The 72089-nt window shown below is 40.7% G+C and overlaps 1 protein-coding gene across 1 annotated transcript; it reads left to right on the top strand.

Annotated features, from left to right (window-relative positions):
- The first annotated feature begins 43354 nt into the window (after window positions 1–43354).
- PI15 (peptidase inhibitor 15) lies at window positions 43355–68203 on the top strand. The gene is made up of 6 exons (XM_077352123.1): window positions 43355–43521; window positions 43985–44306; window positions 58389–58507; window positions 59792–59924; window positions 60029–60144; window positions 60623–68203. The coding sequence occupies exons 2-6, from the start codon at window positions 44034–44036 to the stop codon at window positions 60756–60758; spliced, it is 777 nt and encodes a 258-aa protein (XP_077208238.1). The 5' UTR covers window positions 43355–43521; window positions 43985–44033; the 3' UTR covers window positions 60759–68203.
- Window positions 68204–72089: the final 3886 nt, after the last annotated feature.

The following is a 72089-nucleotide window of genomic DNA, read 5'->3' as shown; positions in this document are numbered from 1 at the left end:
GACTGATATTTTATCTTTATGAGTCCATAATAGGTTTATAAGAAACCTAATTAACCTAGGAGAATAGCCAGGGTGTTGAATGGAAAATGTCTTCACAGTATAAGGTCATTTCACAAAAAAATATTGCTGTGGTTTCTGCCTCTCCAACTAAAATGTTAATTTAGAATGAAATGTTGTCTACTCACATTTCTCATTCTTTCTCATTCTTTCAAAGAAGTACAGGGTGGTTGATTACATGGCCTGTTCTTTGAACTATTGACCCTCTTGAATGAACTTCACAACACGATTGTGGATGTTAATTATAACAATGGTTCTGGTATTTTGTTTTTAGTTTTCAGTGGAGGACCACACAGAAAAGGATAATATTCTATCTCAGAACACCTATGTTTACAAGATACTGCACTACTTTAGGTGGCCTTATCATCCTTGCGGGGTACAGCCAGTTTCGTGTAGTGGTTAGGAGTGTGGACTTCTAATCTGGCATGCCGGGTTCGATTCTGCACTCCCCCCCCATGCAACCAGCTGGGTGACCTTGGGCTCGCCATGGCACTAATAAAGCTGTTCTGACCAAGCAGTGATATCAGGGCTCTCGCAGCCTCACCCACATCACAGGGTGTCTGTTGTGGGGAGAGGAAAGGGAAGGCGACTGTAAGCCGCTTTGAGCCTCCTTCGGGTAGAGAAAAGCGGCATATAAGAACTAACTCTTCTTCTTCTTCTTTCCAATATGTGCATAATCTTAACATCTATTAAAACTCATGGCAATAGGCTCCTGTACCAAGAACCTAAATACAGCTGAATCAGCATCATCTATGGACTAGGTTCTGACAGCATCATATAAGAATGAGGTTGCTCTGAAGGAAGTCTTTAAAAGCTGTATGAGTGTCAGGGGATACAGCTGTCACTCAGCTCTCTCAGGCACTCAGGAAATCTCCATTCTGGTTAATGAGATACCTATTTCATGACAATTCACATGCATTATGAAAAAACTCAAGAGCTCTTCTTGAACAAGATGGTAAACTAATTTGCTACTTAACAGTGGTATGTATGCCTCAGTAGGTCAGAAATACTTTACATTGAATAGCTTGACAGTCCATAGGGAAACTAGATGTGGATAGCCACAAGAAATGGGACTGTGTTATGCAAGCATTAAAAGAATATGGCCTCCTTACGAAGTGTGTTGAATTGTCTAGTCACAACAGAAAAACTAATTTTGTAGGAATTAATCAAAAATGTCTTCCATGCATGAACTTCCATGCATTGAAGCATGAACTAAAGAGAGAATTAGTTGTTGTTCCTGCACAGGAAACCTTACCTGTTATGTCTGAATCATCATATATCATTTGAATTAATTTTGAATGGCAAACCATAGGCCTGTACATGATATTTTACAGTGTGAAATGAAAATGCTCCTTTCTCCTCGGCTTTCTGTTTTTCCATTTTGTTTGATAAAGAATTCCCCGAGATTTGGGATATTAAGACTTTTTTCTTGCACTTGTCACTGGTGACATTTGCTTGCAAATCGAGACTTTGTTTGCCACAGATACAAAACTCTTGCATGTAGTGCATTCTGCTTCTTTTTCATTTCTGCCAACACTGAAGCAAAGAAATTTATTTCAAGTTCATGGTTAAATGTACACTTTCTCTTTGGCATATTCCTGATCACAAATTAAAAATACAAGCTGCTTCATCTTCTGTCTTGCTGATCTGTTCCAGTTCTTCTCTCCAGCACAAGAGATTGCGTGCTCATCAGCATCAGAAGACAGCAAGTACAATGAAACTCTCCCATGCAAACTCACACTTCAAAGGAGAGGGTTGTTTGCCAGAGCCCAGTGCTCACCAGAGTGACCAAGTCCGTACTTGGGATAATAAACAAGATCTTGGATTTGAGACCCAATAGTATGTAGCACATGAACATAAAACATTCAGAATGGAAAACAAGGCCTTCAGTTCTCTCTAGCACACAAGCAGAAGCTTGTGTAGGGAACCCAAGGATTGAATCAGACTTGGTTACCAGGCAACCATGCCTGAACTCATTTTCTGCTAAGCCTCTAAAAATACCTTAACTATTCCCAGTCATGATCCAGTGCTATTGCATAGCTAACAAGAATGTCAATAACAGGAATGTCAATGACTCCTGCACTTCCTGACAGTGCGTGGGGACTCTATCAACGACACAGAGCAAAGCAGTTCATAGACTTAAGAAAATCCTGATACAGAAAAATGAAATAGAAAGCCCTATTCCAAATCTATACTAGGAAGTTGAGCTAGTGGCAAAATTGGAGCTTTTCTCTACTGGGGGACTATAGGGCAAAACAAGCTCAGTCTCCTCCTCCCCCAAAGTGGACATTTCCACCATTTTTTTAAAAAAAGAGAAGCCCCAAAGAAGATCAACATCAAAAAAGAGGACATGTTTCTAAAAAGAGCACATCTGGTGATCTTGCCCATGCTATTATTAACCGAAGATGAAAACAAAGACAAGTACCATCTTGCTTTGTATTCTTCCAGAATTAATGCCCCCCTTCTTGTTGAATCTGAGTGTGAAGGGTATAATGACACAAATGGAAGAAACTTTCAGGGGATGTTATTTACCTCTCTGCCATGAAAAGCTTCAGCTGCTCCTTTCCACATTAATGGGATGAGGCACTTAGGCAGCCCTAGTTGGAATTCAATACAACAATTGGGCTTGTGGGATAGTACTGGTTTAATTGCCATGCTCTCTCACATGTTGAGTCTCAGACCTGTGAAGTGTTCAAAATACAGCCAGGGAATTATTAACCCAAGCACATAATAATGGTTCCCAGAGTTCCTTGGGAAAAATATGGAAATTAAACTCCTTTTTAATTGGTTACTATGTGATTCTAACAGTGTTTCTTGAATCTTTCTTATTCATTTCCTATAACTGTAGCATTTAATAGAACCATAGAATCATAGAGTTGGAAAATACCTCCAGGGTCATCTAGTCCAACCCCCTCCAGGGTCATCTAGTCCAACTCACAACTATCTGCTCACCCACGGTGACCCAAATTTTATGCCCAAGTGATCCCACCACCAAAAATCTCCAGAACGCAGCCTGGCCTGGAGGAAATTCACCTACCATCCCACAGCGGCAATTAGCAATTCCCTGGGTATGCAAGGAAGGGCCACAAGAGACAAACACTGGCATATCCCTTCCTGCCCACCCACTCACAATCTGCCCAAATGCTTAAAATCAGCATTTCTGTCAGATGAAACAAACCTCTTTTTGATTTTCCTTTGTGATCTAGCATAGCTCACTGTTCCTCAAAACAAAACTTAAAGGGAGGGGGGGATTGTGTCATAATTGAAAGCATTGTTCTGGCTAGCAAATGACCAAACTACATACCGTCCAGGAGATCTTGTGAAGGAGCACTCTTCTTTTAAAGAAATCAAATGCAGCTGCAGAAAGAATTGGTGAGGAAATTAGGGACATTTGACCTTTCCGTTAACCTGATTTTCATGATTTACAAGTGCCTTTATTTTTTCTCCCACAGGGTAAACAGCCACTTGAAAAGGGAAATTATTTAGAGTAAGAAAAATCGTGTGTGGAGAAATGATCAAATGATTCAGTCCTTATGACTCTTTCTTAATGAAATTTTTATAGTGCCTCTAGATCGCTGTTTTCATGGCACAATAGGTTTTCCTGAACGTCAGGCTCACCTTTTTATTGTGCAGGGCTCCTGTACTTCACAACACCTGAGGCTTTGTCTTATTTCATCACGGAGAAACATCTACCCTATAGAACTGCTTTTTATCATGTGGCTGAGGCGTGGAGTTGCCTGGAGAAGAATGTCCTGGAAAAGAATGTCCCATATCCTTATCCATGGTTCCTCAATATATTTTTGAAACAGACTTGGGGGTGGTACGTGTCCGGCTGTCCAAGTTGGAATAGGTTAAATCAGGGTACAGCCAGCAATGCTGGCTGCACCCTGATTGGCCCTGCCCCTATGGCTCCTACCCTCCCTTCCTAGACCCTAGCCACATTCCTCTCAGCCACACCAGAGACAGAGAGAGACACACAGAGCCCTCATTCCCTCCTATTGCTCCTGCTGTGAGGGAGGCAGAGAGAGACACAGAGAAAGCTGCCCCAAGCTGCTGACAGAGACGCAGAGAGCCGCTTCTGCTGGGATGGAGGGAGAGAGAGACAGAGAGAGCTGCCCCAAACTGCACACCAGCCTTCCTTCCCTCCTAATTACCTGCTATGCCTTCTGCTGTGAGGCACACAGTGAGAAGGAGAGACACACAGAAAGAGATCTGCACCTCCTGGTGTCCCTTGGGTCCTAGCGCTCATTGCATTCCTGCTTGCAATGGGCTTCCTTGCTAGACTTGAATAAAAACTTACAGGATACTATTTAGCAGGGAGTATCATATACCTCCTCTGTTCTGTATAAAGCTTCAGCTGCCCATTTCTACACATTAAGCCTCTGGAAGTTTTTTTTTTTTTGAGGCTGGTTGGAAACCTTACTGGGGCAGCCTCATCTCTCTCCCACCCACCCACCCACCCATCCAAAACTCTATCTAGTTGAATGATCACAATGAACATTGACAGAGGCACAGCAGAAACTTAAAGCCACCTAAGTGTCTAGCATTTCAGAAGCAGCTGAAAGGCCAGCAGTAGAGAATTCTTGCAAAGAGACCATAAAATGTGTAGTTTGGCAGCTTGTTTTGTAATGTTGAGGGGGATATCTGGTGCTTAGTGTATTATTAAAAGACTAGATTTAAGGCCCGCTGTAGGCGCAATACAGCGGGCGCTAGCGGGCAGGCAGCTGAGGGCCTGGCTTCCTCCCAGGAAGCCTTTTCCGCGTCTTTGATGCGGTGGCCCTGCTCGTTTCCCGGCAGGAAAGCTCTTTCCACAGCCCCCTCACCTCCCGGAGTGACATTAGGAGGGGCCAATCACCTCCCGGAGTGACAGTGAGCTACAGTGATCCATGCAACAGTCAACCCCAGAGTAGACTTCTGCAACTCATTCTATGCAGGGCTACACTTGAGGTTGCTCCAGATTAGTTCAGAATGCAACAGCACGAGTCCTTATGGGGACCTAGTGGAAGGCACATATTCAACCAGTGCTCTCCTATAGAGAGATATGGAGGCTATGGAGGCTTTCAGGAAAGAAACATAGTGAGATGTACTTGCAGATTCCCACTTGTAATAATATTTTTAGAACATTTGAACCAACTGAAAATAACGGCTCAAAGGTACAAAGGTACAAAGGTTTTTTTTGAGGAAAATATAGTTTTATTTAGCAGGAACAAATAACTTACTACTTTTTGAATTGAATAAAACTAATCCTGGTAGCTTGCACATGAATGAGCCATTGTTGAAATAGCCATTTTCTTACTACTAGCTTTCCTCAGGAAACTGAGTTTTCTTCTGAGTACTTTTGAACTTCAGCTAGTACCATTTGTCAATAGCTATCATTTCACAATAGTCTGTGGGAAAGCCCTAAACAAAATAAATACATTGGACTTGCAATATCTGTTGGCTGGAATTGGGAAAGATACAACTGGGAATGCAAAGTGCCTGAGAGGGTTACAGATTAAGTGGTAATAACAGAGCGATACAAGCCTTTAGGGATGAAGAACAAATACATCTGATCAAGACCTTTTATTCAGACAGAGCTACTTTCTCTTGAACTAGTCCCTGCCAGTTCTGACATTACATTTTTTAAAAATAAAACTTGAGTAGAAATGTCAAAGGGGGAAGATCTAGTTGTATTTAATGCTGAAAAGAGCTGTCACATTCATAGCACAAGGAAATGAATTCATTAATATCCCTTTGTGTCCTCCTTCTTGCTCTGGGTGGGTGTTAAATGGCTAGGGGACCACTTGGCCGCTCTGGTTCATGTGTGTGTGAGCGGGTGAGTGACCGAGAGAGGTTATTTTGGTACTCTTGGCAAAACGGTTTGTTCTAGGTCTTTGGATGCCGCATTGGAAAGCACTGCATCTTGTCTTGTTCCTTGCTGCAGACTGGATTTATTGTGTATGAAGCGGCAAGACACGATGGAAAAGGTTTAGGGCTTAGAAGTTAATGGATAGCTGTGACTGGACAAGTGAACATAGTACATTGCCCTTATAAATCTGAGGCAGTATAAATTTCCTATCTTGGTTCTGATTATAGTAAAAAGGAACACTCTGGCATGCCAAATACATCCAGAAAGGACATCTGACAGGGTGTAGCAACTCTTCTGACTAAGAATCCATGTGGCAGGAAGAGGAACAGTACAGTACATGTTATTATCAGTCTGTTTCCTGACTCTGACCTCAGCAAGTTGTTTCTTTTTAACAGGATCTTAATCCAGAGTGACTTTGGATGGGACACAAATGGGAAGCAAGAAGGATCTGTGCCTTGTCTCTTCTGCATCTCACTCTAATCTGATATAGAATGTTTGCACAATTTGTGTACTAAACTATAGGGAGGCCAAGTCTTCTACTGTGGTGGGAGACATACTGCCCTCTGCTAGCTCCGACCACTGCCATGTATCTGGGTGGGTGGATGAATTCTGGGGGAAATGGGGTAGCCATCAGTGTTGCCAGCGATTCAACGACATAATTTCTAGCATACCATGGAAATAATATCACTGACTCCCGTAAGTGATGATGGCACTTTTGAGTTTTGCAGGAAGTAACGTTGATGGCAAGCCCCCCCCCTCCCCGGTGGATATCTGCTAGTTATCAGCTTCTGGCTAGCAACCCTAAAATATGGACTTCAGCTACAGCCTCTCCTGAGGGTAGCTTAAAAGGCAGCAGTGCAAAAATCATATGTTTTTAAAATTAAATTGCTTCACGAAAACTTTGTTGTAGTGTAAAGCAATCTGCAATATCCATAATGCTGTATCTTCCTCCTCAAAGAGAGATCCCTCTTCAACTTGTCTCCCTTTTATCTCTGAGGGGGAGAGAAAATGACTTAGAACTTAGAAGAGATAAAGATCACACATCTTATTCTATCCAGAAATGCAAATGTCAGGCTTGTGTGGCCTCAGTTTGCCTTGGGCCACGCAGACAGCATTTGGCCGTTCAATTTCCACTCAGGTTTGCTATTCAAAACCAGTTTCCTGCTTTGTAGTGCACATTTTAAAGGGGAAAATGTAGAATTTTATAGGCTATGTCTTTTCTTCATTAAACCTCTTACAACAAAGCTGGGAACACAGTTTCAAGTTGGAGAATTGAGTGGAAGTTAATCTCCCTCTTTCTTTCCTGCATAGCCTTAAGGCAAATTGAGACTGCAAAATCCTGCATTTTATAGACAGAATAATATCCATGATCATGACCTCATCTGTTTGAGCGCTTTGCCATTACAGTGTATTATTTCCTAAGCTTTTATTTTCTTTCTTAAAGAAGACTAGTTTGGACATTGTGGCAAAAAAGCAAGAAAGAAAGGAGGAGGAGTGAAGGTTGTAAAAGATTTCAGAGTTAACTTAAGATGTTCAGGAATCCTGTGATCCAGCTAGATAGAATGCAGTGGAGGAAAATTATCCTTAGACAAGAAGAGGGGAGATGGCATGCCCTAGACTTCTACTTTCCACAAAGTCAACAACTGATAACTAGCAGGCTGTATATATGGTGGGCCTTGCCGGTCTCAGCCTGACAATGCAAAATAGCTGGGGAGCAGGAAAGCAAGCAATCACAGACTTACTGGAATTTATTAATATACTGTCTTCTTTTGTGTATATCTGGTAGATTTACAAGACTTTTAACTATGGTTTGTCTACTATGACATCTGAATTCACTCTGTCTTCAGACTAGGTACTCCTTACAGTTGAAAACATGAAATTAGGGGAAGATGAAAGCAGTCAACATGTTAGTGATATATTTAATTAAAACTGAAAGGACTTCCAAGCAAATATAGGACTAGGAAAAGAACCCAGTGTTTTCGAACTGTTCTACAGTAAAACTGAACAGGAAGTATGCTCTAAAACATCTATATCTTGCCCTTTTAAAGAACCAATATAGCCACACGCCTTACATTTAAACATAGCATTCTAGGTGGTAATGTTTTCTCACAGTTAGACCTGCATATGTTTTAGCTGGTGGTATAACAGCGAAAGTTGTTTTTGACTGCTTGTGCCTCAGGATTGTGATGTTTGAAGAAGAAAAAGAGTTGGTTCTTATATGCCGCTTTTCTCTACCCGAAGGAGGCTCAAAGTGGGTGAGCTGAGAGAGCCCTGATATCACTGCTCAGTCAGAACAATTTTATCAGTGCTGTGGTGAGCCCAAAGTCACCCAGATAGCTGCATGTTGGGGAGTGCAGAATCAAGCCCAGCATGCCAGATTAGAAGTCCATACTCCTAACCACTGCACCAAACTGGTTACTGAAGGTAGTTGAACATCCTTTTTCAACCTTTTGACCATGGAGAGACTTCTGAAATATTTTTTTAGGCTTCAAGTCACCCTGGAAGTGGTGGCATGCCGCTTCAGAGAAGTGGGTGTGGATGTAAGACACAGGAATCAGCCAAACAATCTGTCAATCATTTACCATTTCCATTGTGATGAAAGAAACTAGGTCTGTAGAGCAACAGGGGAAGTGGGCTCCAGTAATGGCAGCAGTCATCCCAACTTCTGGGAAAGTCTGCATAACCCCTGGGGACTCACTTGCAGCTTGGGAGGCTTTTGGCTGACTTACTATACTGAGCAGCTTGCAACTTCTGTTCAGCCATAAGTTCAGATTGCCTATTGTGACTGTCTAGTTGTAGCAAATGGGCTCACATAAAGTGTACTGAACCTTCAGGCTCAATTGGCTTCATGCAAGAACCGCTCATGTAGCCTCTGAACTCTTGTCCCACACACAGTTCTATCTCTGATAAGGGAGTCTGTGATGTCACTACATTTACAGTATGCTGCTCGTGTAGTTGTTAAGAGCAACGGCCTCTAATCTGAAGAGCCGAGTTTGATTCTTCCCTCTTCCTCCACATGTTCTACAATGTTTTATGTAACCGCCCAAAGCCATAGGGAAGGGCGGTATAAAAATCTAAACAAACAAACAAGCATACAACCAGCTGGGTGATCTTAGGCCAGTCACTGTTCTCAGAGCTCTCTTGGACTCATCCAGCTCACAGGGTGTCTGTTGTGGGGATAGGAAGGTTAGGCAATTGTAAGCCAGTTTCCTTCAGGTAGTAAAAAGCAGTTTACAAAAAAAAAAAAAAAACAGGTCTCCTCTTCCTTAATATGTCTTTATAAGTCTCTCTCCCCTTTTTGGCACTGGGTTGCCTCATAGAGAAGCTATGATGTTCAACATATTCATTTTGCTGAGGTACACAATATTCATTCAGTGCATCGAACAATTGTTCCAAGATAACATCCTGGCCAAGTCCAAGAGATTTGTGGATTTCACTTACTTTCTTCCCATTGAGGTAGTGTAACAGATTTATCTTTCGCTGTGCGTCCTCTTTGTCCAAGGCAAGAGCCAAATACAATTGATACTCTTCAGCACTTTTATCCTTGTGTGAGTTTGGCTGCAGTGAAGACCAGTGGTGCTGGGGGCTTCCAGGCCTTGTTCCATGTTGCAAAAACAGTCACTGTGTGGTTGCAAAACTATACACTGCCTGTCTGTTATTAGTTTCCATCATGTTACATACAAGGTAATATGTAGATGAGAGTCAGACAATAATAACAGTGAAAGTCTTGATTAACAAATTCTTCTGCCTTCTCAGCTCTCCCTGCTAGTTTCACTTCTCTCTCCTGCTGTTCCTTCTGCTGAGTCACTTCCTGTGACTGTCCCCCCTTCCCTTGTGACCCTGGGCCATTCCGCACGACTTAAATGTAGCAGAAGACTTACCTTTGGTAAACGCTATTAATTCAACGTTCCGCATGATGTCGTACACAATCTGCAACACTCCTGCAAAAATCGCTTCGTTGTAGCGCTTTTCGGGAAATCCAGAAAAGTGGATTCACCCTAAAAATACCGCTAGACTCTTGAGAACAACCTGCAACACATCCGAAAAAGACATGTGCATTCTCAATGTAGCGGTAGAAAGAATGTCCCTCCCTCGCTCTCGCCCCTGAGCTTCTGGAGATGCGATCGCCATTTTTTCCCCCTTAGACCAGCGAAAGCAACAAATAAGCGAGGCTTCTCTGGCTAATGTCCCTCCACAGAAGTGATTAACAGTAAATCAATGCTACTTACTAGTGTCTTTAAAGTTCCCAAGCACAATACAGCCCCCTGTTCAACACTGGCCATAATTTCAGCCACAAATTGCGCCCATTTGGGGAGGGGTTACTTGAAGAGCATGTAAACGATTAAGCGCCAGTTCCTACACCAGCATAAAAGGTATTTCTAAGACAATGAATGAACACATATTCGTTGCTACGAATGAACATACATTCGTTTCTACTGGTGTTTTCAGCTTTTTAAAAAACAGTTTTTAAAGGGAAAGGGGCTTTTCACGAGCACGAACACAACAGTTCATTGGCTGTTCTGTTGGATTGACAGTCAGGGGCAGGAAGAAGCATGGAAGAATATCGCTTCCTTTGTTGCGATTCCAGCGAGACTGGAAACCTGTGGGGAATGAATACAATGCTACTGGGACTTCAATATTCCACTAAAATTAAAGGGATGCAGAATGAAGAAATTCCACTATTTAATATAGCGTTTCTGCATACTGAAAACATTCAGCAAAATTGGTCCTTGTGAGGAAAGCCCCCCTGAGTTGTCCTCCTATCTACTTTCCTAATTCACTCAGTTCCACACATATTGCTACAAATGTGAGTCTAAGTGTGCTGGAATCAATCCAAAAGAAAAGAAATTATGCCAGAGTATCTGAAAAGACTGCACACAGCAGACAGTGACTAGGAATAAATATAGGATTATGTTTTTTTGAAGGGTTGTTTGTTCTCCTAGAAAGTCTTTGTCTCAAATAAACGCAGGGGCGAATATTCAGAAAAAAATCAGTACTGTTTGCCTTGCACACTTGGTTTGGCTTGTGTTTTTGTCACACCTCCCCCTTCCCCCTTCCCTTATTTGGCTAAACTAAGGCAAAGCCCAATGCCTAGTTTTAACATTACATCAACCTCATTCAGGTCCAAGAGAACCAGTGTGGCCAGCTGAACATCAGAACCAAAGGATGAGGATGATAATGTGTCAGCAAAGGAAGAAAAAAAATGAGCACTTTAGTTCTCTTTCCATGTATTTCTTTTTCTTTGATTGTTGGAGAACTACTGCTGAAGATTAGGGTTTCTAAGAAATGCTGCTTCTATCTTGCTGTGTACTTTCCAGACGCATGCCTGGCTTGCCTCTCCGTGTGATCTTTTAGATCGGCCTCAATTTAATGGACGAGCACTGTGGAAACATAAATGGCTTTCCAGATCAGAGAGTATTGTCCATGGGCTCAGAGCCACAGAACGATGAAATGGATTGTTGAAAACAAACAGTGAAATACAGCTAAACAACAATTGCTGATACTTGAATAGAGGGAATTTCTTTAAAGTTATCTAAAACCTGCACAAAGGACTTGTGCTTTAACATGACATCAGACTTTTCTTGTAGCTTTCCTGTGCATATCGACCGAGTTATCCGGTACATAATATTAATGTTATCTTTAGATAAAAGGCCCCAAACAGATTACCATGCAAATCTTTAGTCCTACATTTATGGTATATTAGTGTACAGAGCAAACAGGCTTACTGTGGCAGTGGCACAAGCTATTTGGCTCCACCTTATGATCTCTCCATATATGTGTAGTGCCTACTCTTGTTCAAGCTGTATATACCTAGGCTTCATCCTTGTGATTGGAAATACTTGTTTCTAATTGTTGCTGATCATGTAGATCAGGGGTGGCCAAACTGACTCTCCAGCATCCTAGCAGGGGTTCATGATAATGGTAGCCCTTGGGGGGCAGGGGGGGGGACACAGCAGGAAATTCTGCTGGTTGTCCAGGCAGGTCTGTCTAGACAGAGAAAAGATGCACTCGGTCTCTTTCAAAAAAGTTAGACAGGCGAACAACCCTGGCCTCGTCTAGTCTACTGCTATTAGAAAGCTTCCTTGCCAGTCCGGTTTATCTCCAAATCCTGCCTGCTCTGGTGATGTACAGTATGTTGGTGAAGAGGGAGAGTTGGTCTTTATATCCTGCTTTTCACTATCCTTCCTCTCCCCACAACAGGTGCCCTGTGAGGTAGCTGGGGCTGAGAGAGCTCTAAGGGAACTGTGACTGGCCAAGGTCACTCAGCTGGCTGCATGTGGAGGAATGGGAAATCCCATGTGGAGATCCCTCCGATCCCTGGTTTAGAATTTATTGAGGGCTCCATCCCTGTGGGCAGTGACAGCAGTTAAGATGGGACAGATGGGACAGGATCCTTGCATGTAAGTAGGAGGCTAGAGGGGAAACCTCCCCTCCCCCCATGCCTTTGGTGGCAGACTGGCTGGATGCAGCTGAGACAGGGTTAGCCCATGCTGAATCCTGGTTGTAAACTGACAGTGTCCATTTACAAGCTAACAGTGGGAAAGAAAGCTGATCAAGGACTTGAGAAACCTGGAGTAGAATTCCAGTTGGGTGAAGAGGTTTACTGGGTAATGAGTCAGTCAGTTTCTCACCCTAAGAGTTTTTTCCAGGATGAATTGAAATAAGCCTGCCATGAGTTCTTTGAAGGAAAGATTGCATTAAAAATGTGAGGAATTAAAGGGAGAGAAAGACTTGGGTAGCAAAGAGAGGTGCATGGAAAAGATTAGGGTAACATGGAATCATAGAATCATAGAGTTGGAAGGGATCTCTAAGGTCATCTAGTCCAACCCCCTGCACAATGCAGGAAATGGATGTAAGTCTGGAAAATGTGCATACTAGGTCATACTCCTAGTGGGATCCACAGGGCAGCTGCCATTGACATCGCAGCGGTATACCTTGAACTTCTTCCTGAACTTGACTGCTGTCTAGACAGAGAAAAGAAGATGTATTTGATTTCTTTCCAGGTAGTATTCCATTTCTCTAATCATTCATGCTTAAAGTTCATATGAAAGCCGGGAAGCCAAGATATTATTTGGATATGTGCAAGTTCACTCTCTTATGGGAATCACATCACATACCTCTCTTATTATCACCTCTTGTCCTTTTAAACTCATGTAATAACCATAGTCTGATTGGCTTTTATGATGCACATGTGCACGTTACTTATTGCCATTTGGTTCACACTTTCAGTGTCACTGAAGCATCTTTTTTGGCCTTAGTCCTGTAGGATGAAAGTGAAGTGTATCCCTTCAAGCTGTGAAATGAGTTACAAGATTCCTTTGGCAATATATTGTGGCATTTCTTTCTACTTGAAGATTTTTCTAGTGTTTTGTATACATTTTTTTTCAAGTACTCTGGATCATTTTAGTTCACAGTTCTTGAGCTATGATAGCTACCCTACCTTGAACTTGCACTTTGGAAACCATGATGGGTTATAGCATTTCATTTGTTTTGGAATTAAATATTGCTGGAAACTTTTAAGATTGATCTAAGATTATGAATCCCTTACACCAGGGGTAGTCAAACTGCGGCCCTCCAGATGTCCATGGACTACAATTCCCATGAGCCTCTGCCAGTGAATGCAAGGAATTGTAGTCCATGGATGTCTGGAGGGTCGCAGTTTGACTACCCTGCCTTACACAAACCTTTAAATGGAATTTAGAACTTTACATATTCGGAAACAATTGATGACAGGCTTGACTTTCTAGATGGTTATACCCTTTGGGGAATCAAGAAGGAATGCAGAAGAGGGAACAACTGAAATCTTGCAGGTAAGCTCAACAAGAATGTTACCTTTGTCTGTCCATTATTTTAGTTTTAAGAAAAGGACTTGAGTAAGCCACTATTTCTCAGTTTCAAATCCATCCCCCAGAACAAATATTAATCATGTTCATATCAACATGAACCTTGCCATAGTTAATACATGCTGATGCTATGGATATGTTCCCTTTTCATTGATATATGCAAGAATTCCCCTCAAATTTAGTGTTGCCTCAGTAGTTTTGGACAAACTGCTTTTAGATAAGTATTGAAATGGTTCATTGTCATATGGTTTATACACCAGGCTCTAAATAAAATAATATTCAGACTTTATTAGACATATGTTAAATAAGGTGGTTTTTATCATCTAGCATGTTGTTTAATACTCATTGAGGTTAGAAAGGATTTCTGAAGTCAGGATTAGTAACCCAATATGGTAATTTGATCATACACCTTAATCATTATGAAATCTTTTCAATGTAAAACTTGTAAGTCAAATACAAATTATTATAGTATACTGGGTATGTTATAAAGTTTGGGTATGGTCAGATGAGCATTAGCAGAAAGGGAGGACAAACATATTTGCCAGCTGAGCAACGTCTATGTTGAGGCCTGTTTCCACCTTTCCTATATCAGATTAAAAAAAAAAATAAACTTTGGGCATTGCCAGAGGCACAAGCTGTTGGGTGTGAGGACCAAGGGTTCACAAAAAGGCTTGCAACCTATTTCAATCAAGCCAGCCAATGATTTCAGGACCAGCCTTAGATGCTCTTGCTTTGATTTTTTTCCTTTCTGTTATTTATTTATTATTTTGTTAATCTTGTTTATTTCTGGAATTTCCTTGTAAGCTGTTTTTGTTCCTTTTTGGGGCGGAAAACCCCCCAAGAGAAAGGTTTAAATAAATAAATAAATAAATGTTTAGCTTCTACCAAGGAACTCAACACAGCATACATGGGGATTCACCATGTCCCTTCTATTCCCCCTACAACCTTATGAAGAACTAGCAAGAAAGCCCATTGCAACCATTAATGCAATGGGCGCTAGGACCCAGGGGACATCGGGAGGTGCAGATCTCTCTCTGTGTGTCTCTCTCTCCTTCTGTGCCTCACAGCAGGAGGCATAACAGGTAATTAGGGCTCATGCTTAGGAGGGAAGCAGGGCTGGTTGGCAGCTTGGGGCAGGTCTCTGGGTCTCTCTCTGCCTCCCTCACATCAGGAGCAATATGAGGGAATGAGGGCTCGTGTTTGGTCTTGCAGGGCTCTCTCTGTCTCTGGCGTGTCTGAGAGGAACGTGGCTAGCATCCAAGGAGGGAAGGCGGGAGCTATAGGGGCAGGGCCAAGTTGGACCAATTCCAACTCGGACAGCCGGATACGTTCCACCCCACGGGCTGTTTCACAAATATATAGAGGAACCATGGATAAGGATGTTAGGCTGAGACCAAAAAATAAACTAACCTATATCAGCTACTGAGCTTTATGGCTGAATGAAGATGGCAATCTAGGACTTACTGGATATGGGGAACTAGAGATTGTAACTACTATACTCCACTGGCTAATTAATTCATATTCCTTAGATTTTTCTTGAAAGTTATTAGAAAATAGGAAAAAATAGTAATACTTAAATACAGCTGTCTAAACCGATTTTTGTCCCCTTCGTACTGTATTACAAAGCCCTTACTGGGCTGAGTGTCTTATGAAAACAGTGATATTTGACACAGAAATGCTGACTGCAAGGTAAGAAAGTAAAATCTGTTTTCTAAATTTATGTGGCCTTTTGGGCTGGGTTTTGTGTTATTAGTGCCTATCCAAACACTGTAATCAAAACCTTGTTTCAGATGCCATGGAAACACACTGTGCTAGCTTTAATAGCAGCAAACAAGCTGCTCCAAAGAGCTCTATTGAATTAAACTGAACTGGGAAGTTTACAGACCTTTAAATCTATGATTTTGAATACGTATATAAATCACATGTATGTGGCTTTCTGTGCAAAGCATACATAAAACTGACAGTGTTGAGGCAAGCCATGGGGAGAGCACCTGTGATCCTGCTCCCTCCCGGCACACACTCAGAGTTAGGTAGCCAACTCCAAGTTGAAAAATTCCTGGAGAGTGGAGATTGAGGAGGGAGGACTTCAGCAGGGTGTAATTCCAAAGTGTCAGCCCTCCAGAGCAGCCATTGTCTCCAGGGGAAATGTTCTCTAGAATTCTAAGAGATCTCCAGTCCCAAACTGAAGGCCACTATAATTTGAGTCATCTTACAAAATGAGAGAACAATAATCAAACTAGATGGGAGTTCTGTGACAGAACCTTCCACTAGCAGCACCAAACCACAAAGAGATCAGAGATCCCTTAGCCGTAGTTGTCTTTGGCACGAAGTGGTGACCCATCTCTTTGACCTTCAAATCACCAGTCTTCGTGTGTTTAGCACATGGGGGAAGACTGTTCCCCCAGTCTTAAGGTCAAGTGGGCTGCCTATCACTAGGGGAGGGAGTGAAGAAATATAACCGTTACAGCCTGAAGCTGAAGTGCTTCTTCTCCTCCTTATTCTAACTTGGTAGGAGGCAGACATAGGGAACAAAACCACGGAGACAAACAATACCCGTGCTTATACAGAACAGGAAAACCCTTCCTCAGCCCTTGAGCCTGTGCAATGGCAAAAACTTTGGAAATGCTATACCCAGAACTCTCAGTTGAGACAATCATGTATGACAAGAGCAACTATTCTGAGAGGACAACATTCCGGTCAGGCATGGATCTACAGAGTCACTCTCTCCGTTGCCTCTCTTGCTGCCTGGGAAAATGAAAGCAGGGAATGAGATGCCAGAATAAACAATTCAGTTTGGAAAGTACATGACTGCTCTCAAATGTCAGAAATAATTTTCTTCAGATCTGCAGCATTACTATGTTCTTGGATCGAGAAGATAACAGTTCATCCCCCAATAAGCAGACCCATTCTAAAGGACTATTTCTAAGCTTTCTTACAGCCTGGAGAAAAAACATTCCCTGCCCCTTAAACAGAGATTTAATGGGATGTTTTCTATCAGGTGATGTTCTTTACTTCCATGTCAAGGGATGCTTCAGCTGCCCATTTTGCATGTTAAATATCAATTAACACATAAGCACAATTTCTGACAATTTTGTGCAATACATTCTACAGTATACTAGATAGCTCCACACTTTTGTTGCTTTTCTATGTTCCCCATGTATTTTAAAATTTAAAAGCCAAGCTGCTCATATCTGTGGGACCATTTATTCCCCTATCCTCTGCTTTTACAGCTTTACTCATCTGAGCTGGGTCTTCTGCAGGTGCTAACCTGCACATGGACAGAATCAGCAAAATCCTGTATATGAGCATTCTCTGCTGTGGCCCCTGCCTAATGGAATGACCTGCCTCAGGGAGTCAGGAAGGCTCCCACTCTTGGCTTTCTGCAAACTATACAAAACTGAACGATGTCAGAGGGCTTTTAAAACAGATAATAGGCTGTAATTGTAACCAGATGGTTCAGAAAGATACTTGGGTTATGTGTTATGGACTGTGGTCTATGCTGTGATTAGTTCATGCTGCCTAACAAGTAATTGTTGCATCATTTAATACTCAAAGCTCCCTTCATCAGATACTGACAAAGGGAGCTTGGGCTCTTGAAAGATCATAGCCCCCCCCCCCCAAATCTTGAGTCTAAGATGTGACTTGACTCAAATCTAGCTGTTCAAAGTTGGAGCAATATATTTTACTAGATTTAATGTCAATATTTGGTTTCTTACATGAGAACAACATATTCATTTCCTAGTAGTCTTTTGAGCCTGTAGTTTGAAGAGTCGATGCATATGCAAATTAGTCTGATTGTTCACTGGGTTCCATCCATTTTGATATGTACTATTGGGCAATCAGATCTAGCCTGGCAGAAAAAACACAGAATAAATTGTAAATGCAACTGCAGACTCAAAAGCAAAAGGCATAAAAAGCATTGCTGAACTCCTAACTAGCAATGAAATTTTAGACTCCCGTGTTTACAAAATGGGGAACATGTTCACTGTAAAGTGGGACAAGTTCCAGATGACAATACTGTGTGTCATAGTGTCATGATTATGCCATGGGAAAAAGATTGGAAGTTCTTGAGAAAGAACTGAGGCAGGAAAACTGTTTATTGCGTTACATAAGTACGCTGGTTCCAGGCTTTTGTGGGTCCTGGGTGATGGAGTATAATTGGGGCCCTTTCCATTTTGGCACAGCCCCTTTCTCCTGCATCCAGACTTCTTCCATTTGTCCCTTCCTCTTTGGCACTACCCTTTCTTTTTCAACCACACTTATCCATTTGAATTTGCTGAATCTGTTTAAGCAAAAATATATTATGGTTTAAGCCCCCCTGCTATAGATTATTTAACTTCAGTTGCCCACAGTCAGGTGAAAAGGGGAAAGGAAGCTTTAATTGAATAATTGGTAGCATTTAAGCTATGTGTTGCCTAAAGGTCTTTCATTTGGGAGCTGGTTAGATCAAGGCTGTAATTATTTATGAGGTAAATATGGACTACTTTTCATACAGATCTATTAGACAGGCAGGACATGGATAATAACGTTTTGAACAGACTCAATGTAATGTGTGGATAGCCTCTTAACTTTACTTCCATAGGTTATAAACTTTTTCCCAAAGAAAGTTACTACTTTGTAGTGAGCCTCAGTTAATGTAAATAAACTCAGAGGTGAGATTTGATTTCTCTTTCTTCAAACAGCTTATGACACCCTACAAAGGCCTTCTATGCACTAGTGTTTTACTTCAATTTTACCATGCTTTGCCATTAGATTTTTTTTTGTTCTACATTCCACCCTGTTTCGTCTGCACACATAGAATCATAGAATTGGAAGGTACCTCCAGGGTCATCTAGTCCAACCCCCTGCACAATGCAGGAACTCACAACTACCTGCCCACTTACAGTGACCCCAATTTCACGCCCAAGTGATTCCTCCACCAAAAATCTCCAGAATCTATCCTGGCCTGGAGGAAATTCACCTACCATCCCACAGTGGTGATTAGTAATTCTCTGGGTATACAAGGAAGAGTCACAAGAGACAAACACTGGCATATCCCGTCCTGCCCACCCACTCACAATGTGCCTAAGTTAATAAAATCAGCATTTCTCTCAGAGGACTATCTAGCAACTGCTCAAAAACTTGCAAAGAAGGAGAACTCACCACCTCAGAAGCCTGTTCCACTGAGGAACTTCTCTAACTGTCAGGAACTTCTTCTGGAAGATCAGCTGAAAGGTCTTTTGAATTCTTTAAAAAAATGTGAATTCTTTTGAAAATTCTTTTGAACCCATTGGTTCAAAACCAATTGGTTCAGAAAACAACTCTGCTCCAACTTTTATATGATAGCCCTTCAAGTATTTGAAGATGGTTATCATATCACCTCTTAGTTGTCTTCTCTCCAGGCTAAACATGCTAAGCTCCCTCAACCTTTTCTCATACAACTTGGTCTCTAAATCCCTCTAACCCAAAACTGAACATGGTACTCTGAGCGAGGCCAAACCAGAGCAGAGTAAAACAGTAACATCACTTCACTTCTTTTACTACAGCCCAAAATCCCATTTGCCTTTTTAGCAACTGAGTCACACTGCTGACTCATGTTCAGTATATGGTCTACTAAGGCCCCCAGATCCTTTTCAAGTGTCACCCATCCTATAGTGATGCATGTGTTAGGCTTTATTTTTTGTTCTGTGTGGATTTTCCTTTTTTCAGCATTCAGTTCACTTTCCATTTGTTGTTCTCCCTGCATTTTCTCAAAGTGGTTTTATGGTGGGTTTTCCCCTTGCTTCAATCTCAAGAGAAGCAAGCCTAAGACAGCTTGGCTGGTCAGAGAAGGCTCTCCCTGAGGAAGCCCACTGCTGGGATGATGGGGAGAGCTTTATCTGCCATCCCTGTTTGTGGCTCCCTCTTGCAACCCAGTTTAAAGTTACTACAGGAGAAAACCCAAGACCAGGGGCTGCTATTGGCTCCCTGGCATAGCCAGATAAAACCTTGTTCCCTTGCCTTAGGGCAAATTATGGCCTTTGTTGTGATAGGCCTGGGATTACTCTGGACTGGCCCTGACCTCATCCAAAAATGGAAATTAGCTCCATGACTGGATGAGTGTTGTGCTGGTCCAGATTCCTGGTGTGAAAAAGAACTTTGTGCCAGCTCAGCTGCCTCTGGATCCCTTTAAATTGGCTGCATAAGGAAGCTTTCTCTCCCCTTCATTCCTCCAAATATTTCCTGTACATGGCCTCTTCACAGAGAAGGTCCTTGCTCTCTCCTTCCTCCAGCCTTCTCCTCCCTCCTTCGTTCCTGTAGACTACTTGAACCTTTTAACAGGAGATGCAAGAGTACCCTGGGGTCCTTTGCACTATTTTTAGGGAGGAGCAATAACAATGAATCACTAGAATTAACCCGCACTTAAACAGTACCGAAGGGGAGAGTTCTATTTCCCTCTGCCTACTTTCCCTATCTTCTTCCTCTGAAGGTCTCCAAGATCTCATTGGCTGCTTATCCAGCAAACCACCAGGTACAAAGGGGGTTGGTAGAAATGATAAGGAGTCCAAAGCCACGTCTGTGAGAAGAATCATACTGATGCACCTAATCCTGCTTTTTCGCCTGCTGTGCAGCAATGTAAGCATACCAGAAGATGAGGGCAAAACAGGTATCCTTTGAATTCTGTATATTTTTTTGTGCATTGGCTGCTGTACTTGTACATAGATTTTGTCTGAAAAATCTCACGATGTTGGATTCATAAGATGATGACCTCTAAATCACACTAACCACTGATGAATGAATAAATATAAAGGAGTGTGTTAGCCTTGAATTTTTAAAAAGCTTTCTAAATGATAGAAAATTATGTGACATACTTTTGATTAAAGTTATTGTTGAACAGACTATAACAGACTGCAGTCCTGGGGCAGGGCGACATGTTCTTCCAGATAAATCAGGAACTAGTCCAAGTAAAATCTGTAGGCCCTTTATCTTGTAATAGAAGCCTCCAGCAAAGAAAGATGATATATTAACAGTTTCCTGGTGAACTATAGTACATTTCTAACCAAAGTAAACTCTATTTTAAGAATGTTATAGGGACTCCTTAACCAAAGTTCTCTTTTTGATCATCTTAAGATTCATGGGCAAAGATATTTTGTCATTTTAAAAAAAAAGTATGCATTAATATAATACAGTTTGGAGTTGAATTCAAATAACTCTGTGAGAGAAGGAAAATAGCAATTCATGCTAGTCTGAAAATGTACATATCAGAGGTTTTGCAAGAGTTCAGAAGTGCTACAAGGTCTAACTTCTATAGGAGTTCTTATGTTTTGGCTCACACAAAAGCAGAGAAATATGTCTAAATCTAATTTCACGTTCATTTGTAACATTCTGGATAGTCAAACTGCAGCCCTCCAGATGTCCATGGACTACAATTCCCAGGAGCATTCGCTGGCAGGGGCTCCTGGGAATTGTAGTCCATGGACATCTGGAGGGCCGCAGTTTGACTATTCCTGTGAAATGGCCCAAACATGTCATTGGAGACTCCCAACTTTGGAATGCTCCTTACAGGCATCCTCAGGATGTTGTTTAAGGCAGTGGTTCTCAACCTTATATATTTTATATCCCAATAATTGCTCTATCAAAGTTCCTGGCTCCTTCCACAATAGAAACAAAACCCTCACTTTTCCCAAGTATGCCTCTATACTTATAGGCATTCTTTTTATTATATTTATCAATTATGGAAAGTTTTAAGGGCATAAAAATAGCAGTGGCATTATTGGGAACTAATTTTATTTCTATGACTAGCTAAAATCAATTGCCAGAGAGTGAATTCATTAATAATTGTTATGAAAATCCTGTGCATCATCTAAACAACCTCTGCATCCCACTGGTAGTACATTTTCCGTCAGTCTCAGGAGTACTTTTTCTGCTATGAGAGAAAAAGTAATAAATTAAATCTTGTTCTTGTCGTTTTTGGAAGGGGGCATGCACAGCTTAATTCTTGTTGTATGTGAAAGCCAACGCCATGTTCCTGGGACTGGGTTTGCCTCCATAGAGAACTGACCCTTATGTATCAGGGAAGTGGATTTTTCCTTCCAGGAAATTACCTTATGACAAAAGCAAAAGGGGGAAATTGCCCCGAGAGTAACAATCTGAAGACAGACAAGGGATGACATTTAAAGGGAGAGAAGGTACTGACCTCACTATCTTATCTAATTGTCCTCTTGCTGCCTCCTGCAGGGACTTCTCTTCTTTGTACACCAGACATTGCCTTTCCAACAACTGGAAAATACTCCTGAAGGTCTGTGAAGATTTCTCCATACCTAATACTGGAAGGTTCCTTGCTGGTCCACCTCTGATGCTGTGTCTCTGTGTTGTGCAGATCCTATAGCAAGTGTCCCCTGGAATTTATGATATACCGCAGAAGACAAGAGGCCTTCCTGTCTAGCTGCTGACTGGCTCCTCGTTCAAACTGCCTGCTCAAAATCAACTATCAATCATTCCTGTTCCATCATGATGTATAAATATACCAGCTCTCCAATTTTAGGATGTAATTGCTATTCAAATTGTAAGTGAACTGTCTTTTGGTGAGCACAATAGAGAGCACTTGTTTTGGGTTTTGGTAATCAGTGTGCACTTGCTTGCTCTGGTACTTAATTTTGAATGTCACACCTCATTGGTCACATTTACAGTTGGACTCCTGGCCAGCTATGATCTGATGCCTTTTCCATGTCTTGGCAGATATGACCAAAATAGATGCCAGGAGTCTCCTACAAGGATCAAACTGTTAACCACAATTGTGCTGATTCAGTTGGGGAAAATTATATGTTGCTGACTTTATTACATTTGTAATTAATTTTGGTTTTGGGATAGTAACACTTTGAACATATTCCACAGATAGGTTCAGAGAAGATCAGGGACAGTGTATCACATTTGTATATGTTTTAAATATATTTTCCTAAATTACTTGGCATCTGTCTGTCTGTCTGCCCGTCCAACATCTGTCTGTCTCTAGCTGATGTAATCACACAATGCCTTCAATATTGTTGAAATAGATAGATGCACTGCACACTTCTCTGTGCAGTTTTTAATACTTTTCTTGCTTTATCTTTTCTTAGCCCCCCCCCTCAATGCATGACTACAACAATTTAGATTCCCAACTGTCTGGATTTTTTTTTTGCAGGATAGAGGTCTCTTGAACTACTCAAGAGAAAAGTTAATGTGAAATCCTATGTTCATAGGGGAGAGAATACAGCAAATAAAGTTAATATAGTCTCCTGTTCATAGAACCTATCTGAAAATTATACATGGGTGTTTTTCTATGGGAATGCCTATAAAAACCTGAATATTTGCTATATTAGATCTGAGGTTGATCAAATCTATAATATCTGGAGCAATGAAGCCATCTACATATCTTCTGCTTTTGGTAAAAGTGTTCCAATGTCTCTAAACAAAAGGATCCATTCTTTGGGGTTGGAATTCATTGAAGCGTGTGGGATAGACTTTATTGTACATTTTATTTTGTGAGTCGCCTTGAGCAGGCCTCTAGAGAGGTTTTCTAAATAAAAAGCCCACAAGACTTATCTAAGGGGGCCATTGCTGCTGCGGGGGAGGAACACCGACAGGGACCTGGCTGGTTGGAGAGATTGCCCAGCCCTGGTATTCTTTGAGCAGTATGTGTGGTGGCATGGCAACAGGGGGTGTGGCTGAACTGGGCGTCAGTTAAACGGATGGCCTGATATTCTTTGGCCTCTTTCCCCCCTTCAGGGCGCCCAAAGACGCAAAACCCACCCTCCCTCCCTGTTTATGAATTGTTTGACTTTTTGTTAGAAGTTGGGTTATATTATTGATTAATTGTCACAGCCTGCGGAAGTGGAGCATGGGAAGGATCAATTTTGGGGAGGCCAAGCTTGCGCGCTGTCCTCCCCTAGATTTGGGGGGGCCTTTAAAGGGCTGTGTGGATGCATAGCCTGATTGAAGGCTAGCATTTCCGGGGGGCAGGAGAACCCAACAGAGGCTGGTGCCCAGAGGGGTCACTCCATGGTGCCTCCCCCCCCTGTTTCAGCCTGCCATTATGTCCGGGTTTTGGGGCTGGATAGCCAAGGCAACCCGTTGAGGGGCAGGCTGTGGTGGGCTTCCTTGTGGTAGGGTAACCACAAGATGGCATGATTCTCTTCCCATGCTTGCCATGCTCAATGTTGAATAAAGGCTGTGGCCAAATATTTTATGTCAAAATTATGGTTGTCAGTGTCCTCATTAGGTGGTCAATATCCCCCTGCAAGGCAAACAGAATTCTGTAAGTTAATGACAGATGATGTGTTCCCTTTTGTTTCCCCCATTCCTATTGTCAATCATTTTTCTTGGATCACCATAAGTAAAGAGATTTAGATCAACATGGGTAGCTGTGTTAGTTTGTCTGTAGCAGTAGAAAAGAACAAGAGTCCAGTAACACCTTGAAGACTGATATCGTGCCACAAATTCCATTGGTCTTTCAGGTGCTGCAGGACTCTTTTCTATGGTTATGGTTTGTCTTTACTGACTTTCTGCTGATAGGAATTGTGTAGGGCTTTTCTCTTAAAGTGAAACCAGGCACAAAATGTGCAGTTCCAGAGGACTGTTTTGTAGTCTAGGATTTCAGGTCATGTATAGGATTGTCGTCCTTTTGGTAGTGGCCTCAGATTACAACTGATCTCAAGGCAATAGAGATCAGTTCACCTTCAGAAAATGTCCACTTTGGAAGGTAGACTTTGTGGCATTATACCTCAGTGAAATATGTCCTCCTCAGGCTCCAGGTTATTCCCAGTCTGGAGCTGGCAGCCCTACTGATGTAGAATGTGACTGGTAACAGTGTGAAAAGTAAAGCCAGTCCATTTTCGTCTTGACCGTGATCAACCATACCTTTGCTATTCTTACAGACTTCCCAGGTATGTTCCAGTAGTGTGCTAAGCACATGGAATCGTATTACACACAACTGCACAGTTCCAGATTTTCTTTTTTTTTAAGCCTTGGCTCAGTAATACTGGACAACAAAAAGTGAGGAAAAGTTTATTAAATAGAACTGGAAAGGAAGGCAAGAAGGCAGGCAGGCACTGTCAGGCAACTGATCACACTTGTCTACATACTGACTGATTAGGAATGCTTACTGAAAATCCTGGCATATATTGGACTAAAATATATCCCCTGTAAACACTGATTAGAGAATGGTAATAGTCCTATAGGCTTCAGTTGAGCAAAAATGGCAGCGTAGGCTGAAACCGTGCATAAATTCAGCTAAAGATTAATAGTATGGATTACCTTCTTCTTCAGTTACCTTATCTATACTGGGGTTTTTTGAAGTATTGAACTAGATGTAAGGATAAGGAGTCATGTTGAGACCCTTCCCTGATTTCCAGAGTTATGAGTAGCCATATGTTAAGTAATGCTGCCCTCATCTGGTGGAGCTCTTTTAATAAATCATTGCTTCCTCAGCACCAGATTCCCATTCTGAAGTTTTAATTGATGAAATGGCTGTGACATTTTATATCTGAAATGATGCTCTAAATATATATAGAGTTAGATAACTTCATCAGGGGTGCAAATTCAGTTGCAAATTAATCTTATTGATAATGGGGGGAAAACTCTTTTGGTCATTTGAAGGTTGGTCGTTCTTCCAAGTACACATCCTGAGGCACTAAACATGGTGAAGAAAAGTTGACTCACAAAGCCAGTAATGTCTTTTTATTTATTTATTTATATTTATTTATTTGATTTCTATACCGCTCTTCCATATGGCTCAGGGCAGTTTACATACAGCATGGGGGGGGGGGTGGTACATGGAAGAAATTAATATATAACATAAACAAATACAACAATAATAATCTAAATAACACAATTCCAATGCTCTTAAACAACAATATAACAGGAACAGGAACTTAGCTAAGGCCCTTAGAGAGGACAGACTGGTTCAGGCCATGGAGGAGATGTCTGAGGGGGGACCTGTTGTTGGTCTCAGGCCAATGCCTGATGGAGGAGCTCCCTTTTGCAGGCCCTGCAGAATTTTGGGAGTTTGGACAGGACCCTGATTTCTTCAGAGAGCTCATTCCACCAGGTGGGGGCCAGGACAGAAAAAGCTTTGCTAACTTTGATGACAGCTGAATGTGAGAGGAAATCTTGAGACTTTGGCACAGAATACGACATCTGAAGGAAGTCCCTTTAGTCTTTTCTGGGTTTTAAATTTCAAATGAGCAAAGTTTTGTCATTTCCATTGGCAAATAAGCATTGTAACTAGGACAACTTAATTTATGTAATGTAGGTTTTCTACTAGTATGTCCACATAATTAAACCATAATGAAACCTGTTAATAAAAGAGAGATTCTTGCCTTCCCCACACCCTGATCATTACAAGACAATAATGAGTCTGTAGTGGAGGTATCAGGCAGAGAAAAACTAATGAGTTCTTTTGATATAGCTTTGAGCCCTCTTTACATAATATTGCTCACATTGAAATCAATTCACCTAGAGGATAAGTGGGCATTGGCCTGGCCTGACACTTGTGTATACATGAGTACAGTATCTACAGGCATATACTTTGTGTGTAGAGATACTGTACTCATGAATTCTCAGTTGTACAGAGGCAGGAGTTGTAGGCAGCATGATTGTATGTGCCTCTCCTCTGTTTGTGTTGATTTTAAGTTAAGTTTGCAAACATCTGTGTGTCGCATACATGGTTCCTATGTGCTAGTTGTACCACTATTTGGTTTCCCTTTCTCCACATCATATGAATGATAATTGCACATGCATATTTTTAATAACTGGGCAAAATGGCTTGTATGGTCAGTCAGAAAAAAATATTGAGACTATCTTAGAATAGAAAGGTATGTGAAGAATTTCAGAGCGATCTAATAATAACTGTTGAATGTTGGAAGGAAAACATGAAACACACTGTATGAAAACTTGAAGAAGCACATAAGAATACTTCTATTTAGGACAGAAAGCACTAAAATAATCAACACACTTGTGATAGGCTGCACTTTTTAAAAACTTAGTACTGTATAAACAATTAAAGGACCATGAAGAGTTAATTATTCACAGAAACAGAGAACCTTGACAGGCTGCTCCAAGCAATCTGATTGGTTGGAATCAACTGAGCAGAGAAATACTTGAGAGCTGCATGCTGAGGAGGCAGTCAAAGCAGGTCTCTGCCTTGACTGAGTTCTGATTTCAGTCTTAGATGAGAGCAGTTTTACACAGACAGAGCTGGGGGAAAGTTAGCAAGGAAGTCTTGGAAATAGACAGAGACTCCCATTCAGGCCACAGAAAGGAGATAGATCTTCTAGTGAGAGAAGGAATCTTCGTACCTGGTCTGGTGATGGTTTTGAAGAGATCTCTGGTCTGGTGTGGTTAGAAATAGAGACCTAAAGAGTCAGCTAAAAAGTCAAGACAAGTACTGGTGTTTCAAGAGAAGGGGTTTGCATACTACAAGGACTGTACCAGTCTGCTGGAAACAAAAGACTTAGAGATTACTCACAGGAAGTATACTGTAGTGTTTGGAAATCACTGGAACAAAAACTTCTTAACATAAAGATTTAACATAAATCTTAACATAAAGATTTAAGTTACTATATTTGTTTATCTGTACTTTCTCTCTGCTTCACCTCCCTTCCCAGGCTTCCAGCATGTTGCTGTAGTTTGGAACTCTGGGACATGTCAATGGAGATCCATAGGCTGTTATTGTATGCTGAGACTTGCAGGCAGAAAGGAAGTAAGAACTGAATTTGTTTAATTACTTGTGCACATACAAGGGACACAAGATCCAATATATTGGAGAAATTGCTCTGCATTCAACATAAGCAGCAATGGAAATATTTTGTGATTTTATGGAAGACATCTTCCATTTTTGCAGAAAGAAATAAGAATGAGAAAACTGTGGTTCCCGGGAAAGTGATCCTACAGATATCAGTGGTGGTGACCATACCGTAGGCCAGTGATTTTTAATAGGGGGCAAGCACTTCTCCAGGGCATTCAGATCTTTGTGGGAAAATGGGAGACACTCAGTTTTTAAGTAACATCCTCTCTCTGAAAGAACTGTGACTGGCCCAAGATGACCCAGCAGGCTTAATGTGGAGGAAGTGGGAATCAAGCCCATGTCTGCAGATTAGAACTGGTTGCTCTTAACCACTACTCCATGCTGGCTTTCCTATTGGTTAAGCCATCTCTTAAAGTAGTCACTCTGGCCTGCTCTTCTTAGGTGGCAACTTTAGCCTTCTCAAGCATGGCACTTCTGTGGTCTACTTTCTATAAGAAATATAAGACTGTTGAACTACCCATGGTAACAGCCTGGCTTGATAAGCTTGGAGAACTATGTAAGATGGCCAAGCTGACAAATCTAATAAACAGGAGACTTCCAGATGAATTTCAAAGTCACTGGCATTTTTATTTGCATTACATTAAAAAGTAGGCTTGTAAATTGCATTAGACTAGAGGAATAACTGAAGGGGAGTACTCACTTTTAATATCTTCTAATGTATCCACTATTTTTGTTATATGTTCATATACTATTAAATATTTATATATAAAAAAGAAACATAAGACTGTTCTACAGTAGGTATTTTGCAATTCATTCCATAGCAGTTCAGAGGAATAGTTGAAAACTGGTTTTTTTCCCCTTTTCTGCTTTGTTACTTCCAACTCAAGTTCTTTTTGTAAACCATCTCCAGCCATTGTGGTCAGTAGCTAAGGCTACATATACGTATTTTAATAACTTAATAAATGGGGAGAGATTAATAATAAAGTCAGAAGGGGATTGAAGGTTAAGAATCACAGAGAGATAGAAACAGGCCACATAAATAAACCAGACTGAAAAAACTCTACAAGGACTATTTGAACATAAGTAAAAAATGTTATGCAATAGTAGTATGTCATTAGTTAAAAAAACAAAATGCTGGAAAAGTAAACTGTCCATTTAAGGACAAAAGGTTCCATCCAGTCTTAATCAGCAGAGCTAGTTTCAGGCTATGCTGGTTGACATAAAAGTGTCATCTTGTATGGGGAATAAAATCAGGTTTGTTCTGTCTCCTCTTCAGGGGAAGCAGAATGCAATGCTTCCTAGCTGAACACCAGTTCTGTGATTCAGCATGATGACATATGTTCCTTGCTGGGCCCATCCTCTCTATAGTTCATAGAATTGTCTGCTGGACAGCTTCCCTCTTGTAGGAACACTGCTGAGTCACCACTGGCTTCAGGCTGGACAGGCTGTGTGATTTATAATGTAATGACCTAAGAAAATAAGTGCAGAGTTAAAAGGCTTTCCCAGGATTTTGTGTATGTCAGTGGGATTCTTCTGAACAGAAAGCCATAACTTCCCATGCCCTGTTCTCTGCTTTTGAAATGAGACTGAGTTTCAAAATGGTTTGGCAATGGGATGGGGCCGCTGAGCGTGAAGCATGAACGCAGATACTCCTTGTGTGTGGATTTTGTGTGTCTCTTGAATCTGGCCTCAGTGCTGGCAGACTACCATGCCCCAATTCACAATAGAGAAGGCTCTGCTCAATCTTCTCCTCTATACAGTTTTAAATACGCTCACGCACATGTGCACGCACACACACACACATACACATATGAAGGGGGAGAGAGACTTGTCAATCTGAAATATAGAAAAAAGTTTGAATCCAATGCCACTTTAAGACCAATAAAGTTTAATTCTGGGTATAAGCTTTCATGTGGAAGCACACTTCATCAGATAAACATTTTTCCTCAAGACTTGCATACAGGTGGTAGAGGACAGGAAGGCCTGGAGGATCATTGTCCATGGGGTCGCGATGGGTCGGACACGACTTCGCACATAACAACAACAAGAGGAGATGGGGCAGTTAGTTGCCAGGAAGGGCAAGAACTGAGAGACTTTACCAGCTATGTTATTCCTATCTTAGCTGTACTTAAAGGTAAAGGCATCTCCTGTGCAAGCACCGAGTCATGTCTGACCCTTGGGGTGATGCCCTCTAGCGTTTTCATGGCAGACTCAATACGGGGTGGTTTGCCAGTGCCTTCCCCAGTCATTACCGTTTACCCCCCAGCAAGCTGGGTACTCATTTTACCGACCTCGGAAGGATGGAAGGCTGAGTCAACCTTGAGCCGGCTGCTGGGATCGAACTCCAGCCTCATGGGCAGAGCTTTCAGACTGCATGTCTGCTGCCTTAACACCCTGCACCACAAGAGGCTCAATGGCTGTACATATGCACCTTTAATTAGTCCTTCCAGGCAATTACCCCCCCCCCCCTTACCTATATGTAACAGTTGAGGAAATCCGTTTCAGTTTCTCTGAGGAAGGACCCCTGGCAATTAGTCCTCCCTCTCTCTCCCCCCCACCCATATGTAAGGCTTAAGGGAAACTGTTTCAATATATCTAATAAAGTGCCTATGCACAGGAAAGCTTTTACCCAGAATTACCCTGTGTTGGTCTTAAAGGTGCCACTGGACTCAAACTTTGTTCTAGTGGTAGTGGAGAAAGAGTGATGACAAATCTGACAAGACATGGGCTAGAGTTCATTTTAAAACCTTCTCTGCGGAGGTATTGGTGGCAAAGAAACTATAGTTCACCACCATTGTACCTGAACCAAGGAGACATTCAGAACACTTCTGGGTGGTCAGGGGATTTGGCCAGTGAGAGGAGGGGAATTACTCAGCAGCCTACAACAATGAAGTTGTTAGGTATCTTGCAAAAAAATCTATTACCTCTATGCCGATATGCATTCTATATTTATTAACAATGATAGGATAAATTGATGTCACTATGCCAGCTTGTCTAGTTGTCTGAGATATCTTGTAGCATTCATATGAGCAATGCAGACAGGATTATTTGATAAGATCTCCCACCTGCCTGTTTGAGTCTTGCTTAAATCTGCCCATGGGTGATAGGGGTGAACGTAGTCTGGGTGACAGTAAATAACTCATTGATATAGGGGCTGGTCATCCCTGCTTTGACACAGGTGATCAGGGACATGTATGTGTATTTCATTCCCTGAGACACAAAGCCTGCCAAGTTAAACAAAACAAGAAGTTAACTTTTAATAATGGCTTAAATATAATATTGAAGAAAATAAGGCAGTGGTGCGTACAGTTTTCTCTTTGTATTTTTTGGATTGAGTCTATTGAACCTGATAAGAATTCAGGATTCCCTCAAAAACACAGATTCCAGTATCGGTAAGTTATTCAGATCTGGGATTTAAAAAAATATATATATTGTGAATCTTTTCGAGTCCAGTAGACACAAATTTAAAAAAAAAAACACAGAGGGAAAAAAGTGGCAAAACTGCTAAAAGTAGCTGAGACTCAGTTCAGCTAGAGCTGTTTGGAGGTGTCCCTTTAAATCAGTCTGCCCCACGGAACCTGCTCAGGAGCTGATCTTGTGCTGAGAAGTATCCCTGCAGCCTCTGTTGGAGCTACACTAGAGTTCTGCTGAGCAAGCTTGTTCAAACTGGACTACCCAACAGAGCCTGCCAAACAGCCAATCCTGTGGGGAGAGTTCTCCCTGCAAGTTAGGTTGGGGCTCTGCTGGGTATCCTGATTCAGACTGGGCCACCCAATAGAGCTGATCCAGCAGGGAAAACTCTCCCCATAGGCTCAACTGGGGCTCTACTCATCTTTAGTTTTTAACTGACTCTTACAGTCTCCAAAGGCAGTTTCTAACCACACCAAACTGGAAATATCTTAATTCTTGAGAGCTAACTCTCTGTTTGACTGGGTAGGGAAATTATCCTCTCACTAGAAGATCTATCACCTATCTTTGACCCAAACGGGAGCTTTCACCTAACTTCTCAAACTTTCTTGCTAACATTTTCCCAGTTCTCTATCTTCGTAAAACAGCTAAAGCACTCAACTCAGTTGAGGCAGAAATCTGACTGTGTCTCTCTTCTCAGCATACATCTCTCAAGTATTTCTCTGGTCATCTGATGCTATCAGATTGCTTGGAGCAGCCTGTCACCCATTCTTCTGTGAAGAATCAGCCCTTCATAGTTTAGTGTGTTTGTACAGCACTTCTAAGTTTTTTAAAAGTACAGTCCATCACAGCTGTATTGTCTAGTTGTGCCCTGAGGAAGCTCAGGACTTATCTGAGCTTTGCATCTGGGATTTCCTGATTCTTAATCAGCATGTGGTACTAGATTAGAGACAAAGTGACAGCAAGTGTGAAGTAGTGGTTGTTGTGTCAGACTAGGATCTGGGAGAACCAGATTCAAATCCCCACTCTGCTATGAAAGCTAGCTGAGTGCCCTTGAAGAAGTCACACAGTGAGCCTAACCTACTACCCAGTGTTGTTGTGAGGATGGTACAGAGGAAGAGAGAACAATGTAAACTGTTTTGCCCCCCCCTTCCCCATGAAGAAGGGTGGCATATAAATAAAGCAAATCAATAAGCGGAAAGTATAGAAGGGGAATAATGTATGTTCTCTAACCCACCAGTTTCTTTGACCTTCAACAGAAATATACTAACATCCTGCAGTTTGGTGCCTTATTTGGTGTTCATAAGATAGAATTAATAAATATGCTGGTTCAGTAAGCACTGCTCTATCCAAATAAGATATTACGTGTGTGTGAGGGGAGGGGGTGAGGAGTTAATCTGTTTCTCTGTGTTTCTGTATGCTTTCATAAGAGCAACTTTGGGAAATATAAAATAAACATATTGTTTTTAAACAGAAGTTTTGGTGCTGCTCTGCATGGGAACAGCTGGACTATTATGCAATTCTCTAAGCTCTGGTTCAAAAATAATATTTAAGTTGGAAAAGTGCTCCTGTGATTTACACCTAATGTTGGTCTCAGTCTGATGGATGGCCAAATTGGAGGGGGGTGAGTGGGTTAAAATGTCCATTTTCTCAATTCTATGAGGCAACTGAAAAATGAAAACAACCCAAGTTGTTTAAAGTAAACTTTCAGAACTAAGGTTTGTTCTATTGCAAGGATGTCACATTTCAGGTCCTAGGCCTACTGGAGTTCCCCAAACAGTGCATGGCATCCATCTACACAATTCAGGATCAAGGTTAGGAAAGCAATATATTTCCTAGCAAAAGTACTAATTTATGTCTATGACTTCTGTGTATTGGCCACTGGTGAACTTGGCCTTCACCTGGCAAAGTGGACAGGTGACACTAATGCTGGAAAGCATATCTGTACGTGTATGTTTGGGCAGTTGCCTTTTTGGCAACTTGAACACTAGGAACACTAGGAAACCTGAAGGCAGCTGACAAACAAATATATCCCCCAAGGACAGCAAATATCGAAATAAGAAAAAATATTATTTAATTTAACAATTTTTTCTCCATTACCTTAGCCACCCAATAACTGAAACTGCAACAACTAGTGTTAGTTTTATGCCAGAGAACAAAAACATCTATGACATCTCTGATATTGGCCCTAATACTGAAAAAAGTAGAATACAACATATCAGTGCTACCAGCAGTTTTTTTTTGAGGGGGGGGGGAGGGAGAACAGACAAATGATGTTTGTCCTGTACTGAGTTAGACTATTGTATATTTGGGCCACCACTATCTGCTCGGACTGCCAGTGGCTCTCCATGATCTCAAATAGGGGGTTTCACATCTATGGGCAATGCCTAGGATTAAATTTGGGATTGTTTGTATGTAAAATTGGAAATTTTTAAACAGAGGTTAAATAGCCATCTGACGGAGAGGCTGGTTCTCTGAAGGCAAAGGGGTGGCAGATTACGGTAGATGAGCCATTGGGATGTGAGTGTCCTGCATAGTGCAGGGGGTTGGACTAGATGACCCATGAAGTCCCTTCCAACTCTATTATTCTATGATTCTAAATAGGGTTGCCCAGTCCCTCCTAGCTGCCAGAAGGGGAAGGGGGTGCACTTTGCAGTGCAGAGGGGACATGATAGGACCTGCACAGAGCACACACACACTGGCATACTTTTGGCAATAAAAAGGCCACAGCTTTTATGGAGACGAGGGAGGGTCAGCACAGCATGGGGTGAGATCCTGCCATCTCATAGTCAGCAGACCGCAAGGAAGCCATAGGCCAGCAGTGTCACCAGAGCGGAGGAGCAACTCAGTTTGCCAGGAGCAAGTCTCCAACCTGCCTGCTGGGACCCATGGTGAATGGCAAGTGGTTGGGGAATCCAGTGAATGTGGGACTTTGTGTGGTTCCCCTCTTGCCATCTGGAAACGTGAGCCTACCAGGCCTCCCGTGCCAAGGTGCTGCCACAGCTCAGCATCTGCACAACCTCTTAAGGAGACCTCCCATGATGGGAAGTCAGCTGCACAGATTCAAACTCCCCCCAAAAGGATCTGTCCCATGCCCAGCTGTGATGAAAGGAACAAATTGACACATCATAACTAAATACCAACAAGAAGTGGGAACTCAGAACAACTTGAGCAGGCAAAAACAGCAACATCACAATTCACCATTAAGCTAAATGGGTGGGATGCTCCGATGCCAGACAAGAAATGGGGAGGAAAAAAGGCCGTGCCACAATGGGGAAGCCCATATACGGGCCTGCCCCAGCCAAACTCCCACCTAGTGCTACCAGTTGGGATGGCGCAAGGGGGCTGCATCGCAGCAATGTGACCATTCAGCCACCTTCCATTCCCCCAATGACACGTGTTGCTCCCCTGGCACCAGCACCGCTCTGCCCTTTGGGGCAGAAGCCACCGACATCCTCTGCTGCAGTGTGCTCATCCAACATGCCCAGATCCACAGTGGCTGCTAGCTTTCACCACCACTGCAGTGCTGCACTGGCTGCTGTCATCCATTGTGGCTTAGCTGGAGTGACTCCCTCCTTTTCTGCGCATGTGCAGAGAACACTGTTTTACTTTATGAGGGATTTAAACCTCCTCCATGTTTTTTTTTTTTTAATTTTAGATTTTTCTGCCTGGGAGTGCTCCAAGTTTTCTGAAAAATCTGATTAGCCTCTATATTCCCCTGATTGTCTAGATCAGGGGTAGTCAAACTGCGGCCCTCCAGATGTCCATGGACTACAATTCCCAGGAGCGAATGCTGGCAGGGGCTCCTGGGAATTTTAGTCCATGGACATCTGGAGGGCCGCAGTTTGACTATCCCTGGTCTAGATGATGGGGTTAAAACATGAAACATAATCCTAAAGACACCATTTCAGCATCACATAATCAGCATTTCTTTCTGCTTAACAAGAAGTGAAGATCATACCGATCACATTTTCTGAATGGGCAAATGTTATTTTGAACAGAAAAGGTAGAAAATCAACCAGTTTCTACATTGTATGAAAACTACTAGACACAATTTTGCCTCATCTTTACAAGTGATGGTTCTTTATAACTCAGAAGCTAAGTGGGATGTTTTTGGTAATTGTTGTAGCAAACCAAAGACTAAGAGGCACAGATACTGAGGCACAGGTAGCTATTTTGGGGTTCTCCCAAAGTGAGAAGTGTGTGGGAAGCAGACTGGGATGGATGCCGGATTAGCTGTGCACCTGTTGGCATTTGTTAAAGTGCTATGATAACATGTCCTTTCTATGGTATTTGTAATTGTTTGCTGATATTTCCTGATGAGGCTATAAGGGAAAACAAGCTGAACTTCTACCCCCCTCCGCTCCTTGACTTGTCAATCACAGCAAGCCACCAATCACACATGTTTTGTCTGCCTGGTCTAAAAAAGAGCATGAACACTTTGCAGAAGATTTTATTTAATGGTTGTGCCATTTAAAAAATTACTTGTAGCAGGAAATGGAGATGGGAGGGTGGGTGCAAGGGTGGGACAATGCTACAGAGACAATGCTTGCCTCTGTTTGCTCACTGGTTACTCACTGATGGGATATGAGATAAAAGTGGTAAATCCACTTTTTGCGATTTCCCTTATCCCAAGGCAAATCTGCACCAAACGCGAGCCAGCCCCTGGACAGCATTGGGATGCAGGTGGCATCATGTGGAGAGGGCTCTAAAATCTGCCAGCAACAAGAGGCTGTCCAGGGGCATATTCCTCATGCGAAAATGGTCACAATTCTCCTCTCTTCCTCCTCTAGAGAGGACGCATATAATTCTTCTAAATAAAATGACTGATAAATTCTAATTCAGAAATTTATCACCTGGATTCATTTTATATCCCTTTGTTGAAGAAACATATCAATTAATCAAAGACATGTCAATAGTGAATCTGGGGTAATGCGAATTTAAGGATGGATTTTGGATTATGGGAACAAAAGTAATTTTGTACCTACGTATTTTCTTATCCAAGTACAAACTACAAAGAATGCCATCAGATCTGAAGAGTGTGTGAGTGTGTGTGCACCAGTGTCTGTAGCTTTGAAATACAATCAAGTGGATCGGGCATCCTGTTTTAAAGAATAAAATGCCAAAAAAATCTGCACACCTGACTTTTGTGCTTTGATACCTTACCAGAATATAAAAACAGATGTAGAGAAACTGGAGCGTGTCCAGAGAAGGGTTACGAAGATGGTGAGGGGTTGCATGAGGAAAGGTTGAGGGAGCTTGATCTGTTTAGCCTGGAGAGAAGATGACAAAGAGGTGATATGTTAAACATCTTCAAATACTTGAAGGGCTGTCATATAGAAGATGGAGCATAGTTGTTTTCTGTTGCCCCAGAGGGTTGGACCAGAACCAATGGGTTGAAATTAATTCAAAAGAATTTTTGATCAAATGTCTGGAAAAAGTTCCTGACAGATTGGTTCCTCAGTGGAACAGGCTTCCTCGGGAGGTGGTGGGTTCTCCTTCTTTGAAAGTTTTTAAGCAAAAGCTAGTTAGTTATCTGACAGAAATGCTGATTTTATGAATGTAGGCAAATTGTGAGTAGGTGGGCAGAAAGGGTAGTGTTTGTCTCCTGTGGCCCTTCCTTGCATACTCAGGGAATTGCTGATCACCACTGTGGGATGGTAGGTGAATTTCCTCTAAGCCAGGCTGGATTCTGGAGATTTTTGGTGGGGGGATCGCTTGGGCATGAAATTGGAGTTACTGTGGGCAGGCAGGTAGTTTTGAGTTCCTGCATTGTGCAGGCGGTTGGACTAGATGACCCTGGAGGTCCTTTCCAACTTTATGATTCTTCAGATTTCATAGAGATAAATAATGGTCAGTGCGAAATTACACACATGTGTAACAAATAGCTCCCTTAAACATTTTCCTCTGCCAGCTGTTGAGTCTCCTCAGAGAACTGATTTCACAGGAATAACCACAGTAAAGAGTTGAGAAGGGAAACATCAGAGAGAAGGCTTAGGATTCATCTTTCTGCTTCCGCTTCTAAATCAGGAGTACTCACTTTCACTAGAGATGTGGGAGTGGGTAGTCTCTCATCGGAAGAGGTGTAAAACAGCTGAGACACCAGGCCTGACACTGATGAAATTTCTTTCCTGACAGAGAGACTCAAGTTCCCACCCACATAGATTATGAGAAATTTAGAAGAGGTGAAGTCAACATTTCCACAGCTGGAATTCAGTTTGACATGGATGACATTTATCTGTTTCTTAGCTTGCTTAACTCCCATTGTTATTTTAAATGTCTTGTTTAGAAACATTTCAGTGTAATATGACAAGGAGTATTTCCAGTCAAAGTCAGTAAAAGATTGGTGATTTTCTTTCGGCTGCTATATGCGTCACACTGCTTTGAGTTGACCAGTTGCCAGAATAAGTTATGATCTGCTGAAGTGAACCTCACTTGGCACAATTTAAAACTGGCAAGGATTTCTGGACTGTTGCACACATTTACTTGATGAACAAGTCCATTCTGTGTTATACTGTACACTGTATCAAATCAAACAGTTCTTCAGAACAGATGGTGCTTCAAGTGGTATGGATTTTTGTAATTTTGATAAAATAATGTAGTTTTTTTTTTCAAATGAGTGTTATTTCACCAGTATAAGGTTGATTTCTAATAGGTATAGTTTTATATCAGTATCTAGGTCTGGGGCTGGCAGGGGCTCATGGGAATTGTAGTCCATGGACATCTGGAGGGCCGCAGTTTGACTACCCCTGAGGTAAACAATTATGTTATACCTCTGAGACCACAAGTTCAGTTTCTTAAGCCCCATAATTACCTCATATGTCATATATGTAAAACATTTGGGCTGAAGCCAGAAAATGACACCAGTATCTCATCAAGAGTGCTCATTTTTAGACCTGTGCTTTTAATGGTAGGCTGGTAAATGCAGTTTATAATGCTGCTGTAAGAATAAAACCATGTTTCTACGGGTGCCACTTAGCTATTGTGCATGGAAGGTCTGTAGGTTTGCTCTTATTAAAGGCATTTAAAAAAGCATTTGTTATACTTTCTAATACCTCATAATACAGAAAGAAATGTACACCCCAAACCCAATCATATGTTGTGGGAAATACAGAGATAGGAGAGGGTCTTCCTGTCCTTCTAATAACTTTTAGCTCTTGATACATCACATACCTAGCTGTTGTATAGTGGTTACATTCATGAGCTATGTACTGAGAATTTCAGTGCAAATCTAATGCAATGAGGAGTCTCCAATGAAATGGCAGCATCTTGGGTAGAAGATGTTGAAATAAGGATAATCTGTCCTTTCTCCATTACTTCTCTGCTTCAAATTATTCCCTTTTCCCAATGTTGCCTGAAGCTGTGGTCTAGTTATTGAGAATATTACTGAAGTTATATATAAGAAAAAAGCATATAAATCAGTGGTTCTCAACCCTCCTAATGCTGTGACCCTTTAATACAATCCCTCATGTTGTGGTGACCCCAACTATAAAATTCTGCAAAAGTTCTTTCACAGAAATTAAACCAAAACTGACCAATGGCGTGAAGATCAATTGTTCATGATTATATATAAATTGTTCTTCCCCAGGGTTTCTCAGTTCAGTTCTGCCTCTTGTCCCACGATGCCGATGTCACTCTTTTCTGCTGCTCCAAACAGACAAACCCTCTATCTTGATCTACCCTGCAAGGCTGTTGTGTAGATGGCGCCCCCTGGCCAAGCTGCTTGCCCTGCTGCAACCCCCGTGAAAGGGTCGTTCAACCCCCAAAGGGGTCGCGAACCCCAGGATGAGAACCACTGATATAAATGCTGTAACTTTAAAAATTTTAGAAAGGCATAGATGAGTACAAATACAGATGCTCTCCATTTTGCTATACTGTCTGCATCTCCCATGCATTTCCATCTCCTCCCCCAATAAGATTTCCATCTTTAATGGTTTGATAAAGCCCAATAGAAGCCAAGGTCATCTGAAGTCAGACAGTGTTGTCTTGGAATGGAGGAATGACCAAGACTGTGGTTGTGATCCTAATGGTACTTACCTGGGACTATACCCCATAAAAAAGAACAGGACTTACTTCTGAGTTTCTTCAGTTCTAGGACTTCCGAATTGGTCAGGTTCATTTGGTATTTTTCCTAAGTATGTCAAAATCACTGAGGATGAGTTTCTGAACAGTACAAACTTATGCAGGAATTTCACTGACAAGGACTCACTGGGGATCCTCTTTAGTAAGGACACCAGTACAAGATGGCCTGCGTACCTGAGGGACCGTCTCTCCCCATACGTTCAGCGAAGATCTCTTTGCTCTGTGAATACCAACATGATGGCTGTCCCTGGCCCCAGAGAGGTGCACCTGGCCTTGACCATAGCCAGGGCCAAAAAGTTGGAATGAATCATCACCAGAGACCCAGGCCCTTATAGAGCTTCCAAAGTCCCAAAGGGCCTGCAAGGAAGCACTCTTCCACCAGGCATTTGGTTGAGGCCCAGGGTTGCACTCTTGGCATCTGAAAGCCCCCCCCCCCTTTGCCTGACCTCCTGCTCAGGCTCTGCCTGAGCTGCTTTTCTGCCATTCATAACTGGGCCAATAATCTTAATTTTATTAATTTAACATCTGGCCCGGATAATAGTTAATATGTTGGGGTGATTTAAATGGAAATTTTAAGATTTAAACGTTTTTATTGTAGAATTTTTCTATGTTATAAGCAGCCCTGAGGCCTTTTTGGACAGGGGTAGCTTAGAAATGTAAAGTAATAAAATAAATAAATATATTTCCATATTCCTTTAACACTGTTTGCATTTTAGAGGCATGGAAGTTTGAATTAATACATCTTTCTTATTTATAGTACGTATAGATATATAGAGACACACACAATTGGAAAAAAATGAATTTGTACTTAGTATTTTGGCTTAATACAGAATAAAGAATTTAAATATGCATTTGTACTCCTTAGCAAAAATATTTGTACAAATAAACTGAACAGCATCGTTTCCATTTTGTAAAATATTTTGTCTAGTTATGTTACCAGAGGTCTTTGTTTGAGAATTTGGCTCAATGGCAAAGACACTATTGCTTAGCCCAATTCATAAAACTGTAACTAATCTAGCCAGACATACAATATTGACAAAGTTAAAGGTGTCTCCTTTAGTCTTTGCCAATTTTCCCCAAACTGAATACAGATGTATTTAGGAGAAAACTGTTGACAATAGGTTGGATATTAAAATAAATGGGAGGAAATACTACTAACTTGTTAATGAAAACATTTTGAATCCAGGTGACAAAAATAACAGAAATAAACCTTGGAAAACCATCCAGGAAGATAATAAAGCAAAATTAACCAAAGTAATTATAAAATACTTCTCCTACCAACTTATTCTTATCAGGAGGACTGTTTGTTATACTATTTTAATTTTGAAAATAAACCCAAACATCTTTGATATTTTCCTTTTTTCCTTTGAGCCATATAGACATTTCTAGATTTTTTCAACATGATCTTATCCAAATATATCCTCTATTTGATGACCATATATTAAATGGATTTTTGGAACTAGATTTTCACAAGCCTGAATGAATGAGTACATTTCATGTATGGCTTCCTCAAAAGACATTGCTGGCGATATTAATTCCTTTGGATAAGATCTACAGAGTTGAACATAACCTATTAGCTAAGTAAATCCCATTTGGTTTGTTACCATTAGGGAAGTTTTCTGCAGATCCCTTCTGGATATACAGGGCTGGATCTTATGAATCCCTTCTACTAAGATGGATCTTATTACTCCTTTTCCACTAAGCTTTGCTCCAACAGAGGAATACTTTTTTTCAACAAAGAAAATCTTGTCTCCATCCTAGGAAACTTTTCTTCATCCGAAAATAAAAATCCTTCTCCGGTGGAGAAAATCAATCTTTTGTTTCTAAGGAAGACTTAGCAGAAGAGAGTCATAGGATCAAACCCATATAAACCTGTTCTGCTCAAGGCTGAGATCCAAGGGTCTAGGCTGCAGTCAGGTTACTGGAGCTGGAACCAACAGTACTGTAGCTTAGATGTTGTTCCAGCAAAGGCTGAGGGTGAAACAAAGCCATAAATATCCTTGCACTCCAAAGCACTTCCTTCAAGTGGTCAGCACTCTCTGCATCTGAACCTTTGGTCTTTTTACATGGTGAAGAGGAGTCATGTCTCCTTACCTATGACACAGCCAGCTTTTTCCAAGCTGAAATTCATGGGTATCACTACAACCAAGCATCTCTTCTGTATTCATGGATAGCCAGGCATCCAGTTAACCCAGGCTTTCTCAACCAGGGTTTGAGGAGAGGAAGGGCAGGAATTATAAGCTACTTTGAGACCCCTTCAGGTAGTAAAAAGCAGGTTGCAAAAGAAAACAGCTTTTCCTCCTCCTCCTCCTCAATGAAAATGTAACAATATAAAAACAATCCTATAAACTGTGCCCAAACTATTAGTTATATGAGGAATGTGCAGAGAGTACAATTTCATGTTCCCAGACCTGTGACAGGAAAGCAGGGACAGCAGCTGAGCTGAGGGCTTGCTTGCTTCATGAATGCCATTGATCAGTTAGATGACAGGGCAGCCCTTCAAAGGTATGTGTGGCTGCAACTCTGACATCAGCATGGTCACCACAGTAGTGAGACTCTGGGAATGAAAGGGAGGAGCTTGCAAATGATGCTAATGGGATATTTAAGCCACAGCAGCCTCTAGCTAAGGATAAAAGATCCTGACTGTCTGTTGCCACAGAGATGGCAAACAGGAGAAGGAAGATGACTTAGAGGAGTGAAATGACTCCTACCTTGCGAACCTGAGGCTCTGAGAAAGGGTGACCATCAGGGAATAGCAGCACTACTGCCATTTGGCCCCCCCTCCCCAAGAGTTTCATATGAGTGGAATAATAGAAATCAATCTGGAAAATTGTTGACAGTCTGCCTAGTAAAAAATAAAGAGTTCTACTGAATATTTATTGTATGCGAGATTGTCATTCAAGACGAAAGTGTTGTTTGTTCATAAACTTACCTGATTCTGGGTCAATGGAATATCACCTTTAAGCAATATGGCGGGTACATTCTGTGTCAGGTATACTTTTGAGCAATAGTGATAAAACAATTGCTAGAGTAATATGGTTAACTAAAATGCCTCCTCTCTTCCCATATTTTCCTCCTGAGATAATGTTTACATCTAAAGTGTATAATGGCCTTATGGTATGAAGTTCCCAACAGTGTTGTGGTTCTGGAATCACAAAAGAATGATGCATTTTTAGCATCAACAAATTCTTTTTCTTAGGATGTCAAAATGCCAAACAATTGTTAAAGAAGTTGAGAAGTTGGATGACTTGCTATAGGCTTCATACAGATTTCAATGGTGCAGAGTTTAGGGGCCATTGCTTCAATTTAATACTTCCATCATGACACCACATTTTGATGGCTTTTCATAAAATACTTCCTAGAATAATGCTGGATAAACAATATGTTTATATATAGTAACCAGGCCCTTCCTGTATTCTTTTCATGACTAGTCTTCTGTGAATAACATTATTTGAAGCTATGACATCACAAAATCATTTTACTGCAGTTTTGAGGGGGCTCAATCTGAGAGATTTCCTCTGGCCTCCCAGTCCTGGCACTGAGTCTTCCTGATACTGAAGGAACTCCAATCTGTAACCCCATAGTATGGGATTGCTGGCTTTGGGTCGTTGGCTATCCTTCCTGCTGCTGTTGCATTCTTTACAGACCTGGTGTTATGCCCTCAGTATTTGCTGTATGTGGGCTGAACTATTCACTGCCTAAATAATTCCAACTACATTCTACTAAATCTGAACCAGATGTTCTGCTGACCCCCTTTTGCTCTCTAGTCAAGCTGCTTCTGTTGTTTTCCATAGGCAGACAGACATTCAGGTGACATTTCTCTGCTCATCAGCTTACTCATTCCCATTGCAGAGTTTGCCTGAATCAAAACAAACTATCAGTAGTGGTTCAAGTGTCTGCTTCACTCCGTAGTGACAGAGCCACGAAACGTTTTGCTGTTGCTTGAAGCTACTGATTGCACATGCTCCAATCTTGTGACAAGAGCTGAAAAACTCTTATCATCTATCTGTCCGCCTGTCTGATGCATAATATTTGCAATCGGGAGACACACAGAGTATCAAGTGTGCGAAAGAAACACTGGTTAAAAAAAAATAGGCAATTTTCAGGGAAGAGCTGATTTGTGCCTCTTTGTAGTCAGAGAGAAGGGGGTGTGAAACAATATCCCAATACCCTGCACTAAAAAACAGATGGCACCCAATCACTGTGTTTTCTGTGCAAAACTCCACCCCTTTAGTTTTGGCCGCAGAACAGACCCTTGGAAAGGGCTGCGTTTTCTGGATCACACAGACTGTAACATATAAAAGCTGTTAGCAGCTCCTGTGGCCAGCAGCTAGAAAGCTTGCAGAGTTCTCTCTCTCTCTCTCTCTCTCTCTCTCTCTCTCTCTCTCTCTCTCTCTCTCTCTCTCTCTCTTTTTCTCTCTCTTGTTCTTTGTGGGTTTGTAATAAGACACACTCCTCTTTCCAAGGGTTCACACTAGAGCAAAGAAAAGAGCTGTTTAACTTGGAAGAACAATACACTAGGCTTTTGGTTCTGCACAGAGGTAAGCCATTGAGCACAGTCAGTTTGCTTTGTATGCATTTTTATTAACATGCATCCTTATTTTGCTGGACTCAATTTAACATTGCAAGTAATACATTGTTTCCATGTCTCCTCCTGTTTCTTGTCTATCACTTTGCTTATAAATCTTTATCAACAGTGTAGTTATAAGTAACCAGGATGGATGTATCTTTTTATCCTCGGAATAGCAGATGCTTTTTTCAGCCTCTCTAGTTGTAATAGTTGGCCAGTGTGAACAAATCTTGCTTTATGTGGCAGTCCAGTTTGTGTGTACAGTTGCTAAGTTACCTGAGAGAATGTGGAGCTGTCTTTGACTCCCTGGAAATATCATATTTTGGGTTTTCTTGCCTACATTTATCTTCCTGTGGGAATAGTTGTAGAGGGGAAAACTGATTTGAGATTCACTCTGATACCAGTCACTGTCTTTAAATCCTTTTCCTTTACAGAGTGTCTCTGTATCTTCTGACTTTAAGTGGAATCTTCCCCAGCCCCAAAATGACAGTAATTTCTGCCATCAATGGTGCTCTTTTAATGTGCATTCTCTATGAAACAAGTGCAGTAGAGTTATCCAATTCCACTGACCCCTTCCTGTCAACCAATAATTACACTGATACTGAAGCAGCCTTGGCAGCTCATTGGGATTCTGCAAATCTTCCCAAGGCCAGGAGGAAGCGATACATTTCACAGAACGACATGATTGCCATCCTGGATTATCACAATCAAGTCAGAGGCAAAGTCTTTCCACCTGCTGCCAACATGGAATACATGGTAACAAGACTTTTATGTACTCCTTTACCATTTCTAAACCTTATGAATTTTGGCTCAGAAATGAGAGTCTACATTCTGAGATGCCATTATTTCTTTCAAGTTAGTTAGGCCAATGTTTTTTTTGAAACTCCTTTATATTTATGCTTGTGCTGGGTAACTCAGTGGTCTGCTTTCCAGTATGGTTCCTTTCTGCCTTCAGACAATTACGGCATGTAGGCTGTGACAAACTGCATGTAAAGCAATCCTACAAGAGCATTTCATGTTAAGTTCAGCTCTGAGGCATACCTGTATTGCAGACCTAAACGGATAACAGTCAGTTTCTCCCCCTAGGGAACCCTGGAAATTGTACTTCTGCAAGAGGACTGTGAGTAGTAATAGTCTTCTGCTAGAGTGGTCAACTTGCAGGTGGGGTCTGGAGATATTTTGTATTATAGCTGATCTCCGCACTACCAATATCAACTTCCCTATGAGAAAAAGGTTACTTTGGAGAGAAGACTCAATGGCATTGTAACCTGCTGAGGTCTGCCACCTCCCCAAAGCCCAACTTCCCCAGCTCCAGACCCCAAATTTTCAAGAATTTCCCAACCCAGAGTTGGCGGCCTAGTTTCTAGATCTGTTTAGCTAGAGTGTATATTCTGAATGTGAGAAATCTCTTGCACAACAACTTTATATCTATCACAGAGTAGAACATAATCATTATACAGAGTATAATAGTGAAGAACATAATTATATTTTACTGTCCTAGTTGAGATGCAGTTTTAAAAGTTCCTTTAGATAGTCTGAACTTGAAAGTTGGCTTAAAGGTTCACCTTAATGCAGAAGGAAATGCACCACAATTTATTTATTTATTTGTTTTTTTGTTTATTTATTTACCACCGTTCTCCGAAAGTCTCACAGCGGTTTACAATTATAAAACAATAATTCCCATTAAAAGCCCATAAAAAACACCCTTATCACAATTAAAAGAGACAGCAATGACCCTAGCGAATTCTAAACACTCAGCCTCCTCCCCTGTTCAGCCTGAGGGCCTGTCTGCAAAGCCCCTTCTGATTGGGCCCTCACCCGGACAGGCCATGGCAACCCGGGAGTTCGTGCCTCCTGACCCACCACCCTCCCAGGGAGTGTTGTGAGGTGCTGGCATTGCTTCACTCTTGGCCGCTGCAGCCACAGCTCCTGCTCCCAGGCCCTTCCTCACCGGGACCCTGACGACAGGAACTCCGGTGAGGAGGGGAGGGCACCGGTCATGTCTTCCCCGTGGCCCAGCAAGCCTTTTCAAGGCGGCCTTTTCAAGGCAGCGGCTGTGCTTGGCGGGGTGCGGGGAAGCCATGGGGGACTTGGCAACGTGGGAAGGTAGCCTAGATCTCAAAGTATGCAAGTTTGTAATACTGTCTATCATGTTCATACACCCTTTGTACATAGCATGCATTTAGTGGAATCTGCTACTGTCCATGAAAAAAGTCATGACACAGCAAATGTGAGAATTTTAAATAGCAACAATCATTTTTAGTAACCCCCTGCAGTTTCTCTCTATATGTCTCCCGATGTTAAATGTATAACATTGTCACATAATCATAGCTAATTTTGTTTTAGCATCCGCTCAGCCCTATGGCAGTACTAGTACTTGTTCATACAGTGTCTCTAGGGCATAGTTTATTTGACTTTCAGGAGGGCATTTTGGTTGGAATAAGATGCAACACACTAATGTTGAATATAAACAAGGCCACAGCTTTATTACCTCCCCATGGGAGGGATGGCAGCTTGGGAGAGGGAGCCAGACCTAGCAGTCAGCATACTGCACCAAAACCCGCAGAGTCCAGAGGTGCCCTGGGGATCCATACTATTTCCAGTGGGGAGAGCAGACCCCCTTGCCAACTGAAGTCTGCCCTAAGGAAAGTAACCTATGTGGGAGAGCCAAAGGGAGGCCCCCTCATTTGGCTGCCCCCAGGCTGCCTGGCAAATGAGCTCCTGGCTGCCCAGCAGGGTCAACCATGCTTATCTATGTGCTACCTCTTAGGGACACCCTCTTAGGGACACCCACCAGACTCCCTGCCAAAAGGCTCCATCTCATGCAAACCTGCGGCTATAATGAATTATTGGCCATGAAACATCTACCTCAGACACTGAACAAGGCTGTTTCCTCATTAACACAGGGTGGGAGGGAGGGTAGCTCTTCTCCATGGCATCCTGGGCCCAGGACCTGCACACGTGGCACCTTTATAGGCACCACAGATCCTCCCTTGCCCCCTGACAAGCACTGTGGACAGGCTGCTGGGATGGTCACGTCCACCTACATCCAGCCCTCTATGGGCGTCAACAAGCGGTCGAGGTAAGACTCAGCCGCATTTATATTTAAAGGCTCTAGGCATCTAGTAATCGAGATCAGTATAGTTATAGATCCTTTAAAATGTTTTAATGACAATTCCATATAAAAATGGTTACTTGTCTGTGAGCTTCTTCTGGCTTTCCATCCCAAGGCTGTTGATGTTTGTACTCAGCATAGTAGGGAAGAGGAATAACTGCTTCCATGAGTGGAGATTTTGTTGGTAGAGTTTAAATATGCAAAGGAGGAGCAAAACACCAGCTGCTTAAAGAATAAATACTTTTACTGAGAAGAGAAACAATTTTATAAAGAAGAGAAGAGAGTGAGTCTTGTCTAACTGACTAATGGTTGTTCTTCTGGGAGGAAGTGTGCTCACTGAAGCAGGAAGCCAATCAAGACTCAGAATGAGGTCCTTTGAATATACCATGAAGTTCCTAATCTAAGTACGGCAATTATATGTCTCCCCTGATGTTCCCTGTAGGATATTCTTCATATGCTTTTGAATCATGCACACTATAGATCTTTCATATTCCAACAGATTTTACTTTATAGCTGCAATGTCTATATCTGGAAATGCAGATCACATCACATCTTTCTGCACAAGCAGTGCAGAAAGATGTGGTGTGATTCCTAGGATCCCTGGAATTACAGCTCATCTCCAGGCTTCAGAGAGCAGTTTCCTGGAGAAAATGAGTTATTTGGAGGGTAGATTTTTTTTCCTACTGAGGTCTCTGTCCTCTCCAGATTCCATTTCCAAACCTTCAGGTGTTTCCCAACCTGGATAGTAACTCTCCCTTCCCCCCACCCCTCCCTGTGGACAGGAGGTGTTGCCTAAGTGTTCCCTCTTTATCATAGGACACAGGAAATTTTTGTTCCCAGTATGGAATCCCGGTATGTTATAACATCAAATTAAGGTTGACACTAATATGAAATTAACTGGTTATATCATTACACTCATGAAGAATAAAAATGGGAAAGATATGAAGTAGCGGCAAACAAGAAATTATGTCTGGATGGAGTTTTGATTCTTTAATACTACATGCATCAGATTTTCCCTAGAATTTGAAGAAAAAAAACATAAAATATTATGCACAGTGGCAGCCACACTGGGCTACTATCATTCTGTTGTGGTGGGGCAAGAAGCCCCACTGTTCCCCGCATGTGCACAGGGGAGGGGTTCCCCTGGTATATGTGGGCTACCCTGCCATAATGGCTCTGCGCATGCAACATGGGACCAGAAGCGCCAGGAGCGCTCTGTGGCAGCGGCAGTGGTGGGCCACGGCTTGGTGGCGCCCAGGATGGTGGCGATGTCGGGCATAATCAGGGAGTTTCCTTGAAACCCTGTCGCCATCTGGGGCATTCTACCTCGTGCATAATTGGTCAAGAAGCATGACATTATGAAAACAACTCCTTTATTTCCACCATGTATGAAGTCCATTTAACAGTATTCACTATCTGAGTTAGATCCAGCCAGCTTCCTCAAATACTCTCACCTATAATTCCCCTCTTTACTCCAGCTGTGTTTGCACGTGCAAGTCCCATGAACCCCAGCACGGCCTTCAAAGAGTACTTCCTTTCCCCTTTGCACTAGGGAAAAAACTGCTTGGATCCAACCCTCTATTCAGTTCACTCAGTGATCTCTTCATCATTCAGACACTTTAGCATTACAGACACACATTTTGAAATGGAAGGGGATGCATGCACACAAATGCACACTAACAAGAATAGAGACGAAGGGAACCACACTGAGCAAAAGGAAATCCTGGTGGCTGTGCTAGTTTACTAGTAGACAGGTTTTTAGTCAAAGTATTCTAAAAATGGATTCCAGATCCTTCCCTTCCCACCAAGGTTGTAAAATGTATTTTCTGTTGTAACTCCAGTTCCTCTTAGAAGCCAAATGGATCCTTGCCACCATCTGGGTTTGGATTTCCTTCTCTTTCCAAGCTTTTCATAATAGACAATTGGCTGTAAGTGCAGAATGATGAGCAAAAGTTTGTTGAGAGCCAAACAACATCCACACTGGAATATAGCCAGTTATTAACTCTATGAATTCTAAGGAACAAGAAGATCTTAGGGTAATTAATTTGCTTTGCTGATTCTGATGAGGAAGTTTCTCAGGACTCAGCAGGACCATAACACATGAGCAAAGTGGCCATGCATTAGCTTCCAAGTAAAGGGACAAAGAGATATGAAAGAGAACTGTTATTACTCATTCAGATACAAGTCTAATAATGACTGAGGTATTTCCTTCTATGCCTGCTTCCAATATGAAGGCTTAATTATGCGCCAGATTCTGAACTCCTCCTTAAACAAAGGGACTCACAAATGTGCAGTCTACATATCCTTTAGTAAGGTAGGCAAGGCCTGGTATGCATGCCGAACAGCAGCACAACACACCATTTGGCTTGGCATGCAGGACCAGTTTTCTGTCCAAGGGACTGACAGTAACTCTGGGGTTGGCAACACCTCTAAGGCTCAGCTGGTTGTCAGTATCCTGAACAAGCACAATCCTTGGCTTCCCTCTCCTTTTTGTTGGCCAGAACACCAACATCTTCACCAGTCTTCACCGGGCATAAACAGGCTCTGAATTAAAATATACAGGTCTATTTAGTGATATATCTCTTGTCTCCCAAGTGGGGACCCAAAACATTCCCACCACACCACCAGGCACATAAAAATTACCTACCCCTCTCTTTTAGATTATTACCCATTCTCCAGCTAGGCTGATGAGGTTTGGTTATTTTAAATTGCAGAACAATCTAAGAACCATTTTTCAGTACTTCTGCCAAGGCTTCACAAGCACGAGGTACAGAATCTGTTTCAGATGTAGAGTCCCATCTCACTGGAGAGCTAGAAGTCTCTTCACTTCATGCAGAGATGACCTTTCTGCTAATGCACAAAGTATATAAGAACCCCAGTGCTTTCTTCAGAACAATATTAGAGCAGATACAATAGGTACTTCTATTGCAGCATTAAAATTATGTATATAATTCCATTAGTATGGAGCAAAAACAGATTTACCATAGAAATTCCTTATGTCATTCTGAAATTCTTCGTCTCCTCTTCTCACTGAACTCCCAAGTTAATTCTCCTTGCTAAGCTTTCCATAGTACATATGTGCCTTGGAGTGAGGAGAAGACAGAATGCTTACATTAATATTAATGTGAAGAAAACCCCCAGCTTTTGCTCCTGGATCCTACAGTTTTGATATAATAAAGTTTCTTCCTTCCTGAAATGACTTTGGGAAAAATGTAGTGGAAGAATGAGCAAACTGGAAAGCAGAGGAATAAAAGGATAACACTTCCATATATTCTAGCTACCTTCTCCAGTTAAATTGCTCCAATGTTTTGAAACATTCTTCTTAAAGGTCATTCAGATTATTTACTGGTAGTGTTAGCCAGTTAGCCATGTCGGTCTGCAGTAGAACAAGTCTAGTAGTGCCAACGAAATTTCCAGGGTATAACTTTCAAAAGTGAAAGCTCTCTTCTTCATATATGAAAGCTTATACCCTAGAACAGGGGTAGTCAACCTGTGGTTCTCCAGATGTTCATGGACTACAATTCCCATGAGCCCCTGCCAGCGTTTGCTGGCAGGGGTTCATGGTAATTGTAGTCCATGAACATCTAGAGGACCACAGGTTGACTAACCCTGCCCTAGAAACATTGCTAGTCTTTAAGGTGCTACTAGACTCAGATCTTATTTGCATTTGGTATGTTGCATGAGATCACCAGTGTTGAAGCATTCATTTGGTATGTTTTTAAAAAATGGCCAGCTGAAACCTTACATTTCTTACAATTCCTCCTCCCTCTCCTCCATAAATCTGCAAATTTTATAAGGCATGTTCAAGTTCTGAACTCAAGGGCTTGGTTCTGAAAAAAAAAAAACATTTTATGGGTTATGACCAACATTTTCATGAAAAACTCTGGAGCAGCTGCCAGAAAGTGATCTTTCCAGTCCAGCCTCCTGGAGATGTGTAATTGTATTCCACAGCAGCTACATATAAAATTTATCCTTGCAGTGCTCAGTGCTCATTTTAATGTTACAAACTGGATAAGCAGAAATCCTGTTACCTCCTGAGTAAAGAATTCACATAGCTCTGGAAGAGTCATTGCTTCACTACAATATGTTCATCTTAAAGTCACAGAAGCATCTTGGATAACATCAGATTGCTAACAAGCATATGAAACAAAAGGCTGTCAACATGACCAAATAGAAAGGCTTCTCTTTGCCAGAAATGTCTTAATTTTGACAGCTCTTATACACAGAGCTTACTGAATTCCTACTCAGATCAGGCAGTATATATACACTTAGTACCCCTCAAAATTTTTTGGAAGAACTGAGGACATGGTGTTCTTTTGCTAGGATTAAGTCCCTTACAACATGCAACAATACTGTATTTTGAATGGAAAACTCAAAGGTAGAAAACTATGCCTTCATACTTCATATATTGTTTTCTAAATTGTCAATGGGTGGATACTTTTTTGTTAAAAAAAACCCTTTTCCTTGATGACTAGAAGTATAATTTTGGTTTATCTTATGATATCACTTATTAAAAATGGAACCAATAAAGGCAAGCCAATAAAGTTAAAATTAAATCCTTAGATTTAGCATTAAATACTTAGATTGCCATCATAAAAACCAAACTATGGTCTTCAGAAGACTGGCCTTTTTAATAGCTGGCTTGACCAGTTCTTAAAATGAATAGACCCTAAGATGTTAACTTATTTTATTTAACATAGAGGGGGAAGGTCAGGAGAAATCAGGTGTAATATTCTGAGGTAAAACCAGTAAATGCACATACGTTCATTCTTAAGATTTTCACAGAGACATAAATCTTTATGTTGGGAGACTTTTGATTCCAGTGTTTGTCCCAAACACTTCAATACAATTTTTTTGAGTAACCTCTAACTCCTTTTGGTTTCCAGAGGCTGGTATACTCTTTCCAGTATCTAAGCCTCTTCCTTTGAAATACCAGTATACATCTTGAGTTTTTAACTAGTCTCTGAAGGCTATTTCTAACCAAACCAGACCAACGATCCCTATACTGTTCAGAGCTAATTCTCTGTCAAGGGTCAGCAGAACTCAACAATAGTGAGGACTCCTCAGAGGTGAAAGAAGCCAGCATGGCCAGACCAGAGGCAGCAGTAGTTGATAATCAAAGAGGATGTACAAGCATGTCAAGATCTGCAGATCTCCATCTCTGATCCAGTCCTCCAGGATCACCTGTATTGTTAGAGAAGTGAAGGCACAGGTTTACAGTAGAGCTGCAAGTTAAAAGGAATTATGTTGTGGCTATATATCAGCTACCCGCTGAAAGTGAGGATGAGTTTTTGCAGCTGTTGTTTACCTATAAAACATCTTGAGGGATGCTGTGGGGGTGTGGACGTAAGGTAGCTATGTGCTAACACACTGCCACTCCCTTGATTGTAAACCTTAGTTTTTCAGACCGGACAACCATGCTTGATTGATTTGTGGATGTTTAAACCTTGGATTGACTTTCCATCCTGTAATCTCCCTTGATTCTGCTGACTTGGGTGACCACTTAATGAAGGATGCTGCAACCTGATGCTGCCACCTGACCAGCTATTACACTTCCTGTTTGACTGGGCAGGGAATTTTCTTCTCTCTCTAGAAGATCTATTCCCTTTCCTTGGTCCAGATGAAAATCCCTGTCTGTGTCCCACACTTCCTTGGCAGCCCCCCCCCCCCCGTTCTTTGTCTTAAACCACTCTCAGCTAGGCTCTCTTTAGTCAAGGCAGAAATCCAACTGACTCTCTCTTTATCAATCTGCTCCCAAGTTTTTTTCTGCTCAGCTGCTGCAAACCAATCAGATTGCTGGGAGCAGCCTGTTACTCAAAATTAACCCTTCACAGTCCATGATATTGTATCTGAGGAAGTGGGTAGGTGTGAGTAGGTGAATTCCCTCCACACTGGTTTCTGGAGATTTTTGGTGAAGGGATCACTTGGGCATGAAATTGGGGTCATTGTGGGTGGGCAGGTAGTTGTGAGTTCCTGCATTGTGCAGGGGTTAGACTAGATGACCCTGGAGGTACCTTCCAACTCTATAATTCTATGAAGTGTGTAAGTACATGAAAGTTCATACCTTGAATAAAACATTGTTAGTCTTCTAATGCTTCTTGCAATGTGAAATGCCCCAAACGGTCCTTTTCATCACACAATGGCCTCACGTGAGTGTAAGAGAGTCTAAGAGAGCAGAATACATAATAATTCCTAGCAATGTGCCTCATATTTGCAGATGATCATTCTAATATCATTCACTCCTGAGTAAGCCTGGGGCAAACTGTGTAAAATAGATACTTCAGTAGTGAAAACGGCTGTGTGACAGAGAGTACGAGTCAAATATGTGTGTGCATGTGTGCATGCATATGCGCGCATGCATGTCCGTGCGCACACCATCAAGTTACTTCAGTATTATATTTATTTGTGATTTGAAGAGAACGTGTCTTATTAATATTAGAAGTAGTCCTCATGAATGATATTATCCAGGAAACAGAATAAGCCATTTTTAAAATCTTCCTGTTGCTTTAATTTTAGCCAGACTTCCTCCCCATAGTTTGGCACAAGTGAACTTTGGGTGGAACATGAACGTAGACATTATGAGCAAGTAGGCCTGTCAGCATGAAGCTTTAAACAACGGAGTAAAAAGGTTCTGATTCTTCAATGCTACCCCACCACGATGTACTTCACACAGTGGGCTTTCACTGTAGCAACTGGCCCGAGACAAAACTAAATTTTTTTTTGACACATTAAAAATATGTCAAGCCAGGAAATATGTTAATAATGAAAGATCACAGAACTATTTGAAAGACAAATAGACATTGGAAAGGATCTTTCCTTAAGTACAAAGAGCCATTAAAAAATGGCCTGTTTTCAATGGCTTTGGCATAAGTTGATCTTTCCAGTTCTCTGAAAGTGGTTTGATCAAATGAATATGCACCATATGCAGATTTAATATGAGTGGAAATCCAGCCTTTCCAAAATAAATTCGGCCAGGTTCCTTGGAACTAGGGAGCTGTGCACCCAATGTCACTCTGAATGTCTTGGTTTATACAATAGAAAGACAGCATCCACGACAGAATATTGACAAACAGTGCCATGTAAGAGAAATGAAAGATCAATTTAGTGAGGTAACATTTTGTTTATATGAAGCTGGATTCTGGGTATCTTTATTAACAGACTTCCTATTTGTTAACAAATTACTTCAAATCCATTATGGGAGAGAGGTGGTAAAAAAATCCAACAACAACAACAAATATCCCCACCAATTAACTCTGTGAAAAGGGTAAAGGGGGTGACACTATAGAATTTTCCCGGTTGAGACGAATATCTTAGTGTGTGATGTTTGTGAACAGTGAACTAGCTTAAACAGTGACATATTTTTCAATCTAAATTTGGCTTCAGGCCTGTCAGATGATGCATGCTATTTCATCTTAAAAATGAACTTAAGAATTCAGATATGTACTGCACATAGGTAAGTAGAGATTACTTAGCTAATTGCTTTATACTAATTGCTTTTAGTGTATTAATTATATTTTGAACACCTGACTCTTGCTTGAAAATAAGAACATCTCCGGCTTCCATAAAGAGACCTCTTAGAATCCAGGTGATCTTAAAATCCAAATAAACACACCATGTCTGCCAAATCTGCCTGTGAGCTCATATGTTTTCATCGCATGGTATGCACAGAAAAAAAAGAAGAGTTGAGTCAGTTTCTGGTCATGGGGAAAAAAGCATGCAATCTGTATTGCAATCTGTATTTAATATCTGGCCAAACATGGTGAGTGTTGTGTAGGTTGTATATCAAACAACTTGAAAAAAGCAAATGTCCACAATACTGAGAGTAAAAAAAACTGGTTCTACTTGCAATGAGGCAGGAATGGAGAATGGGCTATCAGTGAGAGATCATGGGCAATTTCATCTAGATAACTGTCTCATATTTGTTTTCTCAGATCTATATTTCAAAAGCCTATTGTCTATACATGTCAACAGTCTCCAAATGTTTCACTCATACTGATAGGACAGTGCCTTTTTAGTGTAGCAATATGTTCTTCCAGTTAATTAGGCCAATAAAGTGAATCTATTCCTGAATCCAACTATAAAATGATTTGCAGCCTGATCTAGCCCATAGAAGGTTCAATAGGCCTTACTTGTAGAAAGGTGAACTTTAAATAAATATAAGATTTTGCCCTAAGTAACAGTAATGTGACGCTAAAACAGACATATTTTCCACTTAACCATGCTGACAGGAACGTATTTGCAAGATTATGGTCTTCCACCTCACAGTGCATATGGGAGAAATCACTTATTCAATGGACTCCTCTGTTTAAACTGTGCATATGAAGAGTCTGTATACCATATAAATAGGAAGATAATATTGATACAAGTAGTCATGCGTTTCTGTAGTGTACCACGGTTGACACTACGCTGTAAATTTTTAATGACCTCTACAAAATGATACAAATCATCACATCACAGCCTCATATATATATGTGGCAATAGTCAAATACATTTATGTTTCAGTGTAGAAAAATATATCTGACGGATTTAATTAACTCCAGTGGCAATTAAAGAATGTTCCATGTTTTCTTGAGTACACAGTCTGCAGAAATTCTGAAAAGAGAGAACTATCATAAGTGTGCTTTTTAATGTTTCACAGATAATTCTTTGAATAAAAAAAAAATCTTCTGTTAACTGTGGGTTAGATTAGCGATCCCCAACCTGTGGTCCGCAGACCACATGTGGTCCTTCGACTAATGGGAGGTGGGCCCCAGAGGATGTCTTCCACCCCCCCAGCCCTTTACAACACACTTCGGGTGTCATTGTCTCCCATCACTCCCAGATGGGACTATCTCGTTGCAGAGAAATAGGCTCAGGGTTCCCATTGATTTGTCATTGTCATGAGTTAAAATTTCCATGAAAATAAAATGTTCCTTATGTTCATTGTTGTGGCGTGTCTGTATCTTATTTTGAAGGGATGTTTAAACATTACCAAAGCGATCAGAGAACGTTAGGGCAGTGGTTGAGAGTAGAGGAGTAAACTATCCCCCCCACCGGGCCTCAGTAAAGGGCGTTGAGTGGTCCCCGGTGAGTGGTCCCCAGCGTTGAGTAGTCCCCGGTGATAAAAAGGTTGGGGACCACTGGGTTAGATGACTACCTTAAGAGTCAGCTTGGTGTAGTGGTTGGGAGTGGGGACTTCCAATCTGGTGAGTTGGGTTTTATTCCCGTTCCTCCTCTACATGCAGCCAGCTGGGTGACCTTGGGCTCACCACAGAAAGCTGTTCTGACCGAGCAGTAATATCAGGGCTCTCTCAGCCTCACCTATCTCACAGGGTTCTGTTGTGGGGAAAGGAAAGAGAAGGCGACTGTAAGCCACTTTGAGACTCCTTCAGGTAGAGAGAAGTGGCATATAACAACCAACTTCTTCTTCTTCTTCTTCTTCTTCTTCTTCTTCTTCTTCTTCTTCTGAAATGACTGAGAAAATTGGCATGCCGCACACCAGCAAAATATAGTGTTTATACAACTGTCACAAAACTTTCCAAACAGAAAATAAAAGCTGTTACTATAGGATCGCAGTTAATAAATTAAAATGTTGACAGAAAAAAATTAAAGTCAAAACCCCCTTCCTGCTTTGCATAATGATTTCTAATTTTTCTGGCTTGGTACTCAGTGCTGTTTTTAACAAAACTCCCTGAGGTTCCAAGAAATGATGACATCTTTGGATGTGTTATTTGCATTATGATAACTGGTAAGTGCAATCCAGAGACTGCTTATGAGCTCAGTACCTGCGATCCCCACTCCCAAGAGCTTGTCCATGCTTTTCATTGGAGAAGGCAGAACTGTGCAACAGTTATGTGATTTCGGACTGAATCTCTTCACTAAAGGAGATTCTGGGTGTGTGCATGTAAGAACTATGGTTCCGTTTCAGTTACGAGTTATTGGCAGGGATTTGTTTTTGTTTTCTTTTTGTATAGCACTTAATATATTTTATGCAATCTTTGTAACAATCCAAGTTTCTTTGGAGCTTTGGATAGATCTGATTATGTGTTTCTTGTCCTGTGTTTCTGCAGAGCTCCTTAGCAGACCATTAGCAAGCCAACTGCATGGTTTTATGTGAACACAACAACACAAAAAAAGCACTGTACATGGGGCTGAATCCCAACTGAATTTTCTACTAACAGATGGGAAGGATCATTTCTACCAATTCCTATCTAGACCTCCAGTTTGCTTCTCATAGACCGTTTATGCACTGGGAACTTCACTGCCCCAGCTCCTGTGCAGGAGCAAAAATCAGGGACGGATGACGTGCACCAGGCCAAATGCTCCCCTATGTGGGTACAGGAAGAAGTGGGGCAACCCGCCACAACTAAAACTCCAGCTTGCAGCCCAGCATGAAACCTCCAGTGCATAAACGGTCATAGTGTTCCTTAGGGCCCCTGTTCCCCAGGAGCAGGATTTTGGGGAGATCAGTGGACTACCAAGGAATTATGAGGAAAGAACATTCTTTTCCACTAGCAGACATGAGCAGAACATGAGTAGACATGAGCCGAACATTTACCCAACCCATTGTCTCTAACACTGGTCATGTTTAACAGTCTGAATGAATGCAAAATGATCCTCATTCAAGGAGGTCTATTCCAAGAACATATTTAAAATACCTCAGTTCTATACATTTACACTGGCTGTAGTGCTCAGAATGGAATGGTTTGTATGCATATCTGCCATATTTCTCTTATTAAGATAAACAAATTTCTAGGAACTCATACAGTTGTTTGCTGAATTTCTTTTGGTTTGTTCTCTTGAATCTGGGTCAAGAGTGAGAAACTCATGGACTATATTTGGCCATCAAACTAACAATTATTATGAAGCATCTGGGCTGGCTAGGTGTGGTATAAAGCCTTATTCTATTATCTGGTCAACAGAATAGTACCAGCTGTACTTTAGACTCCTGCTCTTTTGTCACCAACCTCAAGGACCTTGAATTGGGACATGTATTTGCTAGGACTCAAGCTGAGTTCAATTGATCACAACCCATTGGGGAATTGTTAGGACCAATAAAACTGTATTTTCCTTCTTCATTTTTTGTTTCATGACAGGTTATTCTGTTGACCCCCTTTTTCTCCTATCCATGCTCCCAGAAACTTTGGGAAGGGATATATAAAGTTCTGTTCCATATTTTATCACAGTTTTGTGAGGCAGGCTAGGCTGAGAGTGACTAGCCTAAAGTCACCAAGTAGGCTTTGTGATTGAACAGGGATTTGAATCCTGGTCTATTGGTTCAAAATCCAATACTGTAGTCACTATACAGAACTCTTCTAAAATGACTGAGCAATGATATCAGAGCTCTCTCAGGGTGTCTGTTGTGGGGAGAGGAAAGGGAAGGTGACTGTAAGCCACTTTGAGACTCCTGGTAGAGAAAAGCAACATATAAGAACCAACTCTTCTTCTTCAAGTCACAATTTCTATAAAGAAATCCTGGAGGCTAAATTGCAGCTCCAAGAACTCCCAAAGAAGGATAGGACATAAAGGCAACAAGTTATCCAAGTCAGTTTATTGACATTTGGTTACTGGATCATGCTTGGAAGAATAAAAATGGAGAAAGAGAATCAATTGGATAGGAGTGGTGGGGATAGCAGCTGCAATCTGCCTTTTCTTTTTCATGATTAATTCAGTGTAACTATAATCTCTGGACCCTCTCCATGTATGAACTCTTCACTATGGCTAAAGAATTTCTCCTTTTCCAGGTCTGGGATGAAAATTTAGCCAAGTCTGCAGAAGCATGGGCAGCAACCTGCATTTGGGACCATGGCCCTTCCTTCTTATTAAGATTCCTAGGACAAAATCTGTCTGTAAGAACTGGAAGGTAGGCAGATAATGAGGCTGTTCAACAGATTTATTATGTGCATATGAAAGCCACTGTACGCAAATGTTGTTCTGCTGCTTTAGACCAACACAGCTGCACACCTGAATCTATCACAATATAATTTAGTCACATAGCAACCGGAGAAGTATAGAAACCTGTTTGTGCAGGGGTTCTATGCATACATGGTAGGGCATGTTAGGCTGTGGGTGAACACAGTGACCTTTGATGCAGCATAGTAACCGTTCATGTTTTGGAAAAGAAGATTCTTGGTGTGGTCCTGGATTACATGAAGGAATGAGGTATGTGTCTTGGATACAATCTTTGACACAAACATAATCAAACTCCCTTGCCTATATTCAAAGCAAGTCCCGTCTTGAATCAATTGTTTCCTGCTGAAGTTCATCTCAAGCACAGCTCCGTGTAAAGGAACTGTGCTGTAGCCACTTGTGGTGCATGCTAAATTTTGCCTACCCAGCAAGCCAAATTTACCAGAGAAGTATGTTTAGTGATCAGGTCATTATGTTAGTTTACCAATTAAACACAGGATTTCTTGTGATTTGTCCTTCTCTGTGCCATTGCAGTCAAATGCATTCCTTAAGTGGCTGACATTGTATAGATTGCTTTAGCTGCTTTTTCATTTGTGGAGTCAAAAGCATTTTTCTGTGAAGTGAACAGCTCACAAAACTGACTGGGCTTATGAACAGATACCCAAAGAACACAGACATACCTAAGTAGTATGTCTCAACTAAAAATCTCAATGTAAAAAAATTATGCCTTTTAAGAATTGAAGGTGGCACTGCTAACATATATGTGGTGGGAGATACCACCTTCAAGAATACAGTGAAATGTTGCAAATGGATGCATCCATTTAAGTTACAATCAAAATTATTCATTTCTATAACTGTGTTTGGCAAGCAAGATGTGAGATAAAGTGTAATGTAACCAAGCATAGTTATCTAGATTGCTTCTTGTTGGTATCATTATGCAAAACTGTTCATCAAATGAGAAAAAAAACATCTAAATTTAAGTTAAAACTGCTTCATATTTCATATATCCTAGTTCTATAAAGTTATCTTATACATTTTTAATTCAAACAATGAATTTGTGATCTCAGCAAGATCACAAGCACAGTTCTTTCCACTGCCATGATCCTGCTATGAAACAAATGCTATGCTTTTTCCCTTTCGAATGATCCCCTTGTACATCATAGTATATAGTTTATGTACATCAATTATGTGGAGCATTAAAAATTGTTCCCCTCATTCTGATGTCCATTATACCTAGATACCGATCCATTCTCCAACTGATAAAACCGTGGTATGATGAGGTGAAAGACTACGCCTTTCCATATCCTCAGGACTGCAATCCAAGGTGTCCTCTGCGATGCTACGGGCCCATGTGCACACATTACACACAGGTTATATTAGTTCCATTGTTCTTATGTCATCCTTTAATCAAAGCCTGTCTATGTATGTTATTTTTTAATTGGACTTTAAACAAATAAAATGACCTTTCCTTTAGATGGTCTGGGCTACTTCCAATCGAATAGGCTGTGCAATCCACACATGCCACAACATGAATGTGTGGGGATCAGTTTGGCGACGAGCTGTGTATTTGGTATGCAACTATGCTCCAAAGTAAGTAGCTCCCTTTTAATTCCACGTACTCCTATATATCATATTCTATCAGGCCACCTCATTGAATTGCCTCTTACTCCTTTAATTAAATTTTTGATTATCTAATTTTTCCTGGGTTCTTTTGGGGACATCTTTCTGGTGCCCATGCTGATGAGCAAATACCTGGTGGTGGTTTCTCTTCAGTGTTTGCATATACAAAGAATAATTCAAGGAAATTATGACTCAGTTTTCTCCAAAAGACCATCACTATCCCTGGGTTATACACATTTCAGGGGCACCATTTCAGCATCAGGAAGGACAAAAAGATTTCACTGGGGTGGAAGAAACAAGACTCCCAGCAAGATTTAAACTAGTGCTATAGGACATTTCAGGATTAGATTAAAAACAATTAAAATGTCATATGTATACCTTTTAACAGTTCTTTATTGATCTGAAAGTGTTCAACTAAATCACTAAATATGCTTCTTTTTTTCTTCAGAGGAAACTGGATCGGAGAAGCACCATATAAAGTAGGGGTGCCATGTTCTGCTTGCCCTCCTAGCTATGGAGGATCTTGCACCGACAATCTGTGCTTTCCAGGGGTGACGTCAAACTACTTATATTGGTTTAAGTAAGATGGTGGGATATTTCAATAACTCTTATGATGGAGTGATTGTGTACCAAAATATTGTCTATTGAATTTTGCACATAGTGTATGTGTATGTATGTATGTATGTGTGTTATTTTTTATAATGCATTATAATATATATACCATTATATATTATAATGATCATGTACATTGTGTATTTAAGATGTGGCATAAATCTAGTTACCCCTGATCATCTGATGAAATCCATACACATTATTATTATAGAGCAGGGGTAGTCAAACTGCGGCCCTCCAGATGTCCATGGACTACAATTCCCAAGAGCCCTTGCCAGCATTCGCTAGAGAGTTGGATAAATAAGTGTTGAAAGACAGGAAGAGGGAGGATGTCCCTTTGCAACCCATTGATCTACAAATAAGCAAAACTGGGGAACTTGAACTGAAGAAGATTCTCTAACAGAAATACTGCTTTCTAAACTAGGGTCAGGCATTAACCAAAAGTCAAACCTTATTTCGAAATAATCTTTTGTACATGGTATTTGGAATCAATGTCTTCTGGGAAAATTCAGAAAGCTTAACGATATGAAAGCCTACAGGCTACATAAATAGCTTCTGTTAACAGAGAAAGTAGAAAAGTATCATCTAAGTAGAAAAGTATCATCGGTGAGTTCCGCATGTGTATGTGTGTGCTATTGCTTAGCAGGAGGGCAATTTTGGGCCGGCTTCTTCAGAATGAAGCAGTAACATTTTAACAAAACAATCTAGAACTTAGTACAATCTAAAAACGATGTGTAATCTTTTTTAAATCAGAGAAACAAGAGAAATGTAAAAAACAAACTGCTCTTAAATTGCAATGGTACGTATTTACATAGGTTTATTGGAAAATCTACATAGTAGGGGTTCCAAGGTTGTTTGCTTGGAAACATGTGCATAATTACAATTGGGGCCCAGTGTTATGAACTGACACTACAGCAAACAATTGAATATGTCACTGCAGCTATGTTCATTACAAAAGTAGCAGAGCTATCTTGGCTATGGCATTCCGGTCACATTATTTCACCTTTTACAAGCTTCTGTTACCAACCTGTCCTGACTATTGTCCTGATGGCCATTATTATGGTACCATAGATTCTAAGATCATGTCCAGATTTCCAGTGATATTAGGAATAGTTGTTGGGCTCCACTATCCTGTGATCATGTCTAGACAGAAAACAGCCCATGGTGCCTTGTTTAGAATGCCTTTCTTTGGCCTAAATTGCTCACACTTCAATAATTATTTTTTCTTGAGTTGTCCCTAAGTGGCTTTATTATGGTTCAGTTAATTAGTGTGACAGATTCGTTACACATGCCTAATAATTGCAAATGAACCATGTATTGGAACATTAAAACAAACATAAGTTTAGAGTCAGGTTATTTCACAGATCATCTTTTGCCACTGACTACAGAAGAACATTGGTTGCTCTTAGCGACAGAACCCAGAGAAACAAGGTCCACTTGTATGAACAAGCAAGGTCCACTAAAATAGTACTTTTCTTGAGGTCCGAATTATGCTAACCCTTGAGATAGAGGGACCAAATATATGTTGCATCATATTTGCATCCACCCTGGTACACTACAAAAACTTTCAGTCAGACATCACTTGCAAATTTCATGTTCAGAATGCAGTTGAGGTATGGGGTGGTCTAATTCAGATTGCAACCATGGCATGTAGTAAGAACCATAAGTCTTCCCCTCTTCTGTGTTCTTCATCTAAAATGGCTTCAAGGAGCTGCTGTTCGCCCTGTTGAGGAAAGCCATATGTAGCCACCATTAGTACATTGCTTAGCCATCAGTACCTTATGTAGCCATATGTAGTCATTAAGACATTGTCCAAGTAGGGAATATAGTGGTACTCTGGGACTGTTTCAGGTTAAGAAAATAGCATGGAACAGAGACATAAACCTTCTCTCCTATGCAATACAGTCCCAGTGCAAATTGGATCCCTTTATGTTTGGGGTTTGGATTCCAAAACTAGAACTTGTAATGTACTTCTGATCAAAAGTCCCCATGGTGGGCCAGAGGAGCTTATAAGATCACATATATACAACTTGTTAAGAAGGAGTCATTGATATCCAAGTGCTCATTAACAAAACAAGAACACCCAAGAGATGGACTCTTAATATTTCCTCAACATTAAAGAACAAGTCTTGCAACTGACTTTAATAATTAATAATAGGTTAGCACACAATAAATTCTTCTATAGTGTTAACTTCACTTGAAAGCAAAGGTTAAGACCTTCCCTTTCAGTGGAGCAGATTCTTTAGCTGTCTTTGGATGGGCCACTTGGTAACCCTAGGGAAACAAAATAGGCAATTTGGCTTAGCCTAATATCTAAGCAAGTTTCATTATGTTCTGCTGAGCACTTTTTATGCCCAGGTGGCAGATGCTGTTCAAGCAACCGCTCTGAAAAAGTACAGAACTTTATAGCCTCTCATCTCCATTGCCAAAGTACTGAAATTATCTGAGTGCTGGGAATATGGCTGGTCAAAATGCCACCCCTACATTAATTATTAGTATTTGGGGGGGGGGGGGAAATGACATAAAACCTGTAATGAAATACTGTGGCATGCTTGCCAAACAAGATGTAATGGTGAAAGTTTGGTTTTGTATTGTAGCTAAATATTACAATGGATATGGATATATTTATATACATACATGTTATTGTAGCATTACTCTTCTAAGTTAATATGAATAAGCTAATTCTGTGGAATAGTTTCTTTTAATAATACAGGTAATGAAACTTTGCTTTCTCAAAACAGGTGCACAGATCTTTTACAGTAGACAAATGTGGTGCTAACAGTGGGTGAAGTCCTGGCTATTTTGAAATTGGTTGGCAATAGTTTCATATTATTTCAATGAGGCCAGGATTTAGCTCACATATCCATTATATGCATACTTTTGACGGACAGTAGCAGGAAACAAATACAAGATAAGCTATTTCACAAGAGCAGCTTTTCTTAATACAGACAGCAGGTACTGGAGACTTAATTGAGCATTTTTCAAGAATTTAACATATAACTGAAGGCAGATATCCAATTTTAATCAAATAGAAGGACATTGTAAAACTTTATACTCTGCTTACTTGAAATCCTATGATACTTATCTCCTTTCTGTGGATTTTGATGCCAGTGTTTTTAAACTGTATTCCAAGGAACAAACTCTACGGGCAGAGCTATAGGGAGGAGCCAAAACTCAGAAACAGAGTAAATGCTTTGCTGGCATTTCCAGTAAAAGGACAGCAACTGCTGGGAAACATATTTCTCTACCTAAGATTTCCCAGCCATAGAGCTAGAAGAACCTAGAGTTGCCATCCTCCAGGGGGTGGCTGGAAATCTCCTGGGATTACAATTAATCTCCAGTTCACTTGGAGAAAATGGCTGCTTTGGAAAGTGGGTACTTCAACATTATGCCCCACTGAAATCCTTCCCCTCCCCAATCTCCTTCATTAGGCTCCACCTCCAAATCCCAGATGTTTCCCTACTGAAAGCTGGCAACCCTAGGGAATCCTGATGTAACAGAACAGAACTTCATATGTTTAAGGGACTTTAATTACATTCCTCAAAGATGAAAATCTGGGAATTTTCAATGTGTGTAACAGTGTTTCCTTGAAGACAGCTATAATAATGTCTGTGACTGCCTGTATGTATCTTTGCAATGTAAAGTCCAAGTAGAATTTTAAATATGCTCTAGTATGCTCTCAGTTGGCATGTAATGATTACAAAAGGCTAACAGGTTTGGTTTATGATCTGTGTTCATGGGCAGATATAATATATATATAAATTTCTAGATAGAGAAAGATGGGTTTCTCGGAATATAAATATATATGAAATGTAAAAAGTTTGTCACATAGAAAATCAGAAATGTGTTAATTTTCTTCTCTGATCAGCATCAATTGTACTCTGCACACATTAGCTAAGTATTTAGCTGCATGTATTTGCTAAAAAAAACAACCCAGAGACAATTCTTGAATGAACATGAATGTGCACAGTCATATAGCATATATCTGGAGCATCAGCCCCACAACTGTCATTTTGATGTATTGCTAGCCAAATACAATATACAATATAGGAACATCAACACAAACTTAGCCATATGAATGTTCACAACATTTTGTTGCTCAAGTTTCATACTTCACAGAAAAGTGAGCAAGTTTCCAGTGGAATTGCAACTCCTCTTAGTGTTTTCATTGAGTGTGAACTGAAAGGGATAGGGTACAAATCAACTGATTACTTCACAAGTGTTCTAATTCAAAAAGGTATTCCACTGGAATATACTAATTTTGGATGCAACTTTCCCCCCTGCAACTATAAAACAAATATTTTCAAAGATACTATAATAGAGTAAATGTTAAATTAATGTTTAAACTATAGACTAAAATTAGAAAAGACATAAGAATGAAAACATACAAGAAAGTCCAAAATGTCTTTACCAGACCAGCATGCTTTTAATAGCATAATAATTACCTAGGGTTTTCTGGCTAACTGCCTTACCAAACAACAGCCAGTAGCCACATTTTGGTGCTAATCTTACATGTTTGCAGTGTTACCTACATACAATGGTATTAGGGTTCCCCACCTTCCCCCCTTTTTGATATTCCCCCTTCCCCCCTTTTGATATTATTATCTGGTAATTGCCACCTTCCTGACAAGAAGGATTGTATCCCATAGGATGCCAGTAACTTTCTTTAAAAAGTAAATCATCAGTGGATGTGAATTATTCAGATGGGAACTATATATACATCTGAGAACAAAAAAACAAGGGTTTGCCAAAGCAACCCACAACCAATCACATCAACAAGCAATTCCCGTGATTGCCAAATGGAGTTTTAGTTAGAAAATAAGGGAAGAGCATGTGCCATATAAATATTGATGTAGATTAAAAAAGGATTACATTTGTTCAGTTGTTCTTCTGGGAAATACATGGTGGTACAGAAAGCATCTAAAAATAATAATGAGGTGAAATCTGACCCTCTTGTTGGGGTAAGTATCTTGAGTCAATCGCAAACTTCCAGAAAAGGATTTCTCGACTGGCTTCCTCCAACCAGTGAAATAATGTATAACAGTACAAGTTTTTTTTTTCCATTCAAGTCACTCGCAGCTGAGTTATGGCAACCCTATGGGGCTTTCAAGGCAAGAGACATTCAGAGGTGTTTTGCCATTACCTGCATCACAACTCTGTTAGAAGAATGAGTTGGTTCTTATATTCCGCTTTTCCCTACCCGAAGGAGGCTCAAAGCAGCTTACAGTCGCCTTCCCATTCCTCTCCCCACAACAGACACCCTGTGAGGTGGGTGAGGCTGAGAGAGCCCTGATATCACTGCTCGGTCAGAACATCTTTATCAGTGCCGTGGTGAGCCCCAGGTCACCCAGCTGACTGCATGTGGGGGGAGTGCAGAATCGAACCCGGCATGCCTTACTTATTGGCGGCCTCCAAACCAAATGCTAACCACATCCAACCCTGCTTAACTTCTGAGATCTGATAAGATTGGGCTAGCCTGGGCTATCCAGATTGGGGCAGCACAACCCTAAATAAAGTTACATCCTTCTAAATGCATTGAAGTTAATGGATTTAGAAGGGTGTAACTTTTTATGAATAGAAATGAACACAGTGTGTCAACAAACAAGAAAATTATTTAAGGTGTTATTAATTGAGCAGGTCTCCAGCTCAGGCAAATTTACTGACAACTAGCATGGTTTAATAGTAATTGTTAATTACAATTAAAAATCAAGCACAATCCAAACAACATTAAACACTTTAAGAAACATTGATTTGCATACTATTAACTTAAAAGGCATAACTATAAATCATGCTCAAAATTTAGTATCTAAAGGCATCCTCAAAACAATGAATATATACTATGACTTCGATTTCAGGATCGGTTTAGCAGTGCAAACTTAAAAACAGTTACACCGTTTCAAGGCCACTGAAGTAAATGGGTTTAGAAGCAAGTAAGGGGTTTTTTTAGGACTGCATGGTAAATGCCCAGATTATTATGTGCTGTTCTAAATGGAGATCTACTGATGCTTCCACTCAGAGTATCTAAATAAGTGTGGTTGAGATCACAATATTGTCAATGAATAGATTTTTATTTTCATAACATAACATGTTGCTATAAATGCATTTTAATGATAACAATTGTCATTAATATAGTCCTTCTTTTAGAATTAACCAGAAACATGATAGAAATCTAATATTCCTGTCAATTTAAAATTATATTGCAAGAATCAGTGAGCGCTTCTCTTTGCCAATTGTCACCACAATTGTCTTTCTTTTCAGCTTACTCTTATACACTTACTTCAAAGCATAATTACATTTGCCAAAATATAAAAGGCAAAGAAAAAGTTGCTGTTGGAGTCAATGCCAGTCCTGAAGTCATGCTTTCCTAAGAGGTCTGGTTGACTGCAGTTTTAGAACAATATAAATAAAGGGCTTGAAGACAGGGTAGAGTCTGTAACTCATTTTCCAATGCTGTGTAATCAACTGTAACCATCCTAGTCAAAATGACCCTGTTCAACTGTTAGTTCTAAACTATTCCAGTTTTGGGGTCATTTTGACCAGAATGACAACAGATGCCTGTGCTATGTGTGAAAAATGTCTCTAGATAATGGTCACAATCTTTAAACCATTTCTTTGCATGGATATATGAATTCTGTGCCTCTGAGTTCCGAACATTAATCATTCAGATCCAACACCAAGCTGTTTCTCCAGTATGCTGCCCAACAACAACTGAAAGAATAACATACAATGAAGCACTAAGGAACTGATGAAAGCAACTCTTTCAAATGCTTTGGTGCTTTGCAGCAATCTGCCTTGTGTCTACCAAAGACTATAGGAGGATTCTTTGCATACTACATTTTTAGATGCTCATAAACATGTTTATGTGTGACAAATCTATATTGGCAAATAATGTTATCATGCAGGTACACTCATCAGGGTGGCAAGACCGGCTGGACAAACATTGGTTGTCAGTCACATAAATAACACAAATAAGTTGATGTAACAAAAGATGCGTATTCACATTCATATTGTAAATAAATGAATCCAGTTTTGCTTTAAAAATGTTCAAATCTGTCTCTGTTTACACAGCGTTACACAGTGTTCTGACTATGATACCTGTAACAGAAGATATGCTTCTTGTTATCTGAAACCAACACTTACATTTGTTTTTGTATGTATTTATATAACAAAGAATTGTCTTTCTTTATATTCTGTTCCCTTTTGTTACAGCAGAACCTTACACTTAAGATATCCTAAGAACATAGTTCATTGTTTGACACTGATGTTGCAATGAATAAAATTATTTTTTTTCATGTTGTTTTGGTTACAATGTATATTGTGATAACTGGTATCCTCTCAACTCTTGATCTTGTACAAACATGAAGTAGAGTGAATGTATAAGACTGTGTAGTTAAATAAAAGCTGAAGAGTATCATTATTTCATAGGTTCCACTGCTGATAAACAAACTCTTGCTATTTTCATACAGGCACTATCTTGCATAACAAAGCTAGGACAAATATGGGATCAAGGCAGCATTGTTGAACTCCAAAATGTACTCAGATGCTGTACTTAACATCCTCTATGAAAGCAATATTGCCATGTTCTATACAGCTTCTATTTGTTTGGATGTCCAGTGCTGATCAAGCCAACCTGCATTCAAGATGCCATCTGAACATGTGATCCTATTGTTTCAAACTCCTTTCAAGGGAATGAAAGACACATGCTTAGGTAGTTATTGAGAGGATAGTAAAGAAGTAATACATGGTATTGTGCTTATCTACTTATATAGAGAAGGTTTTCACATTTGTGTTCTAAACTGAGTGTTATTCATTGTTTGAGTAAAGCAATACAAGGATGGAGATTTCATACAACAAATTTCCTTCAGTTAAGGAGTCATCCCGGAAGCACCATGAAATGACTGAACAGCCTGATAGATTCAGATTCAGAGTACCTTTGTTGGCATAAAAAAAAAGCCTGATAGGGTGGCAAAAAAGGGTACTTTCCCCCTGCCCTTTTCACCATTTTTAAACATGCTAACTTGAATGCTATACTGCTAACCAATGTAGTCCTTCTATAGCAGCACTTTGATGCCATTTGCTCCATTATCCCCCAAAACTATGCTCCTAAGTATGTAGGTTCTTGAGTACATCTATGGAGGGTCAAGCATAGGTATGTGGGTGGAGTATGAAATCACCTCAAAACATCCCATCTCCTCCACAGGCAGGTGTGCCTCCTGCAAACAGAAGAAGTTAAGATATAAGCCAATGTATCTTGGATGTATTATGCTAACTCATCATTAACCAATACAGTACTTATTTTGGTATAAGTTCAGGGCTACCCCCAATCTGAATTTTTGATTGACTGCCATTCAAGTGAAAAAGTACCCAGCTGAGATACAGTTACCTTCCTCACAAATGACAAGGTTTGGCAAATTCTAGCACTGCGAACACTAACAAGAGACTGCATTAATCCACAGTTCTTTCATCAGTTATTCTTTTCATGCTTCTCAGCCAAGCCATACTACAAGTGTACTAGGAACCCCTGACAAAAGCCAGCTGGACAGTGACATGCTGAGAATTTGACCTTTCCCTCATACAAATAAATCTATTTTTTTTTCTTGTAAAGAGCTCTTGTCTTAGAATTTTTATCAGCTGCCTGACTGCATAAGGTTCTCATTTGGAACATTAGTAAGGTATTATGATTTATTTCCATATGGATTAGATTCTTTTGGAAGAAGTCAAAACAGTAATTATCACATATTCATCATTTACAGTACTGACCACAGTGTGATAAGCATTTAACTAATCGAGAAACCAAAGATTTTGGATCATGCGAATAAGGTCCCCCTTCAGCACCTAGCAATACAGTTACAAGCAGCTGCAACCTCTCAGTAGTTAGCATTGCATTAAGAAAGCTCCCTGTATAATCCAACTGTCTTCATTGGTTTTCTAAATTGGGAACAAATATAATGCTGTACTGTCTTGCTTACTGCACAGCTTGTAGTAAGTAAGCTTATAGTTTTACCGCTGATAGTGCGGCAAAAACAAATGTGGTAAATCTACCAAAAAAGTTGACCCAAGCACTAAAGAATGCTTAGTGCTTTAGAATTTGGCTTGGAGTGACATTCTTTAGGTGCTAGTGTTTTAAGCCTTTTTGTTATGGCAACAATGCGCAGCTGTTAAAAAAAAAAGACCCTGAACTGCCTATCACGCAGCCAATGTTATGTGTACATTTTGGTTCCTGGCTGGGCTGGTACCCTCAGCAACTCCTAAACAACAAGAGCAATTGTCAAGCGTTCTTTGCCAGAAAGGTGGAATGGATACCAAGGGCCCAAGAAGACTGGCAGGAAGCCTTCAGAATCAAATAACAAGCCAGGCAGTAATGTCATCATTACCCAGGTCAAGGAGGAAGCCAGTTCAGTGAATACCACTAGAGAAGTGGATAAAAGCAATTTTGGAGCAACGGAAGAGGCCTCAAAAGGACAAGTAAAGGCTGTATGCTGTTTGGAAGCAGAGTTTTTCCTGCTCTTCCACAGCATTGTGATACATTAGTATTTCATGGTTTTTCTCCAATCTTTTCCTCATCTGTTTTGCTGTGAAGTTTTAGGAATGATCACAGGAAAGCCTAGTTGGCTATTATGAGGGCATGAATGTCCAGATGTTTTCAGTCCCACTCACATAATGGCCATGTTCCCTTTCTAGTCTCTGTGGAAGCCCTTTACACTCTGTGACAGGGGCTTTATGTTTTAATAATTCACAGCTGAAGATTATTATATTATTATAACGATGCGTCTATCTGGTTCTCTGAATTCTCAACTTCTATTTAATAATGAACATATCTAGCCCTTGAGGAGATACCATATATACTCGCATATAAGCTGACCCGCATAGAAGCTGAGGCACCTAATTTTACCACAAAATCTGGGCAAATATATTGACTTGTATATAAGATGAGGGTGGGAAATGCTCCACACAAACCTGTCCCCAAATGGAGACACCAACATGCTTGGAGCTCCATTCATGGAATGTTGGCTGCATCATATTCTTCAATTATGACAGGAAAATCCTGGTCAAAAAGAAGCTAGTCATCCTATTTTTAATCCGTCCTTCCCACAGATATGGAGGCCATACCTACAGAAACTGAGCAGGCGTCCAATTTGCTTGATATGATAAAGTTATAATCAAACTATACTGTACAATACTTTTAATACCGTGTCAAATAGAAACCAAATTAACTGAATGGCAATTTTATACTGATATAAGTGTAATGCTAATACTCTTTACATTTTGCAAATGTAGTATCGATATGTACATGCAGGTATGAGAAGGAAACAACTTCAGAATTTTGGGGAAATGAAAGATTTTTTTTTAAATGCAAGAAATTATTTCTACCACCAGAGAGCACCACAACATTAGGATGAATTTAAAAAATAACATTACCAAAGATTAATTTAACATCAAGATTGCTGAATATTCATGCAAGTTCTAGCAAATTGCTAGCCTTCAAACTATGATTCCATTATGGCCAGATGCAGAAAACAGCTAGGTGTCATTTTCAATAAAGTCTATGCTAATTAATCTTTCAAGCAAACTAGACAGCAGTTGTGATTTATTAGTTTTCTCCAGGTATCTCTAACAAACTTACTTGATAATTCCCAAAACAGACTGTAAACAAACTGGACTATATGTTTAAAATAGCAGTTTGACGTCAAGAGGCAGACAAATAAATTTTGGTGCTGAGAGAATTCCCTGCAAGAGGTGGGCAATGAATCTGATTGCCTGCTAACGTTTACTGATCAATGTCCTGTTAAACTCTGGTAAAACAGAGTCTAGTAAAAAAAAATGGCAGCTCTACACACATTTTCAGAAGTATTTTTAAAAACAAAGAATGGGTTTGACCAAGCTACGCCAACTCTATGCACTATATGCATGAAGCAAGCAAGAATGGAACTCCCAGGGAAATGGATACAAACCACAACACTATCGTTGGAAAGAAACGATACGCTCGGCTTCCTTTAAAAATAAATAAATAACTGGCATTTGCTTTGCTGTCAATTTTTGGTACTTTGGGGTTAAAAAAATCACAGCAGGGCATTAGATAAAGATTTGTATGCCATAAGGTAAAGTCTTGTTACTTTAGCATTCTAATTAATGCCTTCATGGAAGGTGCTTGCTATTACTGGCTCCGGTGCCTCTGTAATTGACAGGCTAAGAGATGGGGGCAGGCTATGTTGATATAGTGTAGGGCTGTTTGTGGCTTTCCCATTTCAAAGGATATATTAAGGCTGGATCCAGATTACAAATGTTTAATCTGGCACAGAGAT

This window comes from Paroedura picta, chromosome 9 (assembly GCF_049243985.1).
Source record: "Paroedura picta isolate Pp20150507F chromosome 9, Ppicta_v3.0, whole genome shotgun sequence".
In the NCBI taxonomy this organism is placed as follows: Eukaryota; Metazoa; Chordata; class Lepidosauria; order Squamata; family Gekkonidae; genus Paroedura; species Paroedura picta.
This window is presented reverse-complemented; position numbering and strand designations above follow the sequence as displayed.

Excerpts from the sequence above, each read along its gene's own strand:
- PI15 (XM_077352123.1), top strand. The coding sequence starts at position 44,034 with ATGACAGTAATTTCTGCCATCAATGGTGCTCTTTTAATGTGCATTCTC. Across the intron at positions 44,307-58,388 it reads CTGCCAACATGGAATACATG|GTCTGGGATGAAAATTTAGC; the intron begins GTAACAAGACTT and ends CTCCTTTTCCAG. Across the intron at positions 59,925-60,028 it reads TGTGCACACATTACACACAG|ATGGTCTGGGCTACTTCCAA; the intron begins GTTATATTAGTT and ends CCTTTCCTTTAG.